The sequence below is a fragment of the Pongo pygmaeus genome, chromosome X (assembly GCF_028885625.2).
Source record: "Pongo pygmaeus isolate AG05252 chromosome X, NHGRI_mPonPyg2-v2.0_pri, whole genome shotgun sequence".
Classification (NCBI taxonomy): Eukaryota; Metazoa; Chordata; class Mammalia; order Primates; family Hominidae; genus Pongo; species Pongo pygmaeus.
The window spans coordinates 158647758-158708705 of record NC_072396.2 but is presented as its reverse complement, the minus strand read 5'-3'; the positions used below and the strand labels follow the sequence as shown (position 1 = coordinate 158708705).

Below are 60948 nucleotides of genomic sequence, written 5' to 3'. Positions count from 1 at the left end.
GAGGAACAACTCCCAGCCCTCCGAATCGGCCACCTCCTGGGATCAGGAATAAATCCTAATCTCAAAATGCAGGTAAACAGTCTACCTCTTGTTCCCTAAATGAGATGCCAAGCATGCCCCTCCCCTCAGCCAGGCTGTCTCCATCCAAACTTCAACGACCACTGGCCTCCCTGCTGACCCACATCCCACTGAGGAGCCCCAAGCTCTGAACCAACTGCCTACACACCATCCCCTCGGGCTGCACCTGCTCCCCAGGCCTGCCCCTCCTTTGGAGCTGCCTCTGTCCACCAAGGGTGCTGTTGCTCACCTAACCTTCCAAGCCAGAACCCAGTGGTACCTTGCTGCCCCCTCCACTCCCTGAAGAAGCTGCCCCCATGCCTGTTGAGTTCTTCCAACTGCTCGAACCTTCTGGAACTTCAGGACTCAGCATGTCTTGTCTGGGTGGCTGCAATGGCTATGCTTGCTTCTCTGTCTCTCTCCATCAATCAGTCAATCGCTCAATCGTATCAATCAACTATCCACCTATTAATCTATAATCAATAATCTATCTATATCATTTACTTATATAATCAATCATTGATCTATCCCATGTATCTTCCTATCTACCTTTTATCATGTCTATTCATCTATCTATCATTTATGCCTCTATCATGTCTGTCTTTCAATCATTTATCTATCACCAGACACAGTAGCATGTGCCTGTAGTCCCAGTAACTCAGGAGGCTGAGGTAGGAGGACTGCTTGATGCTAGCAGATCGAGTCCAGACTGGGCAAGATAGTGAGATCTCATCTCTAAAAAAAATTTTAAAATCATCTATCATCTCTCTCTATTCATCTATCTATCCATGTATCTATCATGTATTTTATCTATCACTTATCACCTATGAATCATCCATCATCTATCAATCAATTATCTGTATCAATCATGTCTCTATATCTATATATCTATGTATCAATTTATCCATCAATCATCTATCTATCTGTTTTTGAGGCGATATTCACAAAATATACAATCAATCCCTTTAAAGTGCACAATTCAGTGGCATGTAGTATGCTCTATAGTTCCAGAACATTTTCTTTGCAATAAAAAGAAACCCGAGGCTGGGTGTGGTGGCTCATGTCTGTAATCCAGCACTGTGGGAGGCTGAGGCAGGATGATCGCTTGAGCTCAGCAGTTTGAGACCAGCCTGGGCAACATAGTGAGATCCTGTCTACAAAAAAAAAAAAATCACAAAATTAGCAGGGTATGGTGGCACACGCCTGTGGTTTCAGCTACTCAGGAGGCTGGGGCAGGATTGCTTGAGCCCAGGAGATCAAGGCTGCAGTGAGTTACGACTGCGCCACTGCACTCCAGCCTGGGTGACAGGGTGAGACCCTGTCTGTCTCATTACAAAATAAAAAATAAATACAAATTTTTTTTAAAAGGACTCCCCCTGCCCCATTTTCCTTCCCTTGCCGCAGCCCCTGACACCCACTCATCTGCCTTCTGTCCCGATAAGCCTATTCTGGACATTTGTGTCTGGCTTCTTTCACCCAGCACGAACTCTTTTGAGGTCTATCCGTCGTGTTACGGCGGAATGGCACTGCGCCTTATGGACAGGCTGTTTGTCCATTTGTCTGTTGATGAACACTCAGGCTGCCCCACCTTTGGGAGGCTATGGCCATCCATGCATAAAGGTATGGCCGCACAGCTGTTCTCAGTTCTCGTGCCTCTGAGGCCAGATGGGCTGCCGCACCCTATTCCCACCAGCCACCCTCACATGCAGCCACGTGGCCCGCACTACCTGACACTGCTTCCCTGTTGCTGAAAGCTCCTCGGTGGCCTCTGGGCTAAGTCCTGTCTCTGCAGTGTGGCCTCCAAGGCCCGCCGGCCGCAGCCCTCCCTTCCCCTGCATGCAGCACGAACACCCTTAGCTGTGCTCCCGGCTCCCCCCAGGCCCCTGCACAAGTGGCCTCCTCTCCCTAGAAGGGCCAGCAGCACCCTGTGTGGCAGCTTAGACATCCCTTCTCTTGCCTTCATGCGCCTCCCACAGGGACCAGCATGATCCCCTCCCCTAATCCTATTTGGGCTCAGCCAGTATTTCTGTGCAATGTTGTTGCAGGTTCCGCCCCGCCACCGTCACGGGAATCCTAAGAGCATTGGCGTGAGGCTCGGCGGAGGGCATGCTGGACCATGTCTTCTGGTGACTTTCCCCCGCGGAGGGGCTTGGGGGTCAGGCCCACTCCTTTCCCAAACTCACTCTTTCCCCCACAGGCAACCCACTCCCTCTCCTCCATCTCTGCCCGAGACCTGCAGCAGACAACACCAGACTCTGAGGCAGGGAGGAAGGACTGCATTTGCCAATGGAGGCTTTTACTGGGGGGACTGGGGGTGGCGCCCGGCCCGAGGGCTGAGGGCCCGGGAAAGGCACACGGTGGCGGTGGGGTCTCTCTCAGGCAGGCGCTGGCTCTGCAGACAGCTCCCCCCTGGTGACCCCTCTTTGGCACTGAGCTGGGAACATGGTGTCCGCACTCCCGGCTGGCAAGCAGAGGCCCGTGTGCCCCGGTGGCGGCTGGCAGTGTAGGCTGGTGGGGTGACGGCCGCAGGGGCTGGGTTTGGCACCGGTGGGAGCCGGGGCCCCGCGGGAGTCAGAGGCTGGGCCGCCCCCGCTGCTGGCAGGGTAGTCACATTGGCCACGGAGATGGCTACGAATAGGGAATCCAATAAATTAGGCTGTAGAAAGAGGAGGTGAGGGGCCGAGGGGGCGGGGCCGGCAGTCTCGCTTGGCAGGCGGTGCTGTGCGTCCCTCTCCCCTCTCCCGTGGGATCTTCGGGGCTCTTGTAGGGGAGAGGATGCAGGTGAGGCGCTCTGTGTGACCGTGGGTCCTACTGGGCGGCTTTTATGGCATCCCATGGTACAGGAGCCTTGGCTGCCACCCTCAGGGGATGGACCATGGGGTCTTTGAGAGACTGACGAGGAGGGAATCATGGGGACTCGAGTCTCCGGAGGGAGGCCACCTGCAGCACGAGGGGCTGTGGCCTGAGGGGCTCCTGGGGCTCGGCTGCGCTGCTGTGTGGCCAGCACTGGGCCCCTTGTACCCCAGCTTCCTTCACGGAGCAAAGTAGAGGACTCACTGCCCTGGACAGGGCCCAGTCACTGTGGAACAGCCCCCCCAGGGAATGGGAGGGACAGGGTGAGGGTTACGCAGGGCGCCACCCTCCACATCTACTTTCCCGGGGTCGGGAAGGGTCTTCTAGGAGGAGGGGCCAGGCATGCAGGGGCGGGGTGCGTGCGCGGGTGGGTGCTGCTGTCTCCTTCATGTGATCCGAGCTTGGGGGCGGGGTAGGGGCCGGGGAGGGTCGCGTCAGGTGGAGGCACCCTGGAGGCCACCAGGGCCTTGCGGGCTAGGTGCCGGCACGTGCGCTGGGGCCACGGCCTCGCCCAGTATCTGGCAGAGCTCCTGGAGGCGCCGCTGCATCTTGGGAATGCCCGCCAGCTGCTGCTCCAGCCGCTGCTTCTCCTCCGTCAGGCTCAGGCGGGCAGCCGGGTCCAGCTTCTCGAACTTCCAGCCGCCCTCCCCATCGAACTGTAGCAAGTGTGTGTGGTACTTCCTGGCCAGGAGAGGGACAGGGTCAGGGGCACGGCACGAGGGCTGCTGATGACAGCCGCCTGCTGCTGCCGGGCCCACCAGGCCACCTCCTTCCCTCAGGCAGCCACTCCCACCGACCCCAGGCAGGGAGAGAGGGCACCTACCACAGGGAGGGCCGGTGGGTGATGGAGAGCAGGGCAATGCCCGCGTCCTTGGCCGCCTGGAAGATCTTGCCTTCCACGTCGATGCTCACGGCGCTGGTGCATTCATCCAGGAGGGCGTACTTGGGCCTGGGGGTCCGGGCCGAGAGGAGAGTCTGTGCACCCTCCAGGGCCCAGCACCCCAGCCCGGCTCAGGCTCCACTGAGCCCAGGCCTCCCCACGGCTGCTACTTCCCCTTCCAGGGGACCCCAGGGAGCCTGCCGGCCCGGAGTGCTCACCTGTGGTAGAACATGCGGGCCATGCCGATTCTCTGCTTCTCGCCACCCGACAGGACGTCCTTCCAGTCACACATAGCCTCCCAACCTAGGCAGGGGCAATGGTCTTGGCTCAGTTCCACCAGCACCCAGACTCGGGGGCCAGCCGGGAAGCTGGGGGAGCTGCGGGAATGAGCTAGCTGTGACGACAGGGCCCCTGTGCCTCTGCGTCCTTGTCTGTCTACCAGGCATTAATCACGGAGGAGTGGGGCCTGGAATCGTGCCTTCGCCGAGAAGAGATATGGTGGAGTCCAAGCCCCAGCACTTCAGTGTGACCTTATTTGGAGACAGGGCCTTCGTAGAGGTGATCACATTAAGATGAGGTCATCAGAGTGGACCCTAATATGACTGTGTCCTCATAAAAAGGGAGTGTGCGGGCAGAGGATGTGCACAGGGGAACATGAGGTGAAGATATACAAGGAGAAGTGGACCATCTGCGAGCCGAGGACAGAGGCCTGGAACACATCCTTCTGTCATGGCACCCGGAAGGAGCCCACCCTGCTGGCACCTGGATCTCGGACTCCTGGATCCAGGAGATGATCCACCCCTGCGGTTTATGGCAGCCCCAGGGCACCCATACAGTTCCTTGGCACAGAGCTCCAGAGCGGCCTGAGTGCTCTCCCCAGACCGGGGGCTTGTCACCCACAGGTGTTGGGCCTCCTGTCACTGCCCCGTGCCAGCACTTGGGCAAGGCTCGAGTGGGCTGCTTGAACGAGCAGGTGAGCCGGCTGCTCCATTAGGCTGGGGCGCTGCGGCAGAAGTGCCCCTCCTGTCTTCTCGCCCATGCTGCCTTCCCTGGCGGCCCAGGGCTAGAAGTGGCGACAGGGTATATGGCCACCCAGAATAGAGATTACACTTCCCAGGTGGCCTTGTGGTGAGGTGTGAGCATGAGACTAAGTTGTGGCCAATGAGATATAACTGTAAGTATTCAATATGGCGGCTTCCTTAAAAGATAGAAAGCACATACCTTTTGCCCCTTCCCTTCTACTTCCTCCATCCTACAGCCTGGGACATGATGTGAGGGCTGCAGCAGCCCTCCTGGATCATGAGGTGACTTTGGGAATGGAGGCCACACACAGCAGAGTGACCTGGTAGAAAATTCTAGAGCCCTGGGGCCTTCACAGAGCAGGGCCAGCCCTGGCAACCGTGGCCTGGCTCTCTTGGGACCTAACAGCTCAGTAGGATAAACTCACAGATGATCTTAGCCACTATTGCGGGGAGGCCGGTTCTGTTCCTCACAGCTCAACTCCATCCTAACGGCTCATGCTGGCTGGCCACAGGCCTTGGGCATTCAGGCTGCCACAGAGGCGAGACGGGCCATGTGCTCCCAGGCCGAGGGCAGCAGGAGCAAGAGGCAGGGCCGGGCCAGGGGCTGCTCCACGCCTTCGCCACCTGTGTCCCTGCTTCCTCCACAGGCAGGTGACAACACCCCGGCCATTTCCTGCAGGAGCCACTTCTTCTCATGTTGCCACCGAGGGAGGGCTTGGTGCCTGTGTCCTTGAACCGTGAAGGGGAGCCCCAGCAAGGCAAAGTCCTTGCCCAGGGCCATCTCGTACCCAGCAGTGGGGGCTGGAAGCAGAACCCAGAGGCTCAGAATTCAAAGACAAAATTGAACACTCCGTCTACTGTGTCCCTGTAGCTGCACCCCGCTCTCCTCCTCCGCTCTCCTGGCCCGACAGACACTGTGGACAAGCAGTATTCCTTGATAAGCCCAGGACAAGAAAACAGCTCAGTCTGGCCTCCTTTTCAGTGAACTCATCTCTGAATCCACCCCAGCCCCCTCCAAGCGTCTGCACAAACCTCCTGACAGTAGCCATCACTGCACACATGTGCCTGCCCCTCCCAGGCTGCCCCTGCCCACCGACCCATGGTCCTTCCAAGAGCGTCTGATCCTGATCAGGGAAAGCCTAGGCTCCCGCCTGGTCCGGAGGGCCCTCTGTGAGTCAGCCTCTCGCACCACCAAGCCTGCGGGCCGCACTCCGCCCTGCTGCCCCTGGCTCCCGGACGGGGTAACCACTCAGCATTCTGCAAGGCTCAGCTCAGACCTCTTTTCTCTGGGAGAGGGTATCCTGGGTCCCCCAATGAGGTGTGCATCCTTGCTAGGTGCCCCCTTCCCTAGAGCACCCATGCCACGTGGGGCCATCTGTGTGGTGTTGGTCTTCCCTGGTAGGCGGGCCTCAGAGGTAGCACCCTCTGTCCCGCCCCTGTGGCACCTGGCACTTTAGACTCCTGGATGTTGAGCTAATCTTCACTCCCCGGAGGCCAAGGGAGAGGCCAGGGTGGGACAAAGGGCGGCTGCCAGCCCCAGGCCTCCTACCTCCCTCCCGCTGCAGGATGTGGTGCAGGTGCACGACGTCCAGGATGGCTTCCAGGTCCTGCTCTGAGTAGCCCTTCCTTCGCATGTCCTCCACTGAGTCCGGGTAGATCACCTGGTCACGCAGGGAGCCCACAGACATGTAGGGCCTGTGGGAAAGCTGGGTGTCCACGGAGGGAAGGGCCGGCCCTGCCTCCCCCAAGATACTCTGCGTCTCCCAGGCAGTGTCCACATGCCACGCTCACACGCACCCACACGCTCACGTCGCCGCCCGTGCACACACCCCACACAGATCCAAAACAGGGCAGTGGATCGGGCGGGTTTGGAGGGAGCAGGAACCACAGCCCGTCTCTGGCTCTGGGGACAGTGCCTCGGTGTCCTCTCCTGAGGTGCTGACTCTTCACCACTTCCTGGGCCTCTGCAGGAAGCCATGTGTGAGCGCACAGGCAGGAAGAGGTGGAGGAGAGACACACGGGCTTCCTCACCTCTGCGGGATGTAGAACATGCGCTGGGGTGGAGGCTTATAGAGCACACCACCGTACGTGGGCCAGAGCCCACCCAGGATCCGGAACAGGGAGCTCTTGCCGCAGCCGTTGGGGCCCGTGATGAGCAGATGCATGCCTTCCTCCACCTGCAGGGGCAACAGCCACTGACGCCAGAAAGCGCAGGCCCCTTCCCGCACCCTATGGCCTCCTGCCCAGCCTTGAGAGGCTCCCAACGCCCGAGGCCAGCAGGCAGGCCATTCTTGATCTCTTGATAAGGGACAGCAGGGCCTGGGGGATGGGGTCCAGCGTCCACAGCCCTAGCTAAATTTAGCTCTCGCTAAATGCCTGGCCCGGGACACAAGAATGGACAAGACCCAGCCCTGTCCTCAGGCCCTGACATGCCCAGAGAACATGGTGCCAGCACAAGAGGAAGGGCCTATTCTGCCACAGCTGAATGAGTAGGTGTGTTCCAACACAGTCAGCGCCGTCCTCAGTCCCATCCGACTCCCACTTCACCAGGAATCCAAGCGCAGGGTCAACTCTCAGCATCCTTTAAGGAACTGCCCTGAAAGGCACTTTGTTTTCAAGAGACGAGATCTCACTTTGTTGCCCAGGCTGGAGTGCAGTGGTATGATCACAGCTCACCACAGTCCCCAACTCCTGGGCTCAAGTGATCCTCCCACCTCAGCCTCCTGAGTAGCTAGGCCTACAGATGCACGCCACCATGCCTGGCTAATTTTTAAATGTTTTTTTAGAGACAGGGTCTTGTTATGTTGCTCAGGCTGGTCTCAAACTCTTGGCCTCAAGCAATTCTCTCACCTTGGCCTCCTGAGTCACTGGGGACAAAAGGGCAGTTTCTTTCTTTTCTTTTTGAGACAGGGCCTTGCTCTGTTGCCCAGGCTGGAGTGCAGTGGTGGGATCATGGCTCACTGCAGGCTCAACCTCCTGGGCTCAAGAGATCCTCTCACTTTAGCCTTTCAAGTAACTAGAACTACAGGCACGGCCACCACACTTGGCTTATTTTTGTATTTTTAAAAATTTTTGTAGAGACGGGGTTTGCCATGTTGCCCAGGCTGGTCTTGAACTCCTGGGCTTAAGCGATCTGCCCACCTCGGCCTCCCAAAGTGCTGGGATGACAGGCATGAGCCACCACGCCCGGCCCAAAAGGCACTTTCTTTATGTCTCTAGACTGACAGCACAGACCCCACTGCCTCCCCAGGTGCCAGAGTGGCCCAGAGATGCCACAGTGGCCCCTGGGCTCTGCATCATGGACCTCAGGCTCCTCAATTCACTGATTCCATGGTCCTCGCTGGAGCTAGGAAATGCCTACTTTAGGAAAATGCCGGCCAGGCTGGAGGCGGCCTGTGTGCAGGGAGGAGGCCAGGGGCCTGGAGTCAGTGAAATTCACGGTAACAACAACGTTACACGGGGCTCCTGGGAAGACTTGAGGCCATGGTCTTTAGCTTACCTCAGGCAGTGTCATGGGTGGAACTGTGTCCTCTGAAATTCCTATGTGGGAACCCTAATCCCCACTACCTCAGAGTGTGAGCTTATTTGGAAACAGGGTCGTTGCGGACGTGATGAGTTAGATTTGGATGAGGTCATTCTGCAGAGGGGTGGGCCCTAATGCAATGTGACCTGTGTCCTGACGGAAAGGGGAGACGGAGACACGGACACACCCAGAGGGAGAGCGCCGTGTGGAGACAGAGGCGGAGGCCGACCTGCCGTGGCAGAAGCCAAGGAAGCCCGCAGATGGGCAGCAGAGCAGAAGCTGGGACAGGGGCCCCGAGTGGAGGCGCCTTCTCGGTCCTTGGCAGGAGCCCGCCCCGCCTGTGCCTTCCTCTCGGACTGCTGGACTCCTCAGCCAGGAGAGAGGCCATCTCTGCTGGGAAAGCCACTCAAAGTTTGTAACGCTTTGTGACTGCAGCCACAGTATGCTAATGCAGCCATCTGACTGTCCCCTCCTGAGGGGCGGGGCCTGGGCCTTGCCCCATCTCGCATACCCGGCTTCCTGAGCAGCTGTGGCCCTGCGCACAGGGGCCCCATGAGCTTGCCTGCTGCCCGTGCCTGCTTGTGCTGCCCGCAGCCAGCCTGGAAACCACCCTCCTCGGACTCACTGGTGATCAGCTCCCCCGACATCCTAGGAGGGGCCACTGCCGGCGGTGAGGGATGACCACCTGTGCCGGCCCCCGCCTCCCTGGCATGCCCCTCCTCTCTGCTTCCTCCTGCGTGAGCTGCCCCTCAGGCCCACGTCCCCTCACTCCTCTACCCTCAGCTGCCTGCCCACTCGCTCGCAGCAACTCCTGGGCAAGGCTTCATCCCACCCCCACCACCCCCAGGGACTTTGACCACTCTTCTTGTGACCCCCACTGTCCCTTGAACAGCTGTCTACCTGGAGACCTTTGTAACACTTTAGTGCCCCTCCACAGTGAAGACTCCCTTAGTGCAGGGCTCCTGATTTACCTCGGGTTTCTGGTGCCCGGCTCAGAGTTCAGGGCACATTGGTTAAATGAGTGAATGAATGAGTGATTCCTTGTCACTTCTCTACCTGTCCCTCCACCCCAGTCTCCCCCTCACTCCATTACTCCCCAAAGCCCTGTCCAAACCCCTGGCTGGGGACACAGGTGATCTGTGGATTCCTTGCTGTGGCCTTCCCAGGGAGGTCGAGCAGCAAGGTTTGAACCAGAGCCCCCTCGCCTGGGTCTTGGCTTTCTTAGGAGTGTGGGGAGTTGGCATCAGATGATAGGGCCAGGAACGCCAGGGTGAACCTTGGTCAATCCTGGTATCACTAGTCTCTTTTATCAGCCCTGCCTCTGTTGCCCTAGGATGAACAGTCAGAGACACATTGGTCTCTCACCTTGACCTTGGCCCACCTGCCACGTAGATCTAGGGACAATGGCTATTGCCAGCACAGACAGGCAAGAAGCCAAGGGCTGAGGCTTGCATATGTGCGTGGCTGACACCCTCCCCGCTGGACCTACCCTGATGTTGAGGCTGGCCACCACCACCTCTCCTGAGGGTGTGATGATGGGGATGTTCTCGCAGATGATCCCCTGCTCCACATCCACCACCTGGCCTGCAGAGACAGCACAGTGGGGGTGGGGTGGAGAAGGAGTGGTGGCGACCCCTCTGCATTCTGGGGAGTCTGTGTGCCCCCGGCTGCACGCCCTCATTCCCATCCCTGGCAGCATGGCAGCTGGTTCCTGACCAGAAGCCTGTGGTCCAGGGTCCCTAGGGAACACAGCCAGGTCTTCCAACAAGCTGAACTCTTCCTCCAGTGTCTAGTACGGTGCCCTGGGCCGCCACCCCCTTCTGCAGCACCTGCCTCCCATGGCAGCCAGCAGCTGGCACACTGACTGGAACTTTCTCTTGCTGTCCTGCATGGGTGAGGGGACCACATCCCCCTTGTTTTGAATGAATAATCCAGGCTGGGGCCCTCAAAGGGCGAGTCAGTAGGGTGGCCGGCAGCTACTGTCTGGGAAGGAAGGCGGGTGGACCAGCACCTCTCCCCGGGAAACCTTCCAGGGGCCCAGCTCGACCAGGCCAAAGTCCTCAAAGACCCTGCCGGGCAGCCCTCCCGTCCTGGGTGGACTGGGATGGGCCAGAAGCACATGGAGGTCCCTGAGTGAGGGAGCGGGAATGGGAGGAGCTGGGGCAGCAGGTCAGCACCTGCAGTAGCAGCAGGGGCGGGGTCACTCATAGGGAGGGGACAGCCTTACCTTGGATCTTCAGGGGGCCCTCCACGTGGACACCAGACCGGCCTATGGTCCCAGACCCTGCCTGAGCGTCCTCCAGCTCCCTGGGCCTCTTGAAGTGACAGCGCTGAACATCTTCAAACACCTGGAACATCTCGTGCACCCGGGCTGTGTAGCCAGCCAGCTCCGTCACCTGAGGGAGGGTGACCCTGGCTCAGCCCCTGCCAGTTGCAGGGAGAGAAGCATGGCAAGGATGGCAAGAGTGGGGCTGGGCCAGGGGTACCTCCTTGTACGACGACATGATCCGCTCAATGGCATCTGCAGCCGCTGTCAGGAGGTTGCGGGCAATAGTGAAGGCTTCTGTGCGCTCGCTCACCAGCTCCTCCTCCTTCTTTTCCAAGGCTGCCTTCTTCACAGCCTCTGCATCTGCAAAGCCCCAGAGGGGTGGGTGGCGGGGCGGGGAGGGGCAGGACAGAGATAGCGTAAAGTCAAAAATGAGCCACTGGAGAGAAAGGCGAGGCTCTTCTGCAAACGGTGCCGGGGCAACCAGATCTCCCTCTCTTTCTCTCCATGTGCAAGAGAGGGACCCCTCACACCATACAGACAAACCAACCCAGAGCACATCAAAGGCTGATGTGTAGTGTAGCCCAAAGTATGAAACTCTCAGAAAAAAATGGGATAAAACTTTATGACCTTGGATATGGCAACAGTTCCTTCACTAGGACACCAAAAGCATGAGCAACGAGAGAAAAACAGATCAACTGAACCTCATTCAACTCAACACTTTTGTGCACCAAAGGACAACACCGAGACAGTGAAAAAGACAACCTACAGACTGGGAGAAAACTCTGGACTGGTGAACCACACATCTGATGAGGGTGCAGTATCCAGAATATACAAAGAGCTTTTAGAACTCAACGACAGAGATAACCCGATCACACATGGGCGAAGGACGTGAACAGACATTTCTCCAAAGAAGACATACAAATGGCCACTCAGCACATCAAAAGAGGCTCAGGTCATTAGTCATCAGGGAAATGCAAATCAAAACCACCAAGAGATACTGCCTCACACCCACTAGGTGGCTAGAATACAAAGGAGATGATAACCAGTGCTAGCCACGATGAAAAGGTGGAACCCTCCAACACTGCTGGCGGAAAGGTAAAATGGGGCAGCCACTGTGGAGAACAGTCTTGCAGCTCCTTAAAAAGTGAACCGTCCAGTTCCCGTGTGACCTGGCAATTCTACTCCTAGCTACACACACCCAGGAGAAACGAAAATATCTGCACACATAGAGACTTGTCCATGGATGTTCACAGCAGCGTTATTCACAATAGCCAAAACATGAAGAAACCCAAAATGTCCATCAAGGGATGAATGGATAAAGAAATTGTGGTCTATGCACACAATGGAATATTATTCAGCCATGAAAAGGAATGAAGGACTGATTCATCTTATGACATGGACGAATCTTAAAACCATGATGCTCAGTGAAGGAAGCTAGTCACAAAATGCCACAGCCCACATGATTCCATTTCTAGGAAATGTCCAGATAGGCAAATCCACAGAGACAGGAAGCAGATGAGTGGGTGCCAGGGGCTAGAGAGAGGGAATGAGGAGTGACTGTTCATGGGTCTGGGGTTTCTTTGGGCGATAAAATAAAAATAAAACATTCTGGAGTTAGTGGTGATGGCTGCACAGCTCTGTGAATGAATTTAAACTGTACGTGGAAAAGGATGAATTGTATGGTATGTTAATTACGTCTCAATAACGTTGATTTTTAAAATGCACCAGTAGGCATCTGGTTTTGTTTCTGGGTACAGCCAGCTCCTTCTACCGGCCCTCTGTCCTGCACCACTGATGTCGCCCCTCCTGGGGCACATCTGAACTTTGTCATCCAACGCCCAGGGCTGTTTGGCTTTGAAACGACAATTTCTTTTTTTTTTCTTTTCTTTTCTTTTTTTTGAGATGGAGTCTTGCTCTGTTGCCCAGGCTGCTGTGCAGTGGTGTGATCTCAGCTCACTGCAACCTCTGCCTCCCAGGTTCAAGGGATTCTTGTGCCTCAGCCTCCCGAGTAGCTGGGATTACAGGCGCCTGCCACCAAATCCACCTAATTGTTTTTGTATTTTTAGTAGAGACTGAGTCTCACCAAGTTGGCCAGGCTGGTCTCAAACTCCTGACCTCAGGTGATCCACTCGCCTTGGCCTCCGAAGATGCTGGGATTGCAGGTGTTGGCCATCACGCCCGGCCTTATGTCCCACTTCCTGACTGCCCCCTTTATGCCACGGTTTTTGACCTCTGGGTCAGCAGCCGTATTGTTTGGTGTCTGCTTCTCCCAGGAGCTGCTCCTGTCTTAATTTGCTTCTCTGTCACACTCTAGGCCCCGTGGCAGCACCCCTGACCCTCATCAATGGCCTTGACTCTCAGTTTCCTGATCCTTAGAGTCCCCACAGGAGCAGAGGTGGGGAGCAAGGGCGAAGGCCGCCTCTGAGGGTGCTGGGGTGTGGCTGAAGTGGTGGGAATGTCCTGTGAAGGACCTGAGGACTGTATCAAGGGGCGTGTGTGATCCTGAGGGGGAAGCCTCAGGTATCATTGGCTGGGGGCTGGGGGAAGACATGCAACGTGGTATCTGCTCAGGGCCATGCAGGGTGGAAAGGGGCCTGGCCCGGGAAACCAGGGAACTAGATTGGGCTGGTGGGGTGGGGACATTAATCCTAAAGGTCGAAGGCCTTGGACCTTCCTTCCCACGGTGCTCTCAAGGACACAGCCCTCCTCCCCAGGTGTTCTGAGAGCTGGACAGTCGCTGTGGACAAAGGGAAGGGTCTGCAAGTCTTTGTGCCCAGGGCATCCTGGCGTAGAACCAGCTGCCCTCTGCGGGTTCTCTTGGAGCCTTGGGCGACTAAGGCCAGGGCCCCAGAGCTGGACAGAGCAAGGCCTCAGGGCTGGAGTGGGAGCCACAGGCCTTGCCCATCTCCTGAGCCCACCTGCTTTGCACACCAGCCCAGCAAAGCTTATCTAAATCTTCCCCAACCGGTAAGAGCCTGCCTTCCCACCCAGTGCGCTCCACCTCCTTGAAGCACCTGGAGCCCTCACTAGCCACCCGGTGTAGGGGACACAGCAGGGACAAAACAGACAAAAATCCCTGACCCCACGGAGCTTGCAGTCCATGGCAGGGAGAGAGAAAAGCGCCACTGACGGGGTGTTGAGTGCTCGGGAGAGCAGTGGGGCAGGGAAGGAGACAGGAAAGGTGGCGGTGGGCAGGTCGGGCCTTGCCTAGGGGGGCTGCACCACAGGGCAGCAGAGGAAAGAGTGCTCCTGGCACAGGCCCCAAGACAGAGCAGGCCTGGCATTTGGGGAAATAAGAAGGCCACAGGACCAGGCACAGTGGCTCACACCTGTAATCCTAGCACTTTGGGAGGCCGAGGCAGGTGGATCACTTGAGGTCAGGAGTTCAAGACCAGCCTGGCCAACATGGCGAAACCCCATCTCTACTAAAAATACAAAAATTAGCCAGGCATGGTGGCGTGTACCTGTAGTCCCAGCTACTTTGGAGGCTGAGGCAGGAGAATCACTTGAACCCGGAAGATGGAGGTTGCAGTGAGCCGAGATTGTGCCACTGCACTCCAGCCTGGGAGACAGAGTGAGACTCCATCTCAAAAGCCTCCCCCCCAAAAAAAAAACAGAAGGCCACAGGACAGAGCCAATCAAGCCAAGGGAAAGGGAGCACTTCACAGCCTTCAAAGGCTGCTGGCTCTGACGACCACCGGAGCAGGGCCAGGAGCCCACAAAACCTGGCACAGCAGAGGCTCAGAAAAGTCCTAGGCCTTCAGGGCAGGGAGCACCCCGATGCAACCAATGGCAGCCATGGAGCGAAGCGGCTGCAGGTGCTGTCTCGCAGGCTGTCTCGGTGCCCAGGGCTAGGTGTGCTGACTGGGCTGGGCACCCATGCCGGCATCAAGGCTGCCCTTGATGTGCAGTCCCTGAATTAGATCCTTCCTCTTGGTGAGTCACCCAGAGGATGACACAGACAGTTGAGGGCATGGAAGCCCCGAGGTGGAAACAGGAACAGGGAGAGAATCAGACTTCTGTTTATAAATTGAAAACCCTCTTCCCACCAAACTGGGTAAACTATGACACTATTTCGAGCAGAGCCAAGCTTGACGGAAAGCAAGGGAAACTCCCGGGAGCAAAGAGAAGCAGACAGCCAGGTGATCCTTTGAAAGCCCCAGAGGCAGGCAGGGCAAAGACCAGGAAGCTTTCCTTGCTTAGCCTGGGCTCTATGCGCAATGAACAAAAAGCCTCCTCTAAGAATTTGTAACAATGTGCCTGGAGTTCAAATGAATTCAAATGAAACCACCTCTCAATTCAGGAACCATCCCCTCTGCACTAACTAACGGCCTCCAACTGCTTACCCTGGAGTGCTTGGGCAAAACAGAAGGAAATATGGACTTATACCCTCCATTGAGGCCACACCAATCCCCATAGAAGTTCTGTTGCAAAACCCACAAGGAAATGATCCACCACGAGTGAAGACCAGCAGACAGAAGACAGGTGAATGATACTCCCAAGAACTGAAGCTAACCAAACCATTGGATAGAGACGGTGGGGTAAGTATGACTAACGTGATACACAGCATAAAAGGAGCAGTCAAAAAGATGAGCAAATAAGACACAGAAACAGCCTGACATTTCTACTTGAAAAAGGAAATGTCCATTTTCAAATTTCTATTTGAAATAGAATGAAATAGAACTTACAAAACAGCCACTGAAATGTGAACAAAATTCCAATTAGACATGGCCAAAGAGAAAACTGGTGAACTGGAAAATGAGCAAGCAGGAAGAAGGCCTCAGGGCATCCCCAGAATTCAGCACAGACAGTGTGAGATGGGAAACAGTAAACAGAAACCAAAAGACACAATGAAGAGAGTCAGAAGTCCAGCACTGGCTGCCAGTTCTAGAAGAACAGGAAAAAAGAATGAGAGTCAGGCAATATCTGAAAAGCTAATAGCTGAGAATCTTCCAGAATGGTTGAAAAACTCAAATATTCAAAGGACATATAACAAGTCTCAAGCAGAATCAACAAAAACTGACACCTAAACATGTCATAGTGAAACTGCAGAATGCCAAAAAGAAAGAAAGTGATCAAAGTACCCAGAAAAAAAAACACAGGGTACTCAGGGAGGACAATTTGTTAGTAGCTACAGATTTGTCAGCAGCTACAGAAGAAGCAGGGAGACAATGACACATTTTGAAAGGGCTGAGAGAAAAGAACAGTCCACCTAGACTCCATTGCGTAACTCAACTTTAGCTTGGGAATGAGGGCGAAATAGAAACATTTTCAACAAAAATAATCAAGAATTACAACAGGCTGGGTGCAGTGGCTTACGTCTGTAATCCCAGCACTTTGAGATGCCAGTGCGGGAGGACCGCTTGAGCCCAGGAGTTCCACACTAGCCTGGGCAACACAGCGAGAACCTGCCTTTACAAAAAACAAACAAACAAACAAAAAAATGAAACAACACAAATAATTACAATAAAATAATCAAGAATTTCCCATGACAAAATCCTTGCTAAATCCAAGAACCTTTTTAAGAAACCAACCACAACTAGAAGTACTGATGACTGTTTGTCCTGAGTATAGTTGTGAGTTAAAAAACAAATAAACAAACAAAAAACTAAAAACATGTCTATCTGGAGGAAGATAACGGAACATAGAAGAGAAATTGAGATGTAGGAACGAAATGGTGAGCACAGAACTCAGCAAACGTGAGCGAGTTTCAACACGCGTGGATAGGGCGAAAGCAAAGAGGAAAAACTAGGTACAAATCCAACTCTTGGCTGGGCTATGACGCCATGCCCCACGGGGCTGCTTCTGTGTTCTAAGGTCCAGGAGGAGGCGGAGCTATTGATTAACCTAACAAGTATGCGTGTTGATCTTTTGTTTTTTATTTTTATTTTTATTTGAGATGAAGTCTCGTTCTTTTGGCCAGGCTGGAGTGCAGTGGCGCTATCTCGGCTCACTGCCAGCTCCGCCACCCGGGTTCATGCCATTCTCCTGCCTCAGCCACCCGAGTAGCTGGGACTACAGGCGCCCGCCACCGCGCCCGGCTAAATTTTTGTATCTTTAGTAGAGACGGGGTTTCACCGTGTTAGCCAGGATGGTCTCGACCTCCTGACCTCGTGATCCGCCCGCCTCGCCCTCCCAAAGTGCTGGGATTACAGGCGTGAGCCACTGTGCCGGGCCGTGTGTTGATCTTTTAAAGGGTAACCACTAATGGACTAAAAATCAAATGCAGAAGTTGCAATCCAGCAGAGGAACAAAACAAGAATGCAGGCTGGGTGTGGCAGCTCACGCCTGTAATCCCAGCACTTTGGGAGGCTGAGGCGGGAGGATCACCTGACCAGGAGTTCGAGACCAGTCTGGGCAACATGGCGAAACCCTGTCTCTACCAAAAATATGAAAATTAGCCAGGTATGGTGGCTTGTGCCTGTAGTCCCAGCTACTGGGGAGACTGAAGTGGGAGGATCACTTGAGCCTGGGAAGTCAAGGCTGCAGTGAGCCAAGGTCGCGCCACTGCACTCCAGCCTGGGCGACAGTCAGACTCCTGTTTCAAAAGCCAAAAAGAAAATAAAACAAACAAACAAAAACAACAAGAATGCAGAAACCTAAATCTTGAATCTTATCACTAAAATAACAGGTAGAACAGGCTTCCCACTCCTCTAAAACACCTTAGGGTGGAGGTCTTTCCCCTTTGCAACCTGCAAGAGCTGTTTCAGGGCGAGGAAACCAAGGCTGGAGTGATGAAGTGTACACTCCAGGTACTCCGCACATCCTCCCACCTCTAAGTCACAGTTGGGTTGAGGACAGGGACAGGTGGGTGAGGGTATCTGTGCCTGGAGAAGCAACACGTAGTGTTCCTGACTTGCAGTCCTGGGCTTGGCTGAGTGGTAACAAAGGGCGTGAGGTGCGCCGCAGGGCAAAAGGCAACAAGGAGGGGCAAGGCAAGCCCGACCTCTGAAAGCATCAAGGATGGCAGCAGGGCCTCGGTGGCCCCGGCAGCAGAAGTGGGCGGCGGGCTGGCTGAGTTGGGCCCTCGTGAGCTCAGCACCCAGCAGTATGGGGGACGGACCCCTGGCCTGGATCCTCTTGGAGCCCTGGGTCTCACCTGACTCTGAGTAGCCAGTGGCAGTGATGATGGGGACAGCCACCATGAGCAGGCCCGAGGCACTCCACACATACTTCATGAGGAACTGCTCCAGCATGACATACCACAGGCGTTCCAGAAGGATGAGGTTGATCTGCGAGGCCAGCTCCTGGTAGGAGTGCTGTAGCAGGGCCAGCTCCACCTGTGGGGGGTGACAGACACGATGGTCAGGGTCTCCCCGTGCCACTCACACACGCTGTGCCATGGTGGCCATCAGAAGGCCGAGAGCCAGAGGTTACGATTGGGTGGGGCCAGGTCTCCAACTCAAGGTGTGAGGGGGTATAAGGGACTGGCTGATGTCACAGTGCGGCTCCCGTCCCCTCTCCACTCCCTCTCTAGTCACCTTGTTTCTGTCCTCTGCTGAGCCCATTTCTTTGGGCTCCCTGCCAGCCCCCTCCTCCTGGCTCGAGAGATCATCCATCAGCTCTAATTTTTCCCCCCTAAACTAAGCAAAGAGCAGCATAGGACAGTAAAAGGCAGTGCTCTTGGGCTGAGTGCAGTAGCTCACACCTGCAATCCCAGCACTTTGAGAGGCTGAGGTGGGAGGATTGCCTGAGCTCAGGAGTTGGAGACCAGCCTGGCCAACATGGTGAGATGCCGTCTCTACCAAAAATAATTAAAAAAAAAAAAATTAGCCAGGCGTGGTGGCACACACCAGCTACTCGGGAGGCTGAGGTGGGAGGATCGCTGGAGCCCTGGAGTTTGAAGCTGCAGTGATGGCGCCACTGCACCCCAGCCTGGGCAGCACAGTGAGACCCTGTCTCTTGGTTCTGAAAAACTCGGTTCAACAGTCTGGGCCTATTTAGGCCCCCTCTCCCCTCAACTTTCCCACAGTTCCTTTTGGTGAGAAATTTGCATGGCATTTTCCCACTGAAACCAGGAGGATGCGCTCCTGAGCTGGGCCCTACAGGACTTGCCCCAGTGGATGTCCCCACTGCTGAGCCTGGACCTCGCTCCCTCAGCAGTGGGTAGGCCTCTCCTGTCCTTCTGTCCCCCTTCCTGCACTGGCCACCACTACGTCAGGACACCAGCAGGTGGGGAAAGGGACATCCGCAGGGAAGAGGTGGCAGCAGCAGTCAGACAGGCTGGGGAGGTGGGAGGTGTTGGGAAGTGCTCCCAGCAAGGTAGCCAAGGGGTTGCGAATTTCTGGGCTCAGTCCAGGGGCACGCACCCCAGCCTTGCCTCCCCACAGCCATCTGATGACAGCTGCCTAGCCTGCCACTGTTTGCCAAGTGCTTTCACGCCTCTGCATCTGATTCTCCCCACGTCCCACTGCATGTGTATTCACATGCCCACTGTACACAGAACACTGAAGCCCAGGGAGGCAAAGTGGCCTGCCCAAGCCCATACAGCCTGATGGTGGCAACCAGTGTGGGAATTTGGACCACAGTGGCAGAGCTGCCAGGAGAACCACATTCTTGTAAATGATGCTTAGACTTATCAAGAGAGCTTTACTTTGTTCTCAAGCAAGAGATCGTGTGCATGTGTGTTTCAATAAGCCTCCTCGTGGCAATCCCAGGAAGGACAGAATACTCTGCTGAGTGCCCTCCAGCCAGTCAGCTGCTTCTGCCCTGATCTGAGCCTAGGCCAGTGTCCACGGGGACATCAGCCAGTGGGACTGCCATGGGCCACATGCCACCCGAGGGGTCCTATCACCCCACACAGCTTTCCAGCCGAGGCCTATGCAGACAGGCTGTGAATGCACACGGGGCCCTCCTGCCCTGGCCAACAAACCCTCTTGGCCAATGTGCTACTTCCTGAAGCTAGCCCGGACGAAGGCCTTCAAAGAACCAGTGATCTCTCTTCTGTCCCCGCCACCCAGGTCGGCCTGCACAGCTGAGCTTCCTGCAAGCCCGATCTCCCATTCCTGAAGCAAGCACCCTGGCAATCCAGACTCGTGCTGGGAGCTGGCAGGGGTGCCAGCCAAGGCTGACAATGTAGCTGCAGGGAATGTGCCAAGCGCCTCGCCCAAGGCTGCAGCTGCTTGCCAAGGCCCTGCAGCCCAGCATGCGGGAGAAGAGGAGAAGGAAGCCGGGGTGGTGGCTGAAGTCCAGGGACCTTTTCTCTGAATCTGCAGTCTGGCCCACACCCGGGATGCCCCTCTCCGTGGAATTCGGGGACAAGCCTGCTTCTCTGCTGGTGCACAGCCAGTGAGACAAGGTCCCAGGGCAAGAGGCCACCTGACCCAGGGAGCACACACAGGCCTTCGGGGGATGGATGCCATTGTGCCCCTCCTCCCAAGAAGCACCGGGAACCGAAACTGAGTCGCAGAGAGCAGGGCCCAAGGCAGCTGCAACCCCAGGCACAAGGAAGGGGAGGGGCTGAGGCGAGATAAAGGGAGCATTGACCTGGAGTAACCTTTCCCAGCGCCTGCCTGGCCCGCCGGCCCGGCCCACCAGGGAGCCAGGAGACAGACAGGGCGGAAGGACAGCCACGCCACGAGCAGGAAGTGTGTCCCGTCGCAGTGGCGGCCTGGGCCCGGCATCTCTGGTCTGGGGGCCCGGGAAGGCAGCTGAGCCAGTTGGTAGCCGGGCAGGCCTGTGGGCTCAGGCGGGGGTGGCCTTGACCCCAAGTCCCACTGCTGCGCTGGGCGCTGCTCATTAACCTCCGCTTGGGCTGAGTCATGCCCATAATGCCGGCCTGCCTGGCCAGCCAGCTCTGCTGGATGCCGGCCTTCAAAGGGCCCAAGGGCCCAGGAGGGGCTAGGCAGCAGGCTGCGTCCCTCGGTCCCCGCTCACGAATGGCAGGCGTCTCCTCCTGGCTGGCTGTAGGAGTGGGGCGGGCAGGAGCTCTCGAGGCTCAAACCGCTAGGATCGCAGCTCTAAGGCCAGGACAACCTCCTTGAGGAGGAGAGGAAGCAGAAGTGGCCTCGAGCATGCAGGCAACCAGCACAGGACAGTCCCCACCCAGCCTTCCTGCCTCTCCACTGTGGCACCTGAGTCCACGGCTGCCCAAAGGCCCTGCCGACCCCAGCCCCGCTCTCCCATGGCCTGCCCACACCTTTGGCATCAGCCCCGGCCCGCCCCGGACTGTCCCCACCGCTCACGGCTGCCTGCCCCCAGGCCTCCCTGCCACACGCTTCCCTCTGTGCCCAGCACCCCAACCTGCCCCACCTCGTGGCCCCCATAGAAGGCGATCTCCTCCGAGTTGGCCACCACACGCGAGTGCATGTAGCGCAGCTCCCCCTTCCGCCGTGCCTCCTCTGCCACCAGCTCCCCGAACTTGGGCGAGAAGGCCCGCAGCACGTTGGCTGTGAGGAACACCACGAGGCCGGCAATGGCCGAGGGCCAGGCTGTGCCAGCCCCACGGGAGCGGGCTGCCCGAAGCAGGGTGTAGGAAGTCACAGCCACGTCCAGGAGTGGCTTGGTCAGGTTGGAGTAGAGGTGAGCCACAGAGGCGGCAAAGGCCACCACGTCCTCCGTCAGAGACTGGTCAGGGTTGCGAAGCCGTCCGTCCATGTTGCTGACCCGGTAGTAGGTCTGCTGGGAGAAGTAGAGGCGGTAGGCGTGGGCCACCAGACGGCTGCGGAACGACAGGGCCAGCTGGCCCTCTAGGTAACGGATGGCACTGTTGACGAAGGTAGCAGGGAGGGCGATGAGGAGCCACTGCAGCAGCTGCCAGCCAAAGGCCCGCGGGTCCTTGCGCACGATGCAGCGGGCCAGCCTTCCGTCCAGGCGGGCCACATACACCGACAGGAAGGTGCGGCTCACCAGGGCGGCCGAGTGCAGGGCCAGCAGCCCCGTCTCCCGGCACAGGACCCGGGGGAACAGCAGCCGCAGGAGCCACAGGAGCCGCTGTAGGAATACCCGGTTCATGCCAGCCTTGGCCGCCGCGACCCCGGAGGCCTCCTGCGTGGGCTCCCCGGCGGGCGCCTGAGGACCCCTGGCCGAGGCCAGGCACTGGCGCACCAAGGGGTAGACTTTGTGGGCTCCATAGGCCGCGAGGGCCAGGAGCACGGCCGTGCGCTTCAGCGTGCTCCCCCGCCAGGGCCGGGGCCTGGAGAGCACCGGCATGTCACCTGGGCTGGCCGCCGCGCAGGGACTGGGGCTGGTGCCTAGGGCAGCAGTTGAGGCAGGTGGCTGGAAGGGTTGTTGCTCTGACCCTGGGCCTGTTGTCTAGGCAACTGGAAACCTTGCGATGGCCCCTGAGACTGTCGCTTTAGGCCCCCGGGGTGGTGCTGGGGCCCCTGGTGCGGTGGGCTCAGAGCCCTCCAGGGTCGCGGCCTCTTCGGGCAGCCCAAGTGGAGGAACTTGGCTCTCCTGTCCTGTCAGTGCCCTGGCCCCTGAGGTCAGGGCCTTGAGAGGTCTCAGGCAGAGGGGGCGTCTCTTCCTCTCCACCTTCTCCTCCTCCTCCCCTGGTGGCGCCCCTCCCCGGGGCACCAGGCGCGTCCGTCCGCTCCGCAGCCTGGCTGAAGCGACAGTGACTCCGCCACCGGCCCAGAATCCCCACCCACTCCTCCCCAGGGGCGAGTCGGGGGAAGGGGAGGAGGCGGAGGAGGGGCGAGGGGCGGAGTCCGGGCGCGGGGGCCCCACCCTGTTCTCGCCCTCGGCGGGGTCCGCCCACCCCCCCCCACCTCCCGTTCTCGTCCCTCGGCGGGGCCCCTCCCGCACCACAGAGACGTGGGACGGCGGCGCGGACTAGAGAAGCGGCCGTCGCAGGCCCGCCAAAGCCCCGCCCCGCCCGCGTGCTCGCTCCACCCCGCTCTGTGCGCCCGGAGCCCGAGGCGCCTCTTGCTCTCGCGCTCGGAGCGCCGCCCCTCCGCTCCGGGGCGGGGCGGGAAGCGGAGGTGGGCGGAGCCTCCGGGGCCTCGCGAGGACTGGTGGGCGGTGCCCGGCGGGCGCTTCCGGTTTCCGGCCGCGGGATGAGGGGCGGGGCCGGGGCCGGGGCCGGGGCTGTTGTGGGAGAGTTCGGTTGCTGCGGCGGGGCCTGAACGCTGACTGTGGGAAACTCGGTGAGCGGGCTCCGCGCGCCGGGCTGGGCTCCGGGACCGCCGAGCCTCCCCGGCCCATCAACGAGGGAGAGAGGCGAGCGGCGCGGGGAGGCCCGGGGGCCGGGGAATCTCGGGGCCCGCAGCCTACCTGGGTGTGAGAGGCAGGGGCGAAGGGAAACCGGGCGGCGCCTCCAGAAGCTGGTCTTGGGGGCGGGGCGGGGAAGCCCCACCTGGAGGAGCGGCCGGGCTGGGCCTCCGGGACGGTGTGCCAGGCCGGGGCCAAGTCGGGGGGCCCCCCGGTGCTCGCGGTCGGTTCTCGCTCTGGGTGGGCGCTGTGGCCCGCGAGGGCTACTGGAAGGACCCCTGGCTTCTGAGGACACTGTGTCTAGAACTTTCTCCGTATGGGGCCTTGAGGTGCTTGGTCGAGACCTGCCTTTGCGCTTGGTCCCGAATCCTGCCCTCTAGGAGTCGCTCTTGCGGGCCTCCAGCCCACCGGAGGCGAAGCGGCCCCGGGCGGAAGGCCGCTTGATCCTCGAGGGAGGTGCCGGTTTCTCTCCGCGGGCGCCGTGGGAACGGTGGGAGGCGGGGGCGTCGGCAGCGCTTGGACTAGGTGCGGCCTTGGGCCCGCCTGGTAGCGGGGATTTGGGCCCCCCGAGCGCCCTCCTCTGCGGCTGAGTTCTGTCTGGCGGGGAAGGGAGCACCCGATGGGTGCCGAGGCGTCCTCCTCTTGGTGCCCTGGCACTGCTCTTCCCGAAGAACGCCTTTCAGTTAAACGGGCATCGGAAATCTCGGGCTTCCTGGGGCAGGGATCGTCGGGAGAGGCCGCTCTGAACGTGTTGACACACGTGCTGGAGGGGGCAGGTAACTGACCAGCGAACGGAAGTTTGTGGGGCCTGTGAACGCTGCTGGCCAAGAGGCCCTGCCGAGTGGAGCCCTGCTTCCGCCAGCGCATCAGAGACTCTGAAGCAAAGTGCAGGGGGTCAGGGTGGAGAGTGGCGGCCCCAGCCTCGCAGGGTAACTGAACTGGATGTTCTTGGCTGCCCAGCGCTTACAAGTCCTGTTCCTTTTGTGCCCTGCCAGGAAACAAGCTCACATCTCCCTGTGGGAAACCTTCTAGTAACAGGATGAGTCTGCAGTGGACTGCAGTTGCCACCTTCCTCTATGCGGAGGTCTTTGTTGTGTTGCTTCTCTGCATTCCCTTCATTTCTCCTAAAAGGTATGGCCTGTGGAGCAAGCAGGCGAGTTAGGCAGGAGGGTGCCTGTGCCCTAGCCCTGGGACTGGTGTGTGCAGCTGGTGGACCCTGGAATTGGGACCCGATGGAACAGGTAGAACCTGTCTGGGGTGGGGGTGGCAGGGGTTGTGTTTGTTATTGCCAACCCTCCCCAGGGTTCTGCTTCGTCATGACTTGCTCAGTTCCTTTTCCTGTGTCCCCTGCCTTCTGGTCTTCAGAATGCCCCCGAGAGGCAGGAAGATCTATGCTACAGTTCTGGAAATGATGCCCTCCCACCTACTCTTGGTCCACGGGGTGCTGGGACGGTAGCGTGGGATTCGGAAGACTTGCACCACTGGGTCACGTTGTTGCTGATTTGGTGACTCTTGTCCTCCTAACTAGTCTCACTGGCATTGTGCAGTGGCTGCATGAACATTACTCAGCCTGTGGAGGATGAAGCCATATTCCCTTTTAATGAACAGAGGACCTGTTAAAAGTAAATTGGAGATTAATTTTAATTATGTATAATACCCGAACACATCCCTATTTAAATTACGATATTACGAATAAGGCCAAATCTCCACAGGTATTTTTAAAAGCCGTTTTTTTGTGAAAAATTATCTCTGATGTGATACCATAGAAAGTATACAGTGCTGTCTGAGGAGGATTCTTGCAGAAAACCACACCTTCGTACAGTTGACAAGACATGCAGAGATAGAGGGCCCCGGGGAGCTTTAATCTGGGAAGCTTTAGAGGACAGACAATCTGATTTCTACACAAAGCAAACTGGAAAAGCAAATGAAAGAGGGAGAGGGAAGGGGGAGCTTCCAGAATAAGAGGGATTTAAGACGTTTATCTACCGAATGCCAGATCGGTACCTTGCTGGGTCCGGATTCAAACAAATATCATTGCCTGCAGTGATTGGCATTTTCAGCTCTAGCCCTGATGATGAGGGCTTCTTGTTAATTTGAACAATATGTAAACACTTCTGAAATCTCTTCTGAGAGCTGCATCCCAAAGCATTTGTGGATGGAAATGATGTGAGGTCTGGGGTCCATCTCATCATAACAGGGTGGGGGGATATAGACAAACCAAGGTTTATCATGTGGAAAGACAGTTTAAAGAAATAACATGTATGGGGCAAACATTTGAATATTACAAAGGGGAGTACAATGAAAAGTAAGTTTCCCTTTTCGGAGACCACCAGTATGTTTTCTTTTTGTTGTTGTGGTTTTTTTGTTTGTTTTTGTTTTTATTTTGAGACAGAGTCTTGCTCTGTCACCCAGGCTGGAGTGCGGTGGTGTGGTCTCGGCTGACAGCAGCCTCCACCTCCCGGGTTCAAGCAGTTCTCCTGCCTCAGCCTCACGAGTAGCTGGGACTACAGGTGCCTGCCAACATGCCCAGCTAATTTTTTTTTTTTTTAAATATATATTTTTAGTAGAGATGGGATTTCACCATGTTGGCCAGGCCGGTCTGGTGATCTGCCCACCTCAGCCTCCCAAAGTGCTGGGATTACAGATGTGAGCCACTGCGCCCAGCCAACTACCCATGTTTAAGATTAGTTTTCCAGGCTGGGCGCGGTGGCTTACACCTCTGCACTCCAGCCTGGGCAACAGAGCAAGACTCTGTCTCAAAAAAAAAAAAAAAGATTAGTTTTCCAGACATTTCGATCTATACGTGGACCAGCATCTTTTTTTTTTTTTTTTTTTGAGACAGGGTCTCGCTCTGTCGCCCAGGCTGGAGTGCAGTGGCGTGATCTCAGCTCACTGCAACTTCCGCCTCCCAGGTTCAAGTGATTCTCCTGCCTCAGCCTCCTGAGTGGCTGGGATTACAGGTGCCCACCACCACGCCTGGCTAATTTTTGTACTTTTAGTAGAGACAGGGTTTCGCCATGTTGGCCAGGCTGGTCTTGCACTCCTGACCTCAAGTGATCCGCCCACCTTGGCCTCCCAAAGTGCTGGGATTACAGGTGAGCCATTGTACCTGGCCTTTTTTCCAATAGTCTTGAACGGATGTCAAATTAGAGAATTGCAAGCCACGGAGGCTGACTTTGCGTGGGCTATTCGGCCATTGGAGAAGAGTGCAAAGCTGGATTTCCATTTTGCTCAGGGCCCTAGAGCCCGTGTGTGTGCTTTCTCTTCAGCTCCTGTCCTTTTTGTCTTCTTCACAGATGGCAGAAGATTTTCAAGTCTCGGCTGGTGGAGTTGGTAGTGTCCTATGGCAACACCTTCTTTGTGGTTCTCATTGTCATCCTTGTGCTGTTGGTCATTGGTGAGTGAGCTGTGGCTGAGGGTAGCTACCTGACCTAGACCCTGGTCTCTGCTGCAAAACCCTTTGCCGCTTTTGATGTGTAGCGTCCAGTTTTGGCTGCTAGGAGACAGACCAATGAAATACTGTGTCTTTCTCTTGAGGGAAGGAAGAGGCTCCCTTTGCCCGTGCTGCTGACTGCTACTCGGTTCTTCACTTTGAGGCCCCTCTAGGCTGGGCATGGTGGCTCATGCCTGTAATCCCAGCACTTTGGGAGGCTGAGGTCGGTGGATCACCTGAGATGAGGAGTTCGAGATCAGCCTGGCCAACGTGGTGAAACCCCATCTGTACGAAAAATACAAAATTAGCTGGGCGTGGTGGCAGGCACCTGTAATCCCAGCTACTTGGGAGACTGAGGCAGGAGAATTGCTTGAACCCAGGAGGCAGAGGTTGTGGTGAGCCTAAATCGCACCATTGCACTCCAGCCTGGGCAACAAGAGGGAAACTCCATCTCAAAAAAAAGAGGCCCCTCTAGCAGTGGGCGTGGGCTTATATCAAGCAGTTTGTATGCAGCCTTATGACAACCACCTTACATTGCTTTTTTTCAAGACCTTGGGAGAAGGAACGCCTTAGGTTTCTGAGGCTGCTCCTCAGGTCACTCTAGAACTGAAGCCAAGAGAAGCTAACTGGCCTGTGACCTTGGTCTGAGTAGTGCTGCTCACCAGTCACTTAAACAGCAGAATTGCCTGGAGCAGGGCCTCTAATGGGGGGACTGAGCAACCAAGCACACAGTGAGCCTAGCTGGGAAGGGAAGTCCTGCCATTCCCTGTAGTAGTAGGAGGAGGACACAGAGATGTGTGGCAGCATATCTTGGAGAGAGATCCCAGACCTCTCTGCATCTGGGCTAGACTTGAGGTTTTCCCAGGTCGTTTCAGCTCTGTAGTTCTGTAAGCGCTGACATTGAGGTGTACACTAGCAGGTGCTTGAAAGATAAACTGGTCCAAGGGCAAGCAAGCTCTGGGATAAGGCCAGGCCAGGTGGTGTTAAGATGAAAGGCAGACATTTTGCAATGAGGTGGTAGGGTGACCATCTGGAGACAAGAATCAATAAAGCTCTTGTCTGACTGGTAGATGTTTGTTGTTTTGCTGTGGTAAGTGATCGATATGTCCCCCTGTTTGGGCTCCAAAGTATTGGCTTGGCTCTGCTGTGGACACCACTCTTGTCTCAGAGCTGTGGTGCCTGCCTAGGCGTGGAACACTCCTCCCACCGAGTCCCAGCAGAAACACTGAGCGGGTGGGGGGCTATGGTTCAGGGGAATGTGCAAAGCCTCACCCACCAGCTTCAGCATTAGGCATTTCTCCTTCCTGATGTCTCAGAGCCTGATAGGATATGTTCAGGCAGGACTGCCTTTGAATAGGCCAAGTGTTACCTGACAGCTTCCAACCACACAGGGTAGGTGCCAGCTGCCTGAGCACCTCAGTGTTGTCAAAATACTTGACAAGGCCCCAAGAGGTAGTAGCTCTTTCTAACCAGGGTTCTCTCCCTGAGCAGCCTCCAAGCCAGTAGTAGGTAGGTAATATATGTGTTGTCCCCAGGCCACTGAGTTTTTGAACTGAGCATGTGTGTTTTGGCTTTTGGGTCTGGGGTGGGGGTAATAACTGGGGAAGGGAGGGACCATGCTGAGGATGATTCCCTCAGGGTCTTGCCCCTTCCCCAAACCAGAAGGAGTATGTTTCTTTCCTAGAGCAGCTGAGTGGGCTGGAGAGATCCTTTGCGGAATCCAGTAGTTAACAAAGCCTTCATTCTTTTTTGGGATCGGGGAACTGCTTGGAAGTTCTAGGGGGACATATGGCCATGATGACTGGCTGCTTCCTACTCTCATGTTAAGAAGCATAATCTAGAAAGATCTGCAGAGCCTTCTTCAAACAGAAGTGTTAGTCACAGGTACTAGTGAAGGGTAACGGGCATAACTAGCTAGAGCTGTGGCCTTGCTTGGGGGCGGGGAGGGTTGAGCAGATCCTCCTGGAGGATGGAGTTGCTGAGGGTGCAGGATCTTCCCACCTGGGCTGAGGCCCAAGACAGGGAGGGCCGGTTTCTACTGTGGGACTTGGGTTAGTATTGCTCAGTCCCCCATCCCCACTCTTGGTCATTGGCCGAGGTGGTCCTTAGGATGGTGGGATTCCTGGATGCAGCTGACAGTGTAAGGAAACATGTTTGTCTTGTTTTTCTGATTACAAAAATAATGGGTAATTCTTAAAACTTCAAAAATTGAGTTTAGAAAGTTAAACTCCCCATAATCCCATGTCCCACAGGTAACCATCATAAATATTTTGTTATGCATTTCCAGAGGGGTTTTCTATGCTGACATCTTTAATAAAATGTCTACAGCGGTGGGATCATATATACAAAGTATTTATGTTTCCGCATTCCTGCTGGGACATGGCAGGAGGAGCATTCCACGCCTGAGCTGGTAGCACAGCTCTGAGATAAGACTGCTGTCCATAGCAGAGCCCAGCCAATACTTTGGATTGTGCTTTTTCTACTTGCTGAACCTTAGACGTCTTTTTTTTTTTTTTTTTTTTTTTTTTGTGAGATGGAGTCTCACTTTGTCGCCCAGACTGCAGTGCAGTGGCGCCATCTTGGCTCACTGCAACCTCCGCCTTCCAGGTTCAAGCGATTCCCCTGCCTCAGCTTCCGAGTAGCTGCAGATTACAGGCATCCGCCACCATGCCCGGCTAATTTTTTTTGTATTTTTAGTAGAGACGAGGTTTCACCGTGTTGGCTAGGCTGGTCTTGAACTCCTGGCCTCAAGTGATCCACCCACCTCGGCCTCCCAAAGTGCTGGAATTACAGGCGTGAGCCACTGTGCCTGGCCAACATCTTTTTATAGCAATCTCATTCTTCTTAAAGATCATGTAGTATTCTCTCATGTGGTTGTGCCATAATCCATTCTTTATAAGCATCTTCGAATCATTGCAAATTTATGCAATTACTTTTGTGGAATAAATTCAGAGGTGGATTGTTGAACCCGAGGGTGTGAACATTTTGCATTTTATACAGGTGTGCTGTTTTTACCTCTGCTAATAGCGTTTGAGAGTACTTGCTTCGTGGTGCCGAGGGATGGGCAGATTTTTATAATGCAAGATCAACATAAAAACCAAGCAGCCTAAAACCGGAAATTAAGTACCCCATGAGGCCAGTACCCTGACTCACGCCTGTAATCCCCACACTTTGTGAGGCCGAGGCAGTTGCTTGAGCTCAGGAGTTTGAAACTAGCCTGGGCAACATGGCGAAACCCCGTCTCTACCAAAAATGGAAAAAGAAAAAATGAACTGAGTGTGGTAGCACACACTTGTGGTCCCAGTTACTGGGGAGGCTGAGGGGTGGAGGTTGCAGTGAGCCAGGATCGTGCCACTGCACTCCAGCCTGGGTGACAGAGTGAGACCCTGTAACCCACCATACAAAAAGAACCTCGATACCCATACAATGATACCTTTCCCCTCTCATATGGGAGTCTATTAAGAGGATTCTTTAGGTACATCTTAGTGTATTGACTTAAAACGATGTCTCAAGATGCATGGGGAAAAGCAGTAGGTTTGGCGTGGCTCAATTTCTACATTAGAGACAAATATAAATATATTTTTAACTGGAGCTCTATATGTCTAGCAGCAGCTCTTTCAGGAGCAGAGGCCGCTCACTGACTCAGCAAGTAGAGACAGATGTAAATATATTGTTAACTGGAGCTCTATATGTCTAATAGCGGCTCTTGCAGGAGCAGAGGCTGCTCACTGACTCAGCAATTATTTCGGTGCCCACTCTGCACCCAGAACTATCCCAGGCCCTGGGAATATAGTATAAAAGATTTCTGCTCTTATGAAGTTTGTAGTCTACTTTGGGAGAGATGGACCCAAGAAATGTGTTTAAGATAATTTCAGAGATGGATGTCTATTAAGAAGCAGGTAACATAGTGTAATGTGACTAAAAATGACTTTAGATGAGGTGGCCACATGTTTATTATATATACTGCTAGATGTGATTATGTTATGGGATCCTTTCCCTTTCTATATTTTGGGTGTGTTAGAACTTTCGATGAGTGTGAATTCCTTGTGTAATCAGAATAAAACATTATACATAATAAAACCCATTGTAAAGCTTTGAAATGAAACCCTTGACCCCTAGCTCGCATCCTGCAGGTCTTAACTCCTATTTTTTTGTTTGTTTGCTTGTTTAGAACATTTTGGCTTTTTCGAGGCAGAGTCTCGCTCTGTTGCCCAAGCTGGAATGCAGTGGTGTGATCGTAACTCACAGAAGCCTTGACCTCTTGGGCTCAAGTGATCTTCCTTTCTTAGCCTCCCGAGTAGTTGGGACTACAGGTGTGCACCACCATGCCCAGCTATTTAAAATTTTTTTTTTTTTTTTGTGGAGAGAGAGTCTCCCTGTTTTGCCCAGGCTGGTCTTGAACTCTTGGCCTCAAGCAGTCTTCCTGCGTTGGCCTCCCAAAGTGTTGGGATTACAGGCGTGAACCACCACATCTGGCCTGGGTCTTGACTCTTAAGCACCTTAGGTCCCCGGAGCAGGCATTTCCATCTCCAGGTTCAACCTGGCTTATCATTGTGGGGGTTGGGGGGGCTATGGGCCAACTTGAGATGAACAGAACAAGACGTGGTTGGGGGCACCATGGGAAAAGGAAGTCACCCCCATTTCCAGAAACTCTTTAGGCTTGGTTAGCATCTTGAACTGCAGAGCAAGCTTGGGGCCTGTGTAGAATGGGGCCAGGGATTGAAAAGCTGGAGGAAGGAGTGGGTCTGAGGGTGGGAGCTTCCTTTTTTTTTTTTTGAGATGGAGTTTCACTCTTGTCCGCCGGGCTGGAGCGCAGTGGCTCAATTTCGGCTCACTGCAACCTCTGCCTCCCGGGTTCAAATGATTCTTTTGCCTCAGCCTCCCGAGTAGCTGGGATTACAGGCGTCCACCACCACGCCGGGCTAGTTTTTTTTTTTTGTATTTTTAGTAGAGATGGGGTTTTGCCATGTTGGCCAGGCTTGTCTCAAACTCCTGGCTCAGGTGATCTGCCCGCCTCTGCCTCCCAAAGTGCTGAGATTATAGGCGTGAACCACTGCACCTGGCCTGAGGGTGGGAGCTTCTCATAACAGCATCCCATGAGGGGTGTGTGTGGGTAGAAGTGGGAAGAACTGGGGAGGCCGATTTGAGGGAAGTGAGTCTGACCTGTCTCATGCCGCCTGTCTGCCTGGTATGGCCTTACCTTGCCCTCTTGTCTGCTAAATGCCTATGTCTCCTCTCCGCTCCACCACAGATGCTGTGCGCGAAATTCGGAAGTATGATGATGTGACCGAAAAGGTGAACCTCCAGAACAATCCTGGGGCCATGGAGCACTTCCACATGAAGCTTTTCCGTGCCCAGAGGAATCTCTACATTGCTGGCTTTTCCTTGCTGCTGTCCTTGTGAGTGGGGGTTGAGGGGGCAGGTGCTGTGAAAGGAGCCATGGGCTAGCCATGGACACAGAACTCAGTGGACCCAGTCTCCCCCTGTGACTTTGATTCCTCCTCAGTCTGTGGCCTGGATCCCAAAGCCTTGTCTGTGTTAGGGAAGCCACATAGTTTTCTCCTGACCTCCAGAGGCAGCGTGGAGAGTAGGAGAGGGCTGCCCGAAATATCAGAAGACCCTCACACACCTCATACTCTCAGGCAAACAGATTACTATCTCACGGTCTGTTTGCATGGAGAGTGAGGTGTAACGGTAAGGCCTTGCCCTCCTCTGGGAGAGGACCTTCAGAGTCCAGCTCACAAGGGAGCGATTGAATGGGGGGCTCTTTGTGTCCGGGGTGCTGACCTAGGGACAGCAGGTAAAAGTGGAACGAAGAGGCTGGGCCTCTCCTCGCCTCAGGGCCTTCCCCACGTGAAACTCGTAATGAGGGCATGTTACGTTCCATGGCAGCCAGAGTATTTCTGATGATTTTTTTGGTAAAACTAAGTACCTTGATCAGGGCTAAGGGTAACTAGTTGGGCAAAACTAGACCACTACGAAGTGCCTATTTGAGCCTGGGGCCCTGTTTGCTGCCTCCTGCTTCACATGGCCATTCTGATCAGCAGGGCCTGGCTGGGAGGTGGATGGGAGCTCAGACCAAGGGCGTATGAAGGCATTGGAAAGGTGCTTGCTTTGAGGGTGGAGCTCTCATCACTTAATCACTTCTCAAAAGACCCCACCTCTTAATGCTACCGCAGTGAGGATTAAATTCCAACACATGAAGTTTGAAGGGCACTCAGACCATAGCACCCAGTGATTCTCAGGCTCATGGACAGTTATTCCCCACTTGGTTTTGTGCCCCGAGACTCAAGAATCTCCATGCCTAAGATTCTTGCTCTCTAGTCACCTGGTGTGTCCTGCTTTACTAGGCGCTACGATGACTGCTTGTCTTAAAGTCTGTCGTTTAGATGATCTTGTACTCTCTGCGACCAAGTTGGAAAGAGGGGTGGAGCTAGAAAAGGCAAACACATTTTTTCAAGATAATGGGTTTGATCACAGATTTAATCTACAAGCTTGCTATCTTCAAACTTAGGAAAGTCAGGAAGGCTGGGAGGAGTCAGACACATACCCTAAATTTTTCAGGAAGTTCCAAATAAGTATTATCTTGTGGTCTGAGGCTGAAAGGGAAGCAGATCTGGAAGACTGAGTCTCAAAACCAGAATTCTGAGTGTGACAGTCAGCAAAATGAGGAAAAAAGACCACATTGAGGAGGGAAAGAGAGGAAACTAGGCCATCTACCAGAAAAGCATCTAGAGCTTTAAGAATAGTATGGGGGAGGGGTGGGCTGGATGCGGTGACTTACACCTGTAATCCCAGCACTTTGGGAGGCTGAGGCCGGTGGATCACCTGAGGTCAGGAGTTTGAGACCAGCCTGGCCAACATGGTGACACCCTGTCTCTACTAAAAATACAAAAAAATTAGCTGGGCTTGGTGGTAGGTGCCTGTAGTGCCAGCTACTCGGGAGGCTGAGGCAGGAGAATTGCTTGAACCCGGGAGGCAGAGGTTGCAGTGAGCCGAGATCACACCACTGCACTCCAGCCTGGGCGACATCTCAAAAATAAAAAATAAAAAAAAAGAATAGTATTGGGAAGGTGAAAACCTGCCGGGAGCTCTGAATCATGAAAGACATGGAAAAGTGGGGAGAAGGCAGTCCCTTTTATATGTCTATGTAAGGAAGGAGATGGAGGGTAGGTGGTCAAGGGCAAAGGAAACACTAGGATGAGAAAATGGAAATTACAGGTGGGCAAGAGTAGCATCCCTAAATGATGTACTTTGCACTTAGGCTTGATGAGATTATGTCCAGAAGCTGTAGAGATCATCTGCAGATGAAATTGCCACCGATGCTTGAGGATTTGCAGAGTGGGAGAGATACTGGCAGACTGCAGCCTGGCAAACATCCCAATTTCCAAAGGGAGGAGAAGGTAGATGAGGAATTGACCTGGGGATGGTTGACTTTGATCTCCAGCCATGCTCTAGAAAGAATAGCTTGTATGCTTTCGGAAAAGAAGAGCAGGATCATTGGTGACTGCTGTGAATTCCTGGAGAAGTTCTGTCAGCCTTCTATAGATGGAGTGTAGATGGATTTTTAGCATGATGCTTGCCAGTCTGAGTCTGTTCTTAAGGACCGGATGCCGAAGTGTGGGGAAGGTGCCGGCAGAACAGTGTAGTTAGGTGTGGTCCTAACCCACATGAGTGGCTGCCATGTGGATTGGCTCCATCCACACATACACATAGAAGCCTTAGGGGGCTCACTCTTTTTTTTTGAGACAGAGTCTCACTCTGTCGCCCAGGCTGGAGTGCAGTGGCTCAATCTCGGCTCACTGCAAGCTCCGTCTCCCGGGTTCATGCCATTCTCCTGCCTCAGCCTCCCAAGTACCTGGGACTACAGGTGCCCGCCACCATGCCCTGCTAATTTTTTGTATTTTTAGTAGAGACAGGGTTTCACTATGTTGGCCAGGCTGGTCTCAAACTCCTGAGTTCAGGTGATCCGTCCGCCTCAGCCTCCCAAAGTGCTGGGATCACAGGCGTGAGCTACTGCGCCCGGCCTGCTTTGTTTTTTAAGTGTTTCCTGCAAGCTGCAAATGGGCTGCGTGGCCGTAAGGCTGGACAAGAACATCACACAGAAAGCCAAGTTCCTCTAGGGTCACAGCCACCATCTTAGGTTTAACTCTTAAGAGACTAGCAAGGAGTATATATTTCTGGCAAAATTCCAGAAATGATTAACTAGATCGCTTATGGGCAACTGGTGAATCCACACTGATCCCTGGGATCACCGTTTCCTTTTCTAAGAAGTCACGCAAGACCAACCTCATGGCTTTTTTGGATCAGGCTACTGGATGGGAACACGGGAGGGTGCAGCAGCTGAGCCACCACGCCCAGCCTCCACATGCTTTTTAAAAACATTCCCGTGTTTAAAAAAAGTTAACCACGGGACTTTAAAGCACCACATGCTTTAAATGCCCCTTGGTGACTTGAATGTTCTACTCAGTTTATCATGAATGTTTTTTTGGGACAACTGACCTGTTTCCAGCATATTTATTTATTTATTTATTTATTTTTGAGACAAGGTCTCGCTCCATCACCCAGGCTGGAGTGCATTGATGTGATCATGGCTCACTGCAGCCCTGCCCTTTTGCGTCAGCCTCCCAAGTAGCTGGGACTATAGGCATGTGCCACCACGTCCTGCTAATTTTTTAATTTTTTGTAGAGACAGTCTTGCTCTGTTGCCCAAGCTGATCTCAAACTGCTGGGCTCAAGAAATCCTCCTACCTCATCCTCCCAAAGTGCTAGGATTACAGGCATGAGCCACTGTGCTTGGCCTCTCCAGCGTTCTTGAGTGTTCCTGAGTCTCTACCCAATTCCTCATTGGTGGACATCGAGCCTGCAGCTCTGTTTCTGACGTCATAAACAGTGACCTCAGCTAGTCAGCTTTCTTTGGGCCTCCTGATCCTCTTGGAGCACCCGTGTCACTCCTATTATCTGTCTCTTTCTTTTTTGTTGTTGTTGATTTTTTTCTTTTTCTTTTTTTTTTTTTTTTTTTTTTTTTTTTTTTTGAGACAGAGTCTCTCTGTGTCGCCGAGGCCGGAGTGCAGTGGCACAATCTCGGCTTACTGCAGCCTCTGCCTCCTGGGTTCAAGCAGTTCTCATGCCTCAGCCTCCCAAGTAGCTGGGACTACAGGCACATGCCACCACGCCTGGCTAATTTTTGTATTTTTAGTAGAGACAGGGTTTCGCCATGTTGGCCAGGCTGGTCGTCTCCGACTCCTGGCCTCATGTGATCCGCCCACCTCAGCCTCCCAAAGTGCTGGGAATACAGGCATACGCCACCACACCCTCTTTCTTTCCATGTTCTTTATGTCCCACTGAGAGGCTCAGTTCTTGAACGCGAGCAGGTACTCATGGCGTGAGCAGGTACTCATGGCCCGAGCAGGTTAGATGGTTAGGAGTTAAGGGTTCCAGACTTCGTATGCAGCTTTTCTGAGTGGTAGAGAGTCTGCTTAGTGGGTATTCCAGTACTGCTGGGATGCGGTCACCTGTGTGGATTAGTATTTTGCAAGGGTGTATGGGATGGAGTGGAGCAGGAGAGCCTAAAGTGGGGAGACCAAGTTGGAGGTTGTCAGTGAGACTTGCTGGGAACCTGAACTGGGGCAGTGGTAGCAGAAGTGGGGTGGAGGGGACAGACCTGAGAGGCCAAGGTGGAGTTGAATCAGCAGGCTTTTCCAGTCTCTGGGAGTCTGAGATGATCTTGGTTCTGCTCTGGACTTGCGGAATGCGAGGACGCAGCCCCCTGCTGGAAAGGGAGCTCTGGCTGCCCATGGAGTAACACTATCGTGCTAGGTGTGAGGGCTGGTTGCAGAGTGGGACTTCTGGCCAGGCCTGGGGACAGCAAGGAAAGGAGGGGACAGGGAGAGCAGGGTTGAGCAGGGGAGACCTGGCAGATGAGCAGGATAGGGTGCTTCTGGGCAGTCGAGCTTGGGTTGCTGGCTTCACAGAGGTATTGAGGCCGGGACAAAGGGAATGTGCTGGCAGGATGGATTCCAGCCTCCAGCAGAGCGATAGAAGATCGGGGAGCAGAAGGAAGAGGGAAGCAAGATCAAGAGGGAGGATGTGAGCAGGTTAGTGGCCAAGGAGGGGAGCACATTCCAGAGAAAGCCTGGTGCTTGGCACTAGTTTTCAGCAGGACTGGGCTCAGAACACATAGGAGGTTAGCCTGAGAACCCCCGAGTAGCCCTTGTAATTGGGAAAGGGGGCCTGGCCTGAAAGGAAACATCACACCTAGAAGCAAGCCTGTACCCTTGGCCCCCATAGTCTGCTGCTGCTGCCTGGGATAGCAGTGGGAGAGTCCCAGCTTCCCAGCCAAAGCCTTCTGAGCTTTTGTCCTGCCTCTGCCACTACTGTCTCAGTCCTGTCACTTGACCCAGAAGCCTGGGGCTGCTCTGCCCTTTCTTGTCCCATGTGACTGCCCAACCATCGTGGCCATTTCTCAGTGTGTGGCCCAGCAGGGTGAGGCGCTTTCATGTTGTCAAGTAGCCAACCTCCAGAAGTCTTCAGCCTGCAGAGCTGGACTCCACCCATGAAACAGCCTGTAGATGTCACCTCCTAAGCCTCTCTCTCACAACCCTTGGGACCACTGCTGTGGTGGGGCCGCCACCATCCCGTATAGACCAAGCGGGCTCCCTGCCACCTGCCTTCCCCCCTTTGGCCTGTGCATCCCACTTCCAGTGGCTTGCTATCACATGGATCCTCCAGGACGCGGCTCCCCCACAGTCTCTGCTTCGGCCTCCCCCTGTCATGAAGCAGTCATGTGGGTCTCATGGGAGAGCCTCACGTAACACATGCTCTCCCCCAACTCGATTCTCTGAGCATTTTGGGGGCCTCTGTGCGGAACACCCCCTCCAGCTGCTGGCCCAGCCGGCACCTCCTCTTCGTGAATCTCCGAGGCTTCCCTGTGGAGCCTGTTCCGAGGGGCCCACACCATGTCCCTGGCTGACCCATAGTGCTGTCCTCGGGTCCCAGGGCAGCCTGCACATGCAGCTCTGAGGCGTGGTACTTGGCAGGGTTGCCCATCATGGAAAACCTGGGCTCTTCCCCTTTAGACTGTTAAGCTCAGTGCCAAGGGCCTGGCACATATGAAGGGCCGCTGAAACCTTTGGTGACTGAATGGGCTGTCCCGGGCTGACGGCGACAGCTTTAGGTGTGTGTCTGGGTTGAACTTGTCGGGCTTTTTAGACAAGAAGCCCAGCTTTTCAGGTCTTAGGAGCTATGACAGTTTGTGCAGACGGATGCTTCGGGGCTACCTCCAGGGGACCACACTGGATGAGCCACTGGTTTCTGCTTGTGGAAGACTCCGGCAGTCGCTCCTGTTCCCTTCCTGCCAACCTTGCACTTCGGGGGCACAGCTAGCGAGAGGCTCTCTTGAGTCTTGGAGTGTATTGGGGACGGCAGCTCCCTCTGGGCTGGGGTTTGTGTGTTCAGAGGCCCTGCACTGCCTTCTCTGCCTTACTCAGCTTAAATGGCGGTCAAGGTTAGGCCCAAAGTGCTGGTTAGCAGCCAGTCGCAGGAAGGCCCCTGTTTGTGTGGAAGCCCCCTGAGTTTTTGCTGACCTGAACGTGATCCACAGGCATCTTTTGTTTCCTCCTTACCCCTCCAGGGTAGAATCCCATCGCTGCCGTTAGCCCAGATGGAGCTGCCCGTGCTTCTCTGCTGAACTGCTTTTTCTTCTTTTTTAGGTTGAGTCATCTAATCGCAGACTACCTTTGCCTAAGTTGTCTTACCTCACTCGGTTGCTCTCTACCCTCCAGCTTACCCCAAACCCCTCAGATAGCTGGTTTTAAAAAATATACACAGCAAAACCCCAGAAACCCAGCTGGTCTATGTCACTTCTTCTCAAGAAGAAGGGAGGACAGGCCAGACCCACACCTGCCCCTTTGCCCTGCGCTTACTGCACTGTCCTCAGGATGGGCGAGCTCCATCTGGGTCGTGGGCTGGAGCTGCCACAAGGCATGTTCTCATTTGAAACGGCCTCTATTTCCCCCAGCTCTAGACCTCCTCTTCCTGTCTTCTCCAGCGTCTGTGTGCTGGGAGGCTACAGGGAAGGCCACGCAGCTGTACCAAAATGGACTTGGGGCAGCCTTATCGGGTCTGCTGTAGGTGACTCTCCCAGTTGTAACCTGTTTTCCTGATTCCAGACTGGCGGGTAAGAGTTGCTGAGGGCAGTGGAAGCCTTGATGTTAGTCATTTCTTCTTCACTGAAGCCTTCCTGAGGCGTCACCTGACTTGCTTCCTTGCCTGGGCGCTGCCTCATTTTTTTCTTTCACAGCTGGGGCGTGTTCACCGAGTCCACTGGCCACCCTGCGGTAGGCCTGGAAAGTCAGCAGGTGGCGCTGGGACACCGGCTTTCTGCCGGCTGGGGGCAGAGGAGTGAGCTTATGTGAACACCATGTGTATGCAGGGGCTGGGGGATGAATGACTTGACTCGCCTGAAACCTGCCCGCAGCAGGGTGGGCCGGGGGTGGCCACAGCATGGAATCTTTTGGTCGGGACTTGCTCCTTCCCCATTTCCTATTAAGCCCACGTCCTCTTCCCCTTGCTCATGGGGGAAGACAGGGCTGCCGAAAAGTGCTTATGAGCCATGGCTCTCCCCACTTGATATGGTTGGCCCTGTTTCTCTAGAGTCTGTGGAGAGGTTCTGTTTCTCCTGCCTTTTCTGGTTTACTCAACCTTTTATAAAAGCACGATAGCCCTGCTCAGTGTCCAACAACATTCTATCAAGAAGGCCCAGTCAGATTGAGGCATTTGGGGCTGCCATGTGTCTGCCAAGGCCACATCTGGATTCTGTTAAGTTTCGTTCGCTGGCCTTTTTTTGGACCCCAGGCCATTCTATTGGTGACCACCCTGTATCTGTAGGAGATGCCTTTGGCTCTTAGGTTCTTTCCTGTTTTCTGGAAATGAATAGCTAAGAACGGTGATTCGGGTAAGACTACTTGGGAGATCCAGCAGAGGCAGAAGCTAAAGGCCATGTTCCGTGCCCTGTCCTGGGGGCCTGGGAAGCTATAAGGGAACAGACAGAAGCGCACGTTAACGTGCCTGAGTGACCCAGGGTGAGGGAGCAGGAAAATGTTCTAGAAGGCTGGCTCTCAGGCTGAAAAATGCCAGTGATCAGAGAGGACCTGGTTTGCATTGCTTGGGCCCTAGATGGGGGCTGAGGGTGTGAGGACGCAGAGACTGGAGCTCTGGGTTGTGCCTTCAGGTCGCGGCAGTGAATGTTTTTTCCCCCTGCAGCCATGAGCCTGGCTTGCCCATCAGAACGGGTCTGAGATGGCGCCTTCCCACTCCTGTCTTCTGTCTCCTCTGCTGCTAGACTGAGCAGCTCTGTGTCTGCCTCTGTCCCTCTTGGTGCCAGGCTCCCAGGTGAACACAGGTGCAGTCTAGGCCTAGGGAGATTCTGTCCAGCATTACGCGCAGCCTCAAATTTGCCCCCTCACCTGTCAGGGAGCACTTCCTCTCCTGGGAGTGGGATCCGGTCATCTGGAAGCCCAGCCCCGCCCCCCCTCCCTTTTTTTTTTTTTAGCTAGACTTGCTGGAGTGGGCGGAAGACCCCTTTTCAGTGTGCCAGGTATGGGAGTGCAGAGATGAAGCCACAGTGCCCAGCCTAAAGACCTTCATAGCCTGGTAGGGCGGCCATATAAACGGATGGCAGCCACGCAGAGAACAGAGAATGAGGTGCCTAGGGGGCTGCTGCAGGAGCCCCCAGAAGGCGTCCCTCTGATGGGGTGGGAGATCCGAAAGGGTTTCTGGGGGGAGGTGAGGATCGAGCTGGGTCGAGAGGACATTCTGGCCTGGAGGACTGCCACACAGAGCCAGGCGTGTTCCAGGAATGGTGAGGGGTTAGGTGTTACTAGAGCAGGGGACCATGTGGTTAGTGAGGGAGGAGAGCTCACTGAGGGTGTGCGTGCTGGCAGCAGGTGGCTTAAGCAGAGGGCTGATGTGGTTGGATTTGCCTTGCTCTGGGAGGTGGATGGGAAAGCCGTATGGCGGCAGATAGGGAGGAGGCGCCAGCAGTGGGGATGATGGCTGGCATGTTTGCAGTTGACATGGAAAGCACTGGGTTGTGGCTTGGGCTAGGGGGGCCAAGAGGGCCGAGTCTAAGGCAGTTTGCCTGCCCACCACTACATCAGGGGCTACACGAGGTGGTCGGGTCAGGCAGGACAAGAGAAGGCCCGTTTTGGACAAGCTGAGTCTAGAATGTCTCTGGGGACATCCAGGAGCCAATGTTTAGCAGGAGGTTAGGTATGAGTCTGGGCCGCAGACAAAACCCTTTCAGGGATAAGAGTGGCTGGGAAGAAGGTATAGGGTGTCAGCTGAAGAGTGCAGACCCCAGAGGGAGCAGAATAACAGTGGGAAGAGGGTGTTGTGAGGGGACCTCAGGAGGGTAACGTAGCAGCAGAGCAAGGAGTTCAGGGTGACCGCCTGCCTGGGTGGTTAGGAAGCCACTGGTGGCCCTGCTGCTGGCTTGCAAGGGCAGGCCTTGGCCAGCCTAGGTTGAGGAATATATGTGAGGGAAAAGACCAGGGGCTTGGGCAGGGTGACTCCAGGAAGGAGGCAGTTGAAGGTGAGGTTCCTGGGGGGAGACCGATCTCGGGTCATCCAGCAGGAAGAGAGAGGACCTAGAAGGTGTGAAAAAGAACTGTCGGGCTGGGAGTGCAGTGGGAAGAGTATGCCCAGGGTGCTGTGGGGGTGGGGAGCGCCTGTGAGGGTTGGCAAGAGGAAGGGGAACCGGGGCCTGGCAGAGGGGAGCCCCAGACTGTCTCAAGGCTGGGAACTGAAGGCCTGGGCTGGGGCTGAGCAGGGCCAGGCTTTCGGACAGACATGGCGTGGATCTTGCGCTGGACTTTGTGTATGCCCTGGCCTATCTTGGAAGCCCTGGTTCTCAATAGCCGGGAAAGGCCTGGGATGGTCTGCAAAGAGCTGGGCCTCTGCTGCCACTGCCGCGGAAGCATTTGTGTTAGCTATCTCCCTGGGTACTGGGGTGACAGCCATGGGCACTCACCAGCAGCCACTTGCCTGGCCTGGTGGTGGGGAGTATAGCCTTCAGTCTTGCTTGGTCCTCTCTCTACCACCAGGTGGCATGACCCCCACCCCTCAATTCCAGCTGGGAGGAGCGGTCCTCTTCCTCTTTCTACATCACTGGGATCCGCTCTGGGGCTGGGCAGCTCCTTGGCGGGGGGCTGGGTCTTAGTCAGACTTGCCTTTCTTTCTAGGCCTCTCCAGTGACTTCTGGCCATGCCGATGTGAGTCAGATGGCGTTGTTTCTCTCTGGCTCCTAGGGTGCTCAGTAGCTTCCTCCACTTTCAGGCTGCAGCCCAGTGGGGGGCAGGCTGGTGGGCAGCTGGGGGCTGAGGCAGGGAAACCTGAGCCCTAGGCCACGAGGTCCTGGGCTGCTAATTTTAGAAAGCACATGTCACTGGAAACGCTCCTTCTCTGCCAGGAATCAATGGCCTGGCTCTCCTGGTGCTGCCAGGGGCCACTGGAAGCCTCTCCCCAAACCAGGAACCTCAGGGGCATCTCCTGGCCCGGGTGGGTATTTTCTGTCCTGAGTACATTTGGAAAGGGGCTCTGCTGAGGCCCTGGACAGCCATGGCTTGGGCCAGGGAGGTCTCACCTTGTCTGCTCTCTACTTTCTCCAGCCCTTCCGGGCTGCCCCTGGCCATGAGCAGAGGCTGTGAAGTGTGCAGGCCTGGCTGGGGCAGGAGGCCACTTCGACTTTTCTGAGTAAGCTGTTGTTGAAGCACCCTGGACTAAGCAGATTTGTCTCTTCCTTCCCCCAGGCCCTGTGTGACCCTTGCCTTCTGAGGTGTGTGAGAAAGGAACCCCTGCCTTGTTTTGACTGTTTGAACGAGTCCTTCCTTCCTCTCTTCCTGCCAGCTAACATCTCGGGGCAAGGGTGAACCAAGGGAAATGAAGTGGCCATTCCAATCTCTGTTTGGGGACTAGCATCTGCCTCCAGCTGCCACCTGTTTGCCTGTCTCTCCTGGCTGCTTCAGATAGGCAGCGTGCGCCTGTGTCCTGATTCCTCTACACCCTCCAGCCCAAGAAGACCTCATTCGGGGTGCTGTTACATAACGGATGTGTTCCAGCGCAGCCTGCATGACGGGTTGGGAAGGAGGCTGGCCAGAGAAGAGAGTTCTATCTTATGTTGGGACCTGGGAGCTGTTCCCTGTTAGTTTAGAGAGTAAGAGTGGTTCCGAGCTCAGGTTCTGGAATCAGGCAGACATAATTTGGAATTCCAGCCGTGCCCATTTTTGGTTTTTGGCCTTGGGTACATTGATTTACGCTGCTGAACTTCAGTGTTTCCTTCTCTATAAGCTGGGGCAGTCATAGTAACTTCCTCATCAGGTAGATGTGAGGATGCGGCCTGGCATGTTGGAAGTGCCCGGATTGATTAGCTTCTCTCGTTACCTTACCAAGGCAAGCCCAGCCTCGCAGGGAGGAAGGTGGTGCTGTGGCTTGTCTGGCACGTCTAGGCCCCGACCCGGAAAGTGCCGCGTTCCGGGACCTCATGCTGTAGCGAGGCTCTTCCCGGCCCCCAAGGCTCCTGCTTCCAGCCCCTCCCAGAGCCGAGGGTGGCTGTTGGGCACAGCGGCAGAGGACAGCTCCTGGGCCCCACCTTTTCCCTCATGCTGCCAGCACCAGGTTGGCGGCTTCTCGCTCGGCTGCCTTGGCAAGAGGGCAGGCCCAGGCTGGAGCCAGGCGTGGAGTGGGGGCAACCAGGAGGTGCTCCTGCCAGCCCTTCATGCTCTTTTTCTCACTTCTCCCTTCTTTTTGTAAATAATTGCAGCCTGCTTAGACGCCTGGTGACTCTCATCTCGCAGCAGGCCACACTGCTGGCCTCCAATGAAGCCTTTAAAAAGCAGGCGGAGAGTGCTAGTGAGGCGGCCAAGAAGTACATGGAGGAGAATGACCAGCTCAAGAAGGTGAGCCCAGCTTCCCGACCCACCATGGGGCGTCCTGGTGTTACACTGCGGGAGCCACATTCTTTAGGGCCTCAGTGGCCACTGCTAGCCTGTCACACTGGGAAATGTGCCTGACAAGCCAGAGTTGGGTGGAGGCACAGAGGGGAAGTCCTCAGTGGGGAGGGTATGGCCGCTGGAGGCGTCTGTATGTGAGGGTCCGGGTGAGGAGGAGGGTGTTGCTGCTCTCGTTTCCATCCACTGCTTCCAGTCAGACCCTTCCCTGAGAAAAACGGCCCCTCAGTGAGCCAGGCCCTCTGCTGTGAACCGAAGGCCCTCAGCTAGGCCCTTGTTCCCTGTAAGATTGCCGCACCCCCTCTGGAACTCGGGGTCTGTGGCATCCCTCAGTGCTGGAGAGGAGGTGGAGGCAGGGTAGTTGGCCAGTCTTAGACGTCCTGTCAGGAGGTGAGCTGCAAGGCAAGCTCAGAGGGATGTGGATGCAGAGGTGGGATAGAGCTGGCCAGGCAGACTGGGGGCTCCTGACTGCGGTGAGCGGCACCATGTGGGGAGCACAAGGCACCGCCATCCGTGGAGGGGTTGGTGAGTGCCATGGAGCTGCTGAGCCCTGCTGCTCAGGAAGGAGGCAGGGCCAGGGGCCAGGGCAGGCAAGGCGTGCCCGGCGAGCTGCAGCAGGTGGCCCCGCTGGCGCTTCTCTTTCCCTCGGCGGGCAGCCACGCCCTGGCCTTTGACTAGGAGCTGGGAGCAAGTGGTGGCTCGGTTCCGCGTTGACATTTCCGAAGGGGCGAGTGGCCAGGGCAGCTTGAGGAACCGCAGCTCAGTGGGGAGGATGGGGCTGGAGCCTCTCCCTCCCTCCCTCCCTCCTGAGTAACCCTGGCCTTTGGCACTTTTCCCAGGGAGCTGCTGTTGACGGAGGCAAGTTGGATGTCGGGAATGCTGAGGTGAAGTTGGAGGAAGAGAACAGGAGCCTGAAGGCTGACCTGCAGAAGCTAAAAGACGAGCTGGCCAGCACTAAGCAAAGTGAGGCTCGACCTCGTGTCCTTTCCCGCAGGGAAGTCCAGAGGAGCCTTCTCTGCCCGCTGTTGCCCATTTTGTGCCAAAGTATTAGTAACAAGCCTTGCATGCACGCTCGAGGGCTGGCTGAAAACAAACAAATAGCACCCTGCGCCTCCAACCCCAGTGCAGCCACGCTTAGCCCGCAGGCCAGTGAGGCTAAGTGGTTTGAATGGGGCTCAGGAGGAACCAGGCTGCAGTTGGTGGGCCTCGATTGCCCTGCGCTAGAGCAGTGCACGCTGGGGCTTTCCCATCCAGAGTGTGGCACGGTAGCCCCAGCATGCCTGGGGGCTGAGAATGAGGGGAGTGTGGGAGTGACGTTCAGGAGGGGAGTGGGCGGCTCCCAAGCGGCCTGCCTGTCTTTGGTCTCCCACACATAGACTTAAGTCTGGGGCGTTTTCCCCCAGTACCACAGGCCTCGCCTGCTGCTGCTGTCTGCAAGGCATGGGTGTCATTGGGTCTCGCTTTCAGGCTGGGATCTTGCTCCCTGTCTCCCACTCTCAGCCTCCCTGGAGGTTACCCTTGCTGAGAGCCACTAGAGTTCCCCTCCATTAAAGGGACTGGGGGATGTCCTCTGTATTTCTTTTGCTTTATCTTAAGCTTTTTTGTCAGCCCTTTCCCTCTACTTTGGGGGCCTGCAAAAGCAGAGGGGCTTTATTTTGAGAAGTAGGCTCCTGTATAACCTCGTTTGAGATAGATTTGGGCCAGTTTCTGGTGTCTGTAGCAGTCGGGTTTTTTCCCCCTAATTCCTGTCTTTTCGTTTCTGTTTTCTTGGTCATTTACATCATTTCAAGAACTAGAGAAAGCTGAAAACCAGGTTCTGGCCATGCGGAAGCAGTCTGAGGGCCTCACCAAGGAGTACGACCGCTTGCTGGAGGAGCACGCAAAGCTGCAGGTCAGCCCTCCCGTATCGTTGCGCCCAGGGCAGGAGAGCAGAGCAGGATGAGGCAGCCCCTGCGGGTGCGGAGGGAACCTTCCAGGGGTCCAGGGGCTGGCTGCCCTCTCCCTCACTCCCCCTGGCCACCTCTGCCCTACTGAGTGGGACCCTTCACTGGGCAGGAGAGGGGTGGCCTGGCAGCAGATGTAGGCACTTGCCGAGGCGGCTCTCAGGAGTGGCACTGGCTCACTAGGCTCTGAGCCTTCCTAACTTCCTGCTCAGGCTCAGTCCATGGTTTGGGGCCCAGTCAAGAACAAAGAAGCAGGTGAAACTCTGGGACCCACTGCTGGCCTTCTTTCCTAGAGTGCTGGGGGGTGACGTAGCGCAAAGATCCCTGGGCAAGTGAGGGCACAAGGTGTCAAAAAGGCACCTCCCCTAGCAGGCGCTAGTTGTGGCCATCGCCTGCTGCCCTAGGCCTGATCTGAGTCCTCAGACTAGCTTGGGTGCACCAGGCCACATCTGGAAGCCCAGGCAGTCTTGACGTTGGGAGTGAGGGCCACATAAATACTCCTAACTTTGGACAGCTGGCCTCAGTGCTTGGTGGCCCAAGTTTGGGAACCACAGCAGGTGGGGAGGAAGGGTCCAGCCTCAAAGGGGGCACCCATGCCCTCTGTATGGGGCAGGCTTGGCAGACGGGACTTGGGCTTCGAGGGCACCTGTCAAAGGTGTGCAGAGTTGGGAAGGGCCTGATCAGGTCTTGAAGGGGACTGGATGCCTTGCTGTTCCCTGCAGCCAGGACTCAGCCCCTAGTGAGGTCCTGGCAGTCCTCCCTGGCTGGCGTTAGGTCCAGGGCTTTCTCTAGAGCATGGCCAGGGCTGACGCTCCCACCCTGGCAGGCCTTTGGGTGCAGCTGGGGAGGGGGCCCCTTGCTCACTTGAATAGCTGTCGTTAGGAGAGAGGGGAACCGAGCTGGACCTCTGGGGCATGGGGCTGGAGGTGGCAGGGGAGGAGTGGACCCGGCCAACCTACTGCTGTGGGATTTCTGTCCCTTTCCAGGCTGCAGTAGATGGTCCCACGGACAAGAAGGAAGAGTAAGGGCCTCCTTCCTCCCCTGCCTGCAGCTGGCTTCCACCTGGCACGTGCCTGCTGCTTCCTGAGAGCCCAGCCTCTCCCTCCAGTACTTCTGTTTGTGCCCTTCTGCTTACCCCATTCCCTTCCACAGCTCATAGCTCGTCATCTCGGCCCTTGTCCACACTCTCCAAGCACATTACAAGGGACCTGATTGCTACACGTTCAGAATGCGTTTGCTGTCATCCTGCTTGGCCTGGCCAGGCCTGGCGCAGCCCTGGCTTCCACGCCTGAGCGTGGAGGGCATGAGTTAGTTGTAGTCTGGCTTGCGGTGGGGCTGACTTCCTGTTGGTTTGAGCCCCTTTTTCTTTTGCCCTCTGGGTGTTTTCTTTGGTCTCGAAGGAGGGTGGGTGGAGCAGGTGGACTGGAGTTTCTCTTGAGGGCAATAAAAGTTGTCATGGTGTGTACGTGGTGCGGTGTGTGACTGCGGCCGTCGGGAGGGCTCTGCTTTCTCTCCTGCCTGGAGCCCCCAAGCGGCCACAGCCCTTCAACCTGTTTCCCCCACTGAAGGCCAGGCTCACACCTGTTCTCGAAGGCCCTGCCCTCTCTGTCCTCCTGCTCCCCGGGCTGGGCCGGGCCTCGCTTCAGGGCCACCCGCCGAGTGTGTGTCCTGTCTGCCTCCCTGGGTGTGGGCAGCTTGGGAGGCTCAGTAAACCGGCGAGGCTTCCGGGTAGAGGACTCGCTTGCCTTCTCTGGGTTCCTGTTCGTCACATTTGGGACAGACAGAACGTGGCAGAGCGCCACTAGTCACTCCCTGCCCCACCCGCTCCTGAAGGTTTGCAGGATGACCTCTGACTAATGCCAGCTGGGAGAGGAGACTTGTCCTTGGCAGTGACCTGGAGCTGGCCCAGGGCAGAGCTAGGCAGAAAGGGGCTGGGAATGGGCTGGGGCCCTTGGCCCTGAGAACGTGCTGGGTGTGTGCCTGCCACCAGAGCGCTGTGCTGGCTCCAGGACATCCCTCCCGTGGCTCCCTCAGAGCTGTGTCTTCCAGGCCCACAGCAAGCCAGGCCAGAACCGGGGCTTCCTGCCTGGCGCCAGTGCCCAGGCCCCTGCACTGTGCTGCTGTCCAGTAGCACATGAGGAAGGCAGCCCCCGCCCGCGGCACAGTGCTCCCACCCTGCAGGGCCTCTGCCATGCCTGGTGTCTGCATGAGGACTGGGCGGAAGGGTCAGGGGAGCAGGTTAGAGGTGTGTCTCCTGGAACTGGGGGGACCCCTGAAGGATGTTGATGCTGGCAGGGTAGCTGACGGCCTGCTGTGCATGCTCGCTTCTGCCTGCCCTGTCCGGGCCCAGGCCAGTGGTTCCCTTCTCTAGCATCCTGTCGCCCTTCCCTTGTGCTCAGAGTACAGCCACCTCATGACGAGTTCTGTCCCTTTCCAGGCGGTCTGAGAGGTGGTGTCTGAGGGAGTAGGGGACACGTGGGCGATACCCTCTGGTTGCTGTGCCAAGGCCGAAGTCTGATCCCACTTTTCCAGGAAGTGTTCTCGGCTACCTTGGGCCTCCCTGAGCTCACCTTTCTCTGAGCTTTGAAAGGCTAAAGTCCAAACGGGTGCTTCCCTCACCAGCCCTGATGGCTGCTTCTGCTGTTCTGCCTAGGCCAGCAGCAGACAGAAAGCTGCACGAGGCCAGCTTCTGGAGCGCCCTTTCTAGTGGAGTGATGGAACGACAATGGGGCGGGGGGTGTGGGCACAGGCTCTTAGAGATGAAAATTGAGGCGCTTGCCCAGCCTAGACTGGAGGGCGGCCTGCAGGCTCGCGCTTTCCTGTATCAGCTTCTGTTCCAGGGCATCTGCACCCGTGGGCGTCCTGATCTGTTTTCTTACCCATCTTCCACTAGACTGCGAGCTGCTTGAGGGCAAAGCCTCCTGCTTGTTGATCTCTGTGTCCTAACCCCTGATGCAGGAGCTAAGTCCTGAGGAAATGGTGTCTCTATTTCAGGACCCACTTTATGTGACACGCCTCTGTGAAGTTTCCTTTTTTCAACGTCTTTTTGCTGTGTGTGTGGTGTCATCGTGGTGCATGAGGTGGCTTGGAGGGCATTTGGCCTGGAGGTGCGGAGAACAATTAGCAGAGGGTGATTGTCATCCAGGCAGAGACCTGGCTGACAGTGTATAAAGCAGTTGGCCTGAGCTCAGGGGTCCTGAGGGTGACTGTGGGCTACAGGACAGTTGGAGTCGGTTGGGGACAGGGGCTGTGTGAGGACCTGGGGCACCCTGGGGAGAGGTCTTGCCGATGTTGGGAAGCACCTTTGCAGCTAAGGAGGGCCAGGCTGGAGATCTGGGAGCTGCCAGCAGGCGGGGTTCTTGAAGGTGCAGGCATGGTGAGAGGACAGGCTTCTCGGGGAGAAAAAGAAAACTGGAAACAGCGGTTGCCGAAGAGATGGGGGCCAGGGACTGCAGGACAGGCTCCAGAGCCCCCGGATGAGCTAGGGTGGGACTGTGCTGTCACTCCTTTCTCTGCTGCCTGTCTGGTCCATGTATTTCTCACCCAGGCTCTTGGTTGGCCGTATTCCAAGCCAGGTCCCTCCCCTGGCTCCAGAAGTTTAGGGGTAAAGCCCCTCCATAGGGGGTGCTGCCTGCTGAGGAGCAGGGCCTCTGGGGGTTCTCCCATAGCACGATAGCAGTCCTGGGCAGGATGCAAAGGGAGCAGCCCAAGCTGTCACTTTGTTCTGAGGGGCCACCTGCTCCCCCTTTACAGGCTCCAATCCCTGATGCTCTCTGTGCTTGCCTGAGCCGCCCACTGCATTGCCTGCTGTGCCCTGCCATGGTGCCCAGCCCTTTCAGGGTGGGGTGCCACATGCTCATCTTGTGCACGGGGTCCCGCCCGTTGAAGGACTTGTCTGTACTCACTGTCTCCAATTCCTCTCCGCCTCTTCTTATGGTAAAACGCATATATATCATACATATATATATAGTGTCATCAATGCATGTGTAATGAGCCATTTTCACCATCGTTAAGTGTGCAATTCAGTGGCATTAAGTGCAGTCAGTGTTGCGCAGCCACCACTTCCATCCACCCCTAGAATTTATTTTCTCAAACTGACAGTCTGTCCCCACTCAACACTCCCCACCCTGTCCCCAGCCCCTGGCACCCACCCTTGCCCTCTGTCTCTGGATCTCCTTCCTCTCATGTAAGGCCCTGTCTCTCTCACAGGAGCAGAACCCTATAGCAAGTGTCCCTTTATGATGGCTCATTTCACGGAAATGCTCTCCAGGGTCAGCCATGTTGTGTCGTGTGTTGGAATGCCTTCCCTTTCCAGGCCGGCTCATATTTCCTTGTCTGGGTGAACTACGTTGTTGTCTCTCCCTTCGTCTGCAGATGACACTGTGCTGCCGCCACTCCTTTTCTCAATCGCACACCAACCAGCCTTTCACACGCACCCCCTCATGCAAGCCACCCTTGCCAGGCCCCCGTGACCCTTGCCAGACTCAGTGAGCATTTGCAGGTCACTGTCCTTCACCAGCAGCAGCAGCAGCAGCAGCACTGGACAGATGGAGCCAGCTACTGCTCCTCCCTGACCTGTGAGGGGTCCTCACTGGCTCAGGTTGCAGGACCCCACCAGGAGCTCTCAGGCATCCTCCCCCATCGCTGCCGTGTCTTCCCTCTGCCCCTCTCATTGTGTTCCGGGGCTTGCGGCGTCCCTGTGAGCTCACCCAGGCTCAGGGCTTTCAGTGTCATCTCTATGTGGTAAGAACTTGCAAAGTTCCATCTCCAGTACTTTCTGGAACTCCTGTGTCCACCTGCCAACTAGACATCTCCACTTGGATGACACTTCCTGCATGACACACCCAAGGCTGACTCCGGACCATTCTCTCCTTGCCTCCCCGTTGCAGGACCTGGCAGCTCCATCTTTCCTCTTACTCAGGCCAAATCCGTTGCCCTTAACTCCTCTTTGAGCCCTGCATTCTGGTCATGCACAACCTCTATTGGCTCCTCCTTCAAAATTGATCCCTGATGCAAAGAGTTATCCCCTCTGCTGCTACCAGCCTGGCCCAAGTGACACAAGGCACCTGTTCAGTGACAAATTCTTGGGGCAACATTTTGAAAATCTCAGCACCCATGGCTTTACACCCACCCTTCCCCGCGGGTGTGGCTGCTCTCCAGCTCATCTCCTCCTGCTCTCCCCAAGTGCCTCGGCTCCAGGGGGACAAGGCTTTCCCTGGGCTGCTGCCTTCCCTGCTCCCTTCCCAGTCCCCAGAAGGGTGCCGGCCTCAGAGGCCTCCAGAGCAGAGCCTTGCCCACCGCAGCAGCTCCAGCTGGAGAAGGTTCCCCCTGCCTCCTGTACCCCGACCCCTTCCTTAGAGCAGCAGAGGTGGAAGCAGGAGCCTGCTTTGGAAAATGACATGTTTTTATTGCTATGTTTGCAGTGGCTTTTTAGCACAGTAAGAATGTCCCCGCAGGCCCACCACCCTCACCCAGCCCTAGCCCTCCAGCCTCTGTCCGGGTGTCAGGGAAGCCTTTCTTGGGGTCACTCAGCTGTCTCGGGACTGGACGTGACAGGCATACGTGGGTTAAAGCTGCTACACAGAAGACTGGAGGTGCGGGAAGTGCATCCACCTTAAGCCTGGACGTGGGAGCCGTGTCCGGGGTCCCTTCCCGGGGGTGTGCCCAGCCCAGGGCACAGGGTGGGAAGCCTGAGCAGGCCAGGTTAGCAGCCCAGACACCCAGGATGGAGTATTGCAGCCTCTTGCCCCACAGACTTGTGGGCGAAGGGACAGTGTGCGGACAGCCCCGAGGCCCCCACCATGCACTTTTCCAATCCAGTCTGGGGCTGGGGACCACACACGCACATCCACACAACAGACTCACATATGCAACAGCTCGAAGCTTTTGTTTTGCCTATGAAAGTTAGATCTATAAATTCACACTCCTTGGCTAGGGGCAGAGGGGTAAGGTAGGGCTCACGGGGATGGGAGTGGTAAGGAGAGGATGGTTTGGGCTCCTTCCTCTTTTTAGAAATATACAAGCAGAAATCTCATTCTCTCAAGTTTTTATAAAATGTGCAAAATACAAGCCTCCTTTGCCCAGAGGCACCATTTACATCTGGTATTCACCTTTGCTAAGAGATAGAGATCTATATATACTCTACGTACTCACGCACGCATGCACTCACACCCAAGCTCACACAATTGATATTGGTGGCGATTGGCGCAGGAACCAGAAGGTTCCATTGCTGGCTGGCTCTCTAAGCTTCTATAACAGGGATGGGGAGAGGGGTATAGCCCAGCTGAAATACTTGCCTTGGTTCTGCTGCCCCTCCCTTGCCTCCCTTCTCCTCTCTCTCCTCCCTCCCATCTCTCCCTCCTTCCCTTCCTCACATTTCCCAAGCTGCCACTGCTGCTTCTGGGGTGAGGGGTCACCCAAGGGTGTGCTGCAGAGCAGAGCCTGGAGAGGTGGGCAGGGGGTGGACGTGGCAGGAGGAGTGCAGCACTGCGGGTGGGGGTGGGGCACTAGGCGGGGCCTAGGACCAGCTCGGCTAGGGCTGGAGGGGGAGAGGCATCTATTTTTGGTGGGTTGTGATATTTTTGGCGTTTTATTAAAAATGGAAAAAGTTGTTTTAGTGAGCACTCATGGTGCTTTCTCCCCTCCTCCCCCAGGCAGACCCCAAAAGTGTCAGGGAAAGGCAGGCCCCCTGGAGGGGTGGGGTGGGGCTGAAGCAGGGGCTGCTATGGCTACCAGAGGTGAGCTGGTGATGTGAGCTGAGTTGTCACATGACACTCTCCACCACGACGACCTTGCTGCTCTCGGACACTGGGGTCAGGGTGGTCAGGCCCCTGACATCTGCGTCCTGAGCTCGGTATTCCAAGTGGTGGAGGCCCCAGATGGGCTGGGTCAGGTGCTGCCAGCGCTGCAGGAGAGGAGGACATGCTGAAGCCCCCAGGGTCAGCTGCTCATCCCCACAGTGACTTCCTCTGCCTCCCTCCAGTTCCCACTGCCTGCCACCCTAGTCGGGGCCACTCCCTGGCTAGGAAGCAGGCTGGGTTGAATGTTCACAGCAGGGGAGGGGAAGGCGGGCCGGGCGGGAGCCTTACCTCAGCCATGGTGCCCTTGGCCCTGAGGAGGCAGCCCAGGAGGTGCAGCGGCACGCACAGCATGGAGGACAGCGCGAAGGCCCAGCCCATGGCCTCACCCCACCACGGGTACACGTAGGTGTTGTTGTAGACCAGCGGCTCGTAGTACACAACGTTGAAGATGAAGATGCCCTTCGGACCAGAATGCCACGGTTAATGGGGCCCCCACCCCGCCCCGCCTACCCCCTACCCCGCCCCACCTACCCCAGCCCTTACCATGCAGACCAGCGGGGTGAAGAAGGACCAGCACCATTTCATCCAGGGGCAAGGTCGGTACCCGATCATACAGGCAATGTCGTCCATGAAGCGGTCAGCTCCTGCGGCGAGGTGAGGCGGGAGGGCCAAGCTGGAGACCTGCCTTCCCTGCCACCGTACCCCAGCCCAGCCCTCAGCCATGACCTACCGTACACCCAGGCCACCACCACGCACTCCCAAAAGGCCTGCCAGAGCAGGGTGGTGCCGCTGGCCGAGTAGTAGTCAAACAGCTGGAAGACGTACATCCCGCCCTGGGGGACAGAGCCCAGTCAGGGAGGATGGCGGACGGCCACCAGAGGTCACAGGCAGACCCCCCACCCCACTCACATCAGTCACCATGGAGAGATCGATGACAAAGCAGAGGGCACAACAGAGGGCCACAGAGATCTCCCTTTGGAAACGGAAGTAGTAGGAGGCCGGGAGGAGGTCGAGGAGGCCGGTGATGAAGCCCTCCACACCTACAAACTGTGGCCAGGGCAGCTCAGGCCGAGCCCCGCACTGCCCTCCACCCCTTTCCTTGCCTGCAGCCCTCACTCCGCCCCCCTCCTGGCTCCCTGTCCCAGAGCCCCGTGCAAACCTGGCTGTCGAGACCAAGCAGCAACAGCATGAAGAAGAACAGGGCAGCCCAGAGTGGGGCCACTGGCATCAGTGTGACAGCCCGCGGGTAGGCGATGAAGGCCAGGCCCGGCCCTGTGGGAAAGGTGCAGGCTCTAGACCTTGCAGCCGATGTCCTGCCCTGCGCGCACCCTGAGCCCTGCCTGCAACACTCTCGCCCATGCCCACGCCTGCCTCAGAGGCACTGTCAACCCTGGGTCGTGCAGCAGGGGCTGGGAGGTCCTTTCTCTGTCAGCACTGACAAATCCCAGGACCTGCCCCCGCAGGCCCACAATCTGACAAGTTCTGTTTGAATCCTCATCACTTTTCAGCATTCCTATTGCGTGTTCGTGTACATCATGCATCTGGGTGGCAGCTGCTGCTCTGGAGGCGGGGCTGGGGGTAGGGCCCTACCTGACTCTGCCACCTTGGAGATGTGCACGCCCTGCTCTGCAGCCATGAAGCCCAGGATGGAGAAGACCACGAAGCCAGCAAAGAAGCTGGTCCCGCTGTTGATGAGAGCCAGGATGATGGCGTCCCTGAGGGGTGGAGGGGCCAGAGTGGATGGGTTAGGCTGCCGGGCAGGGCGGGGCAGGGCAGGACAGGGCACGGGTGGCAGGGCAGCGGTGCTTACTTGTAGCAGTTGTTGTTGAAGCGGTTGTAGCTGCCCAGGGCTGTGAGGGCCCCCAGGCCAATGGCGTAAGAAAAGAAAATCTGGGTCCCCGCATCTATCCACACCTAGAGGAGGGCCGGAGAGTGCAGGCATGAGGGGCTTGCAGGGCTCCCCCCCAGCACCCTGCTGCAGCCTCCCCACCTCCACCTCACCTGAGGGGACCCCAGCTTTGACCAGTCAGGCTTGAGATAGTAAATGATGCCGTCCAGGGCGCCAGGCAGCAGCACTCCACGCACCAGCAGCACGACCAGGACCACGTAGGGGAATGTAGCAGTGAAGTACACGATCTGGGGGGTCAGGCTGCTCAGCGGGGGCTGCGGCACTACCTCCCTCACACCCCCACTCCCAGCGCCTCCGGTCCCCCGTTCAGAGGTCCGCATTCTCCTCCGAGCCATGGCTCCCGCCAGAGGAAGCTAGGGGCAAGGCGGGGCCCCGGCAGCCCTGGCAAGTGCAGTGGGGAAGCTCTCTGGGTGCCTCGTTTGTCTGCAGGGACGCATGTCGGTGGGGAGCGGGCGAGCCTCTGGGAGCTCTCCTCAGTGGGGACAGGAGGTGTGGAGCATGTGGGGAGTGAGAGCTGTGTGAGTGTGTGGGCAGCGCAGGTGTGGGAGGCCCAGGCAGGGAGCGGGATATTGGAGTGGGGCCGGGTCCCCCTCCTCTTCTGGAGAGAGGTGGGGGCTGAGCAGGTGAGTGGAACTGGGCCAGGCAGAGGCAGGCGAGATGCGGCTGCCACACCGTCTGCCCCCTCTTCCCACATGCTGCTCTGGGGACCTTGTTCCCCAGGGAGCTGGCCATGTCCCACAGCTCTAGACACTGTCTTCTTTGTTCAGGTGACTCCCCAGCCTGACCGGGAGCCCCCAAGGGATGTGGCCAGACTCTGCTCTGGGTCCCCAAGGCAAGATAGGCAGGTAACAGATTGCCAGACCAGGTCCACCAGACTGTCACAAGAGTCAGAGACTGGCAGGAGGGCACTGGTGGGGATGATGGGCACAGGGAAGGGACAGTGCCTGCCGGGGCCTCTCCCCCCAGGAGCAAAGGCTGCTGGGCCCTGGATTTATAGGGTGGGGAGTGTTGCTTGGCTTTCAGTACCTCCCCCTTCCTTAGGGCTAGACTCTGTCTGGTCATCTCCCGTTGCCACAGGTGTGCCTGGCACAGACATCCAGCTCCCAGGGCTGAGCCACCCTCCCCCGCTGCATGCCTCTAGTGGTACCTTTCCCGTGGATTTGACCCCCTTCCAGACACAGAAGTAGACCAGCACCCAGCAGGCCAGCAGACAAAGGGTCACCTCCCAGTTGAGGGCCCCTGGCACCTCCAGTCCCCCAGACAGCCTCAAGACTTTGTTCCTAGGGGAGGGACGGAGGTCCCATGAGGCCCGTGCCAGCAGAGGATGGAGCCACAGGGTCCACCCCCAGGAGTCGTGGCTCCCTTCTCTCCCACAGCCCAGGGTTCAGTGGGTCCCTCTTGTCCATCTGGGCTGGGCCTGGAACCCACAAGCCCCTGGCCATTGGGAGGCCACTCCCATCCCACCCCACATGCAGCCCCAGCTCCCCCATCAGGCGGGAGTGACCAGGACAGTGATAGGCTGCCGAACGCAGGAGCGAGGCTGACCTGGCCCAGCCCCTGGGGCTGGCCCCAGGACTCTCCGAGGGCAGGCAAGGGCAGGCAGGGTCCAGGATGGACTGCCAGGCAACACCCTGGTCCCCCCTCAGGGCCATTTCCCTGGAGCCGGGCAACGTGAGGGAGACCTGGGGGATGGGATGGGCTTGGCCCAGAGGTGCCGGACTCACTCCCAGAACTCGATGACAGGGGACCGGCGGTCAGCAAGCTGGTCACAGGTGAGGTTGGCCAGGCTGGCATTGGCACAGTCGTCATGGCGGAAGATCTCCACGCAGTCGGGAGTGTTCCACGTGTGGCCACATGTGGCCCAGGGCAGCGTGGTGGTGAAGGACTTGACCAGGTAATAGAAGCCCCAGGCCAGCACCATGATGTAGTAGGTGTTGCAGTAGAAGACGATCACCATGGAGGCGTAGCCCAGGCCTGGGGCCGGGAAGTCCTTGCCATGTAGATTCTTTCCTGGTCACCTCCCCTGCCACCCCTTTATCTCCTCACCCAGGCTGGCAGTGCTCCCACCGTCTGTCCTCCTGGAGCCTTGTTTGTGGTGCTCCTGACTCCCCTGGACTCCCCCTTGTGTGAGCCCCAACACTGGGCTGACTCCCCAGCCTGTCTCCTTTCCTCCAGCCGCCCCCTAGACCCAAGGCAGAGCGAGCCCCTCTCCTCCTGTCCCCATCTGACCAAGTGCTGTTGAGTCTCCAGCCTCACACACCTGGCCCCTTCTGTGGGTCCCACTGCCACCATGGCGGTTCCAGGAGGTCCAAGCCTCCGCCTGCCCACCCAGTAGCCTCCAGTCCTCAGCAGCTGGTGGTGGTGGTGGTGGTGGGGAGTGGGGGGGTTTCTAGTAGCCTGAGGTAGTGTTGGAGACAGTCGCCCCCGCACTGGGCAATCTCAGTACGTCGCTCTACCTGTCTGTGCCCCAGCGTCCTTGGGGATAGTAATAATAGGACCTACCTAGAGAGCCAAGTGTGCTGGGCAAGTCCCGTCCCCAGCCCGGCTATGCCTGGCCTGTCCTTGCCTTGTGGAGCTGCCTATGCCCCCTCTAGTCCCCGCTTCCCCAAGTTCGCTGTGCGGCCTGAACATCTCATCTCCTCCAGGCTCCCCTCTCGAGACTGGGACACCATCACGTGGCCCCAGGCCTGGTGCTCAGGACAGGAAAAGATTTCTCAAGTGGGAGCCAGCTGGGAAAAGGGGGCAGTCCCTGAGGCTGGCCAAGGGCTGCTCACCTTTGAACAGGGGACAGATGTTCCAGACATTGATGCTGCCGGCCTTCATGAACTGGCCCAGCGAGATCTCCAAGAAGAAAATGGGGATTCCTCCGACCAGGGCGATCAGAACGTAGGGAATAAGGAACACACCTGGGGGTGGAGGCACAGGGTGGACTCAGGGTGGCCCCCAGCTAGGCTGCCCAGGCCCAGTGGGCCAGCCCAGACTCCCAAGGCCCCATCACAACTTCCCACTGGGTGAGTCAGTGTAGGGGTGGCCACTGACTCAGGCCCCAGGTGGAGTCTTGAGGGGGTGGGTTGAGTGTGTTGAAGAGGGGCTACAGTAGCCCCTGAGCCATTGGAGCCCTATTCCCTGGGTGGCAGAGGGGCCCTAGGCCCACAGGGCTTCCACCCCCACGGTCACTTGGGGTGATGGCCATGGAGGACACACACGCTCAGACACGTAGGCTGTCCCTAGTGCCGCAATTCCGTTTCAGGCAGCACAGTGAGGGCACGTGCGTGTGTGCGTGTGCGCCAAGGCTGGGTGATCAGGCCTAGGGGGCTCATCCAAAGGCAGGGAGCGCCACTGTCCTGCACTTGGACGCTTGCCTGCAAGTGTGAGGTCCAAGGCAGAGGGTGGGTGGGTCACAGTCCCCTGCTGCTGGGATGGCAACGTGCAAGGACAGAGGGATACAGGTGCGGAAGAGGGGCCAGGCCGACCTTAGCAAGCCCGGGGAGTCAGGCTCTGCAGGAGATAGGCAGGGCGTGACACAGGCCCTGGCCAGCAGGCTGGGGTGGGGGTGGCAGAAGGGCAGGGAGAGCTGGGTGCCACCACCCCCTTCTCCTCTCTGGGCCTCCTACCCTTGCCCCGGCTGGGCTCGCTCCACTACTCAGAGGCTGAGCTTGGCTGCAACTTGCCTGACTCCAGGTCCCAGCATCCTTCTCCTGACCTTGGGCAAAGGCCTTTGCTCTGGACCTCTGTTTCCCACCCATCACCGGGTTACTTCGGCTTCCAGCAACCCCAGTGCTGTTTTGTAGTCACAGGACACACGCGTGCCCATCGCTGTTGCTAAGCTGGGCCCGGGCGGGCGGGCGGGCATGGGACGTGCATGCAGTGTGTCCAGTGGCGGCGCCAGGCGGGCCAGGCCGCAGGCTTCCCAAGCCTGGCTCGGGCACCCAGTGTTCCAGGCCTGGGCCAGAGGGGAGGGGCGGGAGGGCTGCGAGGGGAGGGGAGGGCAGGGGGAGGGACAGAGTGGCCCATTGTGTGTGTGTGTGTTCGTGTGTGTGCACACGTGGGGGGCCCACACAATGTGCCGCTTGTGTGCCCGACCCGTGGGGGCAGCCAGGGCGCCTTACCTCGCGGAGACCCCAGGGCGCAGGCCTGCTTTCCCACCTCGGCGGCCAATCGCTCCTCCCAGCCCGGGAGTCTGGGGGGCAGCCTCGCGGGCATCGCCGGCCCCCTCCCCCCACCCTGCCAGGCACATGACTGCGAGGGGGGTGGAGGCGCCCGGCCCGGCCACCGAGCGGCAGCGGCGGACGAGGGGCGGCCCCGACCCCCGCGTGCCCGGGGACCACCCGCTGCCCGGACTTCACCCCTCCGCGGCGGCTCCTGGGGTCGGGCGGGGGCCGGCGGCCTGCTGGGGGAGGGGGCCGCGGCGGGCGGGAGAGCTCACCTCCGCCGTTCTTGTAGCACAGGTAGGGGAAGCGCCACACGTTGCCCAAGCCCACGGCGAAGCCCACGCACGACATGATGAAGTCCATCTGGCGCGTCCAGGTCTCGCGCGGCGGCACGGCCAGGCGGCCGCCGGGTGTCCCCAGGCCCGCGGGGCCGTCGCCCTTGGCCGGGGCCCCGTCGGGCCCGGGCGCGATGAGGGGGCCCTTCTTCTCGTCGCCGGACACGCTATAGATGCCGTTCTCGGCGCTCTTCTTCGCCATGGCCCCGGCGGGCCGCACGGCCGGGCCGGGGTCGCGGCGCCTCGCGGGGGACGGCGGTCAGGCGGGGGGCACCGGCGGCACCGGGGAGGGCCCCGAGGGCGCGGGCCGGCCGGGGGCCGGGGGGCGGCCGGGCCGGGGGACGGGGCGGCGGGCGGGCGGCGGGGTGCGGGGCGCGGGCGGCGCAGTCAGAAGCAGTCCACGAAGCACTTGAAAGTGAGCCTGAAGAATCTCATGTGTGTCGGGGGCCCGGGGGCGCGCGGGCGGCGGCGGGGCCCGGCCGGGCGGCGGCGGCGGCGGCTCCCGAGGCTCCTGCCCGCGGCTCGGGCGGCGGCGGCTGCGGCGGCTCTTCGCCCGACCCGAGGCTCAGCCTAGCGGGGCGCGGGCGACATCGGCGCCCGCGGTCTGCAAGCGGCGGCCGGAGCAGAGGGGCCTGTGGCCCCCGCCCCCCGCCCCGGCCGTGGCCCGCGGCGGCTGCCCGGCTCGCCCGCGACTCCGGTGGCGGTGGCGGCGGTGGCGGCGGCGGCGGCGGCGGCGACGGCGGCTCGGGCGCGCCTCGCCCTCTCCTTCCCGGCGGCGGCGGCTGCAGCCGCTCTCGGGGCCGCGGAGGGCTCAGCGACTCGCCACCGCGCTCCGACTGTCCCTCTCTTCCCCGTCCCCGGCCGGCCGCCGCTTAAAAACCGACTCCGGGGTGATGTCACTATCGCCCCACCCCCACGGCCGGCCGGCCCCCCCTCCCCCTCCCCCTCCCGCATCCCTCCCTCCCGCCCTCCTCGTCACACTCCGCCCACCTCCTCCCTGCCCTCCTCCCGGGGAGGAGACGCCGCTCCAGCGGGAGGCAGGATGGTTGCTACCTGGGGCGGCCGCCAGCTCCTCCCGCAGGGCTCCGGGCCGCCCCTCGCCCCAGGGTCGCCGGCTCCTAGTGCGGCCCAGGCTTCCCGGCCGGCCCCTCCCAGACCTAGGAAGACGTCCCCCGGGCCCCCTCAGCCCTCCACCTCCCCTCTCTCCCTTTCTCCCGGCTCCTGGCAGGCTGCAGCCGTCTCCTCCTGGTGCTCCCTCCTTCCTTGAGCTCTGTCCACCGCTGCCCACTGGGGGCTACAGCTTCTCGGCTACCCTGGAAGCTGGAGGCCGGGACCAGCTCTTCAGGTGACAGGCCTCTGTGTCTCCACAGTGGGCAGAGGGGAGCCTGCCTGGCTGATGAGCAAGGCTCGACTTTGTCACCAAGGCAGAGAAGGGGCCCGGGTAAATGACCCCGGCGGCCCCCACCCCTGCCTGGCGTGAGAGTGGGTAGGGGCTTCGGACTTGAGGGGACTGGAGCGGGAATAAGGCAAGGCTGCCCCCTGGTGCCTGGCGGGTGCACAGACCCTTCCCCAAAGGCCTCAGCCCTGAGGTCCTGGCTGCCCGCCCCCCACCCACCCCGTGTTCCTCTCCCCGGGACCCCGCAGGCCTCCCCAGCAAGAGCCAGCTTGTTGGGCTGCCTCTCCGCCGCTAAACAAGCTGAGCAGCTTGTTTAGAATTTTCTAGGGCTAAGAGTAGCCTGGGGGTGGGGTGGGGAAGGAAGTGGTCATTGTCCTGGCCTGGGAGGTAAAGTGTGCACCCCTCAACTTCAAGCTCCCTGATCTGATCGTGGACACTGCAGTCCCCAGATGGCTCATCCCGTTAAGCTAAGCCCGCGGCCATCCCTCCAGCTTTAGGAAGAAAAGCAGTTCCGGCCAAAGCCAGATTGAGCTTGCTGGGTGAGGGGGGGTGGGGCAGTGTCCCCACCCAGACTTGGAGGAGGAGCCTCAAGGGGTGTGTGTGCTTGGGGGAGACAGGCGGTGTCACCTGTGCTTAGACCAGGGGCGGTGGGCGGGTACCCTTGAGGTGGCAAGGTCACACTGCTCATCAGAAGTTTCTCACTAGGGTCTTCTCCGGCCCAGCCTTTGACTGAAGCTGGTCTGGAGACAGGGGCGTTAGAGAAGTGACTCATACATGACCTAAAGAAGCGGGGCCACTCAAGGACCCAGGACAGAGGGAAGAGGGCCAACCCAGCTGGACCGCAGGCAAACCCCATGGCCTTTGAGAGAAGAGAGAAGAGGACCCGGTGAAGTAGACTCGGAGGGCCTCAGCCCAGCAGGAGTGCGGGGTGGGCGTGTGATGTCAGCGAAGGGAGGACAGTGACCTGGGGGAGGGCCGCTTTGAGGGAGGACAGTGACCTGGAGGAGGGCCGCTTTGAGGGAGGACAGTGACCTGGGGGAGGGCCGCTTTGAGGGAGGACAGTGACCTGGGGGAGGGCCGCTTTGAGGGAGGACAGTGACCTGGGGGAGGGCCGCTTTGAGGGAGGACAGTGACCTGGGGGAGGGCCACTTTGAGGGAGAGTGCAGGCCATGGCCAGACAGCTCTGGGAGTCGCGGGCAGGGGAGACTTTCAGATATT

General features: G+C 57.4%; 4 protein-coding genes across 8 annotated transcripts in view; 2 read left to right on the top strand and 2 right to left on the bottom strand.

The window, feature by feature from the left end:
- Nucleotides 1-2325: 2325 nt before the first annotated feature.
- Nucleotides 2326-22215, bottom strand: ABCD1 (ATP binding cassette subfamily D member 1). Of its 3 annotated transcripts, none has more exons than XM_054470883.2 (10): nucleotides 20856-22215; nucleotides 17704-17884; nucleotides 10822-10964; nucleotides 10563-10731; nucleotides 9825-9919; nucleotides 6844-6989; nucleotides 6362-6507; nucleotides 4009-4093; nucleotides 3734-3859; nucleotides 2326-3591 (listed from the first exon to the last, which is right to left on the bottom strand). In XM_054470883.2, the coding sequence occupies exons 1-10, from the start codon at nucleotides 21753-21755 to the stop codon at nucleotides 3345-3347; spliced, it is 2238 nt and encodes a 745-aa protein (XP_054326858.1). In that variant the 5' UTR covers nucleotides 21756-22215; the 3' UTR covers nucleotides 2326-3344. The 3 variants fall into 3 exon arrangements, 2 of the variants coding, with proteins under 2 accessions (XP_054326858.1, XP_063516340.1); XM_063660270.1 differs by having other exon boundaries at nucleotides 20847-22165; XR_008496984.2 differs by lacking the exons at nucleotides 2326-3591; nucleotides 3734-3859 and adding an exon at nucleotides 6610-6776 and having other exon boundaries at nucleotides 20856-22175.
- Nucleotides 22216-22583: 368 nt separating this feature from the next.
- BCAP31 (B cell receptor associated protein 31) lies at nucleotides 22584-46604 on the top strand. 3 transcript variants are annotated; one of them, XM_054470886.2, is made up of 8 exons: nucleotides 22584-22693; nucleotides 23753-23888; nucleotides 26054-26154; nucleotides 31442-31589; nucleotides 43010-43145; nucleotides 44036-44159; nucleotides 44987-45087; nucleotides 46126-46604. In XM_054470886.2, exons 2-8 carry the CDS (start codon nucleotides 23797-23799, stop codon nucleotides 46162-46164), a joined length of 741 nt encoding a protein of 246 aa, XP_054326861.1. In that variant the 5' UTR covers nucleotides 22584-22693; nucleotides 23753-23796; the 3' UTR covers nucleotides 46165-46604. The 3 variants fall into 3 exon arrangements, with proteins under 3 accessions (XP_054326861.1, XP_054326860.1, XP_063516341.1); XM_054470885.2 differs by lacking the exon at nucleotides 22584-22693 and adding an exon at nucleotides 22905-23533; XM_063660271.1 differs by lacking the exon at nucleotides 22584-22693 and adding an exon at nucleotides 23132-23533 and having other exon boundaries at nucleotides 44987-46604.
- A 3921-nt stretch (nucleotides 46605-50525) lies between these two features.
- On the bottom strand, nucleotides 50526-59195 carry SLC6A8 (solute carrier family 6 member 8). Its single transcript, XM_054470884.2, has 13 exons — nucleotides 58275-59195; nucleotides 56623-56754; nucleotides 55573-55822; nucleotides 54996-55128; nucleotides 53941-54075; nucleotides 53750-53853; nucleotides 53530-53654; nucleotides 53099-53211; nucleotides 52849-52986; nucleotides 52670-52772; nucleotides 52483-52583; nucleotides 52228-52398; nucleotides 50526-52043 (listed from the first exon to the last, which is right to left on the bottom strand). The coding sequence occupies exons 1-13, from the start codon at nucleotides 58534-58536 to the stop codon at nucleotides 51903-51905; spliced, it is 1908 nt and encodes a 635-aa protein (XP_054326859.1). The 5' UTR covers nucleotides 58537-59195; the 3' UTR covers nucleotides 50526-51902.
- Nucleotides 59196-60469: 1274 nt separating this feature from the next.
- Nucleotides 60470-60948, top strand: part of PNCK (pregnancy up-regulated nonubiquitous CaM kinase) — a 17177-nt gene continuing 16698 nt past the window's right edge. The window contains exon 1 of the mRNA XM_054473048.2: nucleotides 60470-60616. The gene's annotated coding sequence lies outside the window, so the exon portion shown is untranslated. The remainder of the gene's footprint in view (nucleotides 60617-60948) is intronic.

Excerpts from the sequence above, each read along its gene's own strand:
- ABCD1 (XM_063660270.1), bottom strand. The coding sequence starts at position 21,755 with ATGCCGGTGCTCTCCAGGCCCCGGCCCTGGCGGGGGAGCACGCTGAAG. Across the intron at positions 10,732-10,821 it reads TCATGTCGTCGTACAAGGAG|GTGACGGAGCTGGCTGGCTA; the intron begins GTACCCCTGGCC and ends ACCCTCCCTCAG. Across the intron at positions 6,508-6,843 it reads ATGTTCTACATCCCGCAGAG|GCCCTACATGTCTGTGGGCT; the intron begins GTGAGGAAGCCC and ends GCTTTCCCACAG.
- BCAP31 (XM_063660271.1), top strand. The coding sequence starts at position 23,377 with ATGGGTGCCGAGGCGTCCTCCTCTTGGTGCCCTGGCACTGCTCTTCCC. Across the intron at positions 23,889-26,053 it reads CCCTTCATTTCTCCTAAAAG|ATGGCAGAAGATTTTCAAGT; the intron begins GTATGGCCTGTG and ends TCTTCTTCACAG. Across the intron at positions 43,146-44,035 it reads AGAATGACCAGCTCAAGAAG|GGAGCTGCTGTTGACGGAGG; the intron begins GTGAGCCCAGCT and ends CACTTTTCCCAG.
- SLC6A8 (XM_054470884.2), bottom strand. The coding sequence starts at position 58,536 with ATGGCGAAGAAGAGCGCCGAGAACGGCATCTATAGCGTGTCCGGCGAC. Across the intron at positions 53,854-53,940 it reads CAAAGCTGGGGTCCCCTCAG|GTGTGGATAGATGCGGGGAC; the intron begins GTGAGGTGGAGG and ends GCCCTCCTCTAG. Across the intron at positions 52,584-52,669 it reads GGTGGTGGCCTGGGTGTACG|GAGCTGACCGCTTCATGGAC; the intron begins GTAGGTCATGGC and ends ACCTCGCCGCAG.